At 44.8% G+C, this 72,089-nt stretch overlaps 1 protein-coding gene across 1 annotated transcript; it reads left to right on the plus strand.

Moving 5' to 3' along the window:
• The first annotated feature begins 10,171 nt into the window (after window positions 1-10,171).
• LOC144889608 (uncharacterized) lies at window positions 10,172-19,509 on the plus strand. Its single transcript, XM_078770512.1, has 2 exons — window positions 10,172-10,281; window positions 18,738-19,509. The coding sequence occupies exon 2, from the start codon at window positions 18,750-18,752 to the stop codon at window positions 19,176-19,178; it is 429 nt and encodes a 142-aa protein (XP_078626638.1). The 5' UTR covers window positions 10,172-10,281; window positions 18,738-18,749; the 3' UTR covers window positions 19,179-19,509.
• Window positions 19,510-72,089: the final 52,580 nt, after the last annotated feature.

Below are 72,089 nucleotides of genomic sequence, written 5' to 3' on the forward strand. Positions count from 1 at the left end.
CAAGTAAGGTTCAATCATCTAGGATAACCACCCTGGTCCAGTCATTTAGTCAGGACATGATATATGCTGTGACACGTGGAAAGCACCAACCACCAAAACATATGATGCTTTCGTACGCAGTTAAAACTCTCACTGGCAACATCGAGATCATACGCACACTGAACAAGTTCGGACATGGAGTGTCTTATGACCAGCTAGAAGAGAATGACATAGCCCTGTGTGTTGAAAAGTTAGCAACAGAACTCAACCAGCAAGTTGCTCTTCCAACATCCATCAAACCTCATATCCATACGCAGTTGGTGTGGGATAACATAGACAGACTTGAAGAAACACTAACAGGCAAGGGAACATCACATCGCGTGAATGGAATAGCAGTGCAATCCAAGATCTATGGACCGCTTCCTCCTCCCAAACCAAATCTTCCACCAGCTAAGAAACTCAAGAAGAGGACCCTTAATATGGAGTCCGAAGAGCTAGAAGTATATGTAGCTGGTGCACATGTGGGTCCCCAGCCTCTCCAGAATAATGACAACTTTGTCTTAGACGCCAGAAAAGCATCCCAAGAGGCCAGAAGCAAGAATCTACTATGGGTCGTAGCAAGACAAACAACTACTGACAAGCAGACACTCCCAAGTTGGACTGGGTTCAATATCAAAACCAGAGATGAGGTGCCAATATCAGAAGATGTGGTTGGATATCTACCAACTATCAATGCACCAGCAACAGAGTTGACTACAGTATTCGATATCCTGAAACGATCAGAGCACATCAGGCAGAATCTTTCGCTAGAGACAATTGTAGTTGTCATGGATCAAGCGCTGTATGCAAAAGCTGCTGAAATAGCCTGGAAACACAAAGATCGCTTCTGCAATATCCTCTTGAGAATGGGAACATTCCATACCATCATGAACTTTCTTGGAATAATTGGAAAGAGATTCAGTGATGCTGGATTGAAAGAGGTGTGCATCGAATCTGGGATAGTAGCTGAGGGTTCGCTCAACGGAGTCCTTGATGGAAAACAATACAATCGTGCTGTTAGAACCCACAAATGTATCTATGAAGCTCTGATGCGACTGGTATGGGCAGAGTTTACACAATGGATAGATGATCATCTACAGCAGCAGAGTCCTACAATCGAGGCAGTCTTAGAAGAGGTCAACAAGATGACTGATGATTTAAACCAACAGGTATTCGACAGCCTACTTCAGAGTCCACGGTTTACAGAGTTGATGCAGCTATGGGCAGAATTCCTTGATCATCTTCGTCACAACAATGGACAGCTGTCAGGGTACTGGATGTCCTACATTGACATGGTAGAAGAGGTCCTTTTTGGTCTACTTCGTGCATCTCGTGAAGGAAACTGGGATTTACACCTCGGTGCAATAAGAGCTATGATCCCATGGTGTTTCGCATACGACAAGGTCAACTATGCGAGGTATTTGTCTGCATACTTTGCTCAGATGACGAATCTTCCAGAGACAAATCCAGATGTATATGAGGCTTTCAAGGAGGGGCACTTTTCTGTACAGTTGTCCGGTGATAATCCCTTTGGAAAAATACCAGTTTTTTTTTTTTTTTTTTTTTTTTTTTTTTGTATACAAGATCGAGGCTCGTGAAAGAGCAAACATTAATCACACAAAAAGACAAACCGACACACAAAACACAAAAAACAAGGGGAGCGGCAGACAAGATGGGGAGAGAGGGGGGAGGACACAAAAGAGAGGGGGAAGAAGGGGAAGGACACAAACACAACATTTGAGAGCAGGGACATCGGGAGGACTTGGGGGGAGGTGGGAGAGGATTAAAACATATGAACACTGCAAGGACTCTGGGGTGAATTACCGGGGGTAGAAAAGATCAAGGTTTTCGATGGGGGAAGATAAGAGATGGTGGTGAACAGCTGTTTTAAAGACCTGGAGGGAGGAGTGGGATTGAAGGGAGTGGGGGAGTTTGTTCCAGAGGCGGGAGAAAAGGGGAATGAAAGAGTGAAGGTGAGCAGAGAGCCTAGACTTTGGCAGTTTAACCATAAGAGGGTTGCAGGCAGATCTTGTGCGACCTGAAGGAATATTGGGGGGACAGAGCACAGAGAGAGCTGGGGGAGCAAGGCCGGAGAGGAGTCGGTAGAAGACAGAAAGACCACCTACCTGCCTGCGGTGAGTGAGTGAAAGGCCCTCAGAGATAGCTTCATCGCGGGAGATTCCAATGATTCTGAAAGCTTTGGATTCAACAGCGTGAAGCCGAGCCAGGTGTGAGGCAGGAGCACCAGCCCAGAGGGGGGAACAGTATTCCATTGAGCTGCGGATGAAAGCCTTGTATGTGGTGAGGAGCTCAGGTGTGCCAAGGAAGGACTTCGCATGACGGAGGATGCCCAGTCGGCGACTGGCTTTGGAGGCCAGCTTGGAAATGTGGTTTTCCCAAGAAAGATCATGGCAGATAGTGAGACCCAAAAGCTTGAGCGACAGAACTTCTTGGAGAGGATTGTTGAGAAAGTAGATGGGAGGGTTGTCCAGTCGGTCCTTTCGGAGAGACATTGTAAGAGTGTGAGATTTGTCAGGATTGAAAGACATGTTCCACTTGTTTGACCAGTCTGTGATTTTGTCCAGGTCTGCAGAGAGTGAGGAGGCTGCAGACTGCCGATCTGAGGGATGAGGAATGGAGCGACAGAGAGTAGAGTCGTCAGCAAAGAGATAGAGAGGATTTTCAAGAGAGTCAGAGAGATCATTGATGAAGACCAGAAAAAGCACAGGGCCCAGAACACTACCTTGGGGAACTCCAGCCTGAACAGGAAGAGGAGATGAGAGAAACCCATTCAGGGCCACACGTTGACTACGACCAGAGAGGAAGTCCGCCAGCCATGCGTGGAGATTTCCATGGATACCAAAGGAGGAGAGTTTGGAGAGCAGAGCAGGGTGCCAGACCGTATCGAAGGCACGTGAAATGTCAAGGGAGACAGCTCTAATTTCCTGTTTGGCGTTGAGGACCTCCATCCATTGTTGAGAAAGCAGAAGCAGCATGTCCAGAGTAGAGTGACCAGGTCTGAAACCAAATTGATGATCAGAGATCAAGCCATTGGAGAAGAGGAAAGATTTAATATCTGAAGCAATGATGGATTCCATGACTTTGCTGATAATTGGGAGAAGGCTGATTGGTCTGTAGTTGCTGGGATCTGTTTTTGCACCTTTTTTGTGCAAAGCGGTGATGTTGGCTGATTTCCAAGCAGATGGCAGATGACCTTGAGCAAAAGAGAGGGTGAAGAGAACAGAAAGAGGGAGTGAAAGAGCAGAAGAACATGATTTTAGGACCCGTGGGCTGATGCCGTCAGGACCAGTTGCAGAATCAGAGTCGAGGGTTGACAGAAACTTTTCCACCTTGTCAGGAGGAAAGGACACAGAGTCCAGGAGCAGCTGGGTATGACTGGGTACGGTGGGTACAGAGAGGGATGGGTTTGGGACACAAGATTTAGAGGCAAACACAGAGTTGAGGCATTCAGCTTTTTCACGTGCGGAGTCAGCCATTAAGCCGTTTGAGGTGAGGGAGGGGATGGAGGGGACACCAGAAACAGATTTGACCAGACGCCACCCGGATTTGGAAGAGGGAGACAGATAAGAGAGTTCGGTCTTGAGAATGGTGAGATATTGTTTCCTGGCTCTCCTGAGGGTGGACACACACTTGTTTCGGGCTTTGTGAAAGGAAATGAGATTTCCTTCCGTTGGATTTGCTTTCCAGGAGACGAAAGCAAGTTGTTTCAGGGCAACAGCCTCACCACAAGATTCCGTGTACCATGGACGGGAGGAAGGGTATGACAACTGAAGACGAGATGGTATAAATCTGTGCATGAGAGAGAGAGCAATTTACTTTGAAAGAATTCCCAGGATGAGTTGATGTCAGAGGCGGTAGAGATGGGAGACCAGTCCAGATGATTGATGGCTGCTTGAAGACCGTGCCAGTTGGCCTGAGTGAAATGCCAGACTCGTCGACGCTGAGGAGGCTCTCTGAGAATGGTCAGAGAGATGTCCACTTTGACAAGCACATGATCAGATGAGCCGATTGGAGCAGAAGAAGAGCAGCAGACATTTTCAGGGAAGTTTGTCATAACCAAATCCAGAAGAGAAGATGCTCCGTTGACTGAGATCCGGGTCGAGAAATTGACAGATTGTGTCAGTCCCAGTGAGTCGCAGAAGTCCTTTGCTGAAGAGCCATGGCTGGTGATAGAGGTACCCACACCCAGCCAACTGGCATGGTGACAATTGAAATCACCACATATGAGGAAGAGAGAGTTGGGATGGGTAGATAGAAGTTGGTCCATATTATCAGACAGTGAGATGTAGATGGAGTCATCGCTGATTGGTGGACGGTACAACACACATATGAACAAAAGGTGGGAGCGAAGGGGAAGCCGTAGCCAAAGGTATTCCTGGGGGTGAGGTGGAGAGAGGGCAGTGGAGGGCGAGTGAGGAAGAGAGTTTTTTATAAAGATAGCAACCCCACCTCCAGGACGAGGCTCAGGTCTATCATACTGGAGGAGGGAGTAAACTGGGAGAGATACCAAGGCATCAGAGACATCATGAAGGAGGAAAGTTTCTGTTAAGCAGATCACATCTGGTTTGTCAGAAGCAACCTGTATGGAGAGGTCAGTCAAGTTTGAGCGAAGGCCCCGGATGTTTGAGGTCCATACCGTTAATGAAGAGGAAGGGGGAGCATCGGGTCCAGAACAGGGGGGGGGAGGGGTAGGGTAAGATGTGGAAGAGGAGGAAGAGGTAGGGAGAGCTGTTGAAGGTGTGTCAGAGATTTCAGCATAGCTTGGAGAAAGGGAAGAATGGGGCAGACAAAAGGTTTGATGGAGATTGGGTGAGGCACAGTGAGGTGTTATTTGAGGAGGGGGAAGAGCAAGGCAGGAGGTTTGGGGAGATGAAGGTGAAAGTTGGAAGGAGGAAGAAGCAGGGAGGATGCTTTGAGGAGGAGGGGTGAGAGGGGAGTCTAGGAGGGGAGGAGCGAGGGAGAGTCTCGGAGGGGAGGGGTGTGGGGGGAGTTTAGGAGGGAGGGGAGGGAAGGGGCAAGGGGGGAGATTTGAAAGGGATGGGTGATGGGGAGGATTTGGAGGGGAGGGGTGAGATTGGATTTTGAAAAGTGTACGATTCATGGGAAACGAACATTTTTTGCAAAATGAGTTTGAGACCTTCGAGTCAAAAATACGTTTGAGGACACTGGAGGAGGGATGGAGTTCTGGATAGTTTATGGAATGTAGAAAGGTGTAAGAGATGGTATTATATATATTTTTTGGAATGAATAGATTTGGTGAGCAAGACGAAAGCATCCTTTTGTAGGAAAAGAAGAAAAGGGTGTTATAATATATGAGAGAAAATAGTTGTTCAGGGGAGAGATTATACATTTCTAACCGCGTGATCGCGAATGAAGAACGAACGAACAAAGAAGAACAACAAATAAACGAATAAGACCTGGGAAGGAAATTTTTTTTTTTTTTTTTTATTTTTTTTTTCTTGTGAGTACAGATATTAAACAAGGAGGACGGGGTGAACGACTGATACGAAACAGAGAACGAAAATAAATTCAGCGCATTCGACGAATCGCTGAGAGAAAAACAAACCACAAGGTCTGAGACGGTACGGTAGTCTAAGCCTACGAGTACTAGGCCGCAGAATACTCGATACCATTAACCGACGATTGTGTATACATGAACGAAAAATTAGCACCGAAAATTTTCCAAAAGATACGCTGTAGGTACATACACCGAAAGATAGATACAGTCTCGACAAAAACACAATTGAGAAATATCACTTAGCTTCGAAAGCGTGAGCGCATGGAGCAGCTTCGAAAAGACGTGACCTCGCCGTGATCTCGCGAGATCTCCGATCTGACCAGACCAGACCATTGAAGTTGCAGTGAACAAGGATACGCAAACTGCTGGAGGCACAGCGCGGTTCAGCCTGAAAGCCGGAGCCATCAAGAGGTATTACATTACCGCAGAATACAGAAGTGCATTCCTTAGAAACCTGCGTAAGATGACAAAGGGTACCAAATCCCACCTTCACCATGCTGATCTACAGGAACCAAGAATGCAGAAAGATGAAAAAGCTGTCAGAAATGTTGTAAATCTTATCCAAGGATGGACCAACCCATTTGCGGAGGAACAGGAGATTCAAAGTATCTCCACTGCAAAAGTTGCCACCAAAGAAGTCGCCAGTGATCTAAAGAGGGCAAAAGAAATCGGCGAGAAGGCATACAACTCATTCGTAAAGGAGCGGTTGGAACAAGACCCACCTGAGAAGAAGTTCCACGACCCCATCAAAACCCAGAGGCTTAAAACATTCAAAGACATGAACAAGAAACAGGTGGTTAAAGCAAGTGGAAAGGAGGTTATCCTCAAAGCTGACAGGTTGCTGTTTGGTCGCATCATAGTGGTGGCACAAGGACGCAACCTGCATATGGAAGATGTCCTCACCCATCCACTTGGTCCTGTACCATGGTCCCTTTGTACACCCGATGGCCTGTTGCGGAAGACTGACAAGGCGAAACTAGCACACAGCTTGCAGAAGAACGTATCAGATTCAGCCGTTGATGAAATTCCAGATAATTCTGCTACAATAATAGACGGAATGAGCCTAGTCCAGAGGATAAGAGGAGACCAAAGTACTTACGGAGAAGTAGCAACCACAATTCTGGCAATGGCACTAAACGATGGAAGAAAGAGCAACCGGATAGATGTCGTCTTTGACATGTACGTAGAGAACTCAATCAAGAATAGTGAACGATCACTACGGGGTGAAGAGACTGGATTCGAGGTGAAAGACATAACAAGTAGTCAGAAAATGAGGCAGTGGAGAAGCATCCTAACACGAATAAGCAACAAAACCCATCTTATCTCATTCATCGTACATGAATGGCAAACAGACAAGTGCAGAGACAAGCTCAAAGGGAAAATCCTTTATGCAACCGTCGGTGACAAGTGCCACAAGATAACCTCCGAAGGCCATGAGGTGGTTCCAGAGCTCCAATGCCAACAAGAAGAAGCAGATGGAAGGCTTCTCTTCCATGCTGCCCATGCTGCTAAGGAGGGCTTCCCAGCTGTAGTAATCTCTTCAGAGGACACAGATGTTTTCATCATGTGTGTTGCTTTCCATGACAAGTTTGGAGCACCGTTATTCCAGAAGTTCCATTCTAAGACCAGACGAAGAGTAGTTGATGTGAGGAAAGTTGCTGGGTCACTTGGAATAAGTACATGCAGAGCTCTGCTTGGAATGCATGCATACACAGGATGCGACACGACGAGTGCTTTTGCTGGTAAAGGGAAATCAAGTTCCCTGACACTTCTAACCACTGACAGAGATGTAACAGAGATGTTCCTCCAAGTAGGTCAAGATTGGAATCTCTCTCCAGAGCTCATGGACCAGTTAGAGGCCTTCACATGCCGCATCTATGCACCCAAGACTCTATCCACCGAGGTGAATACTCTCAGATATCATCTGTTCTGTGCAAAGAAAGGCGAGATGGAGAGTTATCAGCTTCCACCATGCAGGGACTGCCTTGTCAAACATGCACAGAGGGCAAACTATCAAGCTGCAATATGGAGAAGATGCTTGGAGAAGGATCCCAAAGTCCCAGGTCCTGTCGGAAAGGGATGGAAGACTGTAAAGGTTGAAGGGAAAGATGAACTTAGAGTTGACTGGATGGATGGTCAGCCCGCACCTGACGCTATGTTGGATCTTCTCGCTTGCAAGTGTACGCGAAAGTGTGAGCTACCACGCTGCGTATGCTTGGTAAATTGACTCATGTGCACCGATATGTGTAAGCTGAAGGACTGCAATAATCGACCTTCAGATGATGATGATAACCAACCAGATACAGATGAAGATGAGGATGAGGACGATGAGGATTACTAAGCAATTGTTGAATGCTTGCTCAAACCTCATGCACAATACACAAAGAAATGTGAACTGAGGTGAACTAGACCAAAACTCAGTATAGGCTAAGACTCCAATACTCGCATCTCTCTACAGCTCCACTGAGGGTCAGTCACTCTTAAACTAACATTGTGGCTATATATTCAACTGTTAGCTTCAGCATGCTCTAAACACAGGTATAGGGAGAAGTCATTCCACCGGTAAAATTGAAAGATAAAGTTGTGTTGAAACTTCATCTCAAACAGCACGTCAAAATGGGACCTCCGCAGCTAACAACAGCTGAAAGATGGCAGGCCATTGGTATGTGGACTGCTGGCAATTCCATGAGACAGATTGCTAACCAATTGGGACATCACCATACCAGTATTAGTCGTTTGATAAGAAAGTATCAACAAACAAATGATGTGAAGGACCTCCAGGAGACCGCCCGACGGTTTGCCCCCGTGCCAACGTCCCACCACAGTGACCCCCAGTCCTACGTCCCCCCAGCGCTTCGCACAGCGGAGTACATTTTTGTGCGTCATGACGCACACCGGGGGCCACTCCGGCCGCCGTACGACGGGCCCTTCCGGGTCCTGCGACGGGACGACAAGTCTTTCGTCATCGACATCGGCGGCAGGTCGGACCGGATTTCGGTGGACCGCCTGAAGCCGGCGCACGTGGACGTCGGCCAACCGCCATGGTTGGCACTTCCTCCGCAGCGAGGCCGCCCCCCATCCACGGTTCCCCCCACTCGACCACCCACCACCACACTGGACCCCCCCCCCCACGAGCCTCCAGAGGTCGCTTCGGACGGGTCATCAGGACCCCCCTTAAATTGACCCTGCCGGTGCAAGTCGATTCTGGGGGGGCGTGTGTAGCGGTTACCACTGGGTATACACAATCGCATTGCACCTGCCGAGGACGCGGCCAGGGAGCGATCACCATGCCGGGCTCGCCCAGGCCGCCCGGACAGGCCCAGACGCGCCTCTCCCGGACATGCCCGGACTCACCTTTCCCGGGTTCACCCGAGCCACCCGGGCACGCCCGGTCTCGTCTTTCCCGGGCATGCCCAAACTCGCCTTTCCAGGGCTCACCCAGGACGCCCGGGCACGCCCAGTCTCGCCTATCCAGGGCTCGCCCAGGACGCCCGGGCATGCCCGCTCTCGCCTTTCCAGGGCTCACCCAGGACGCCCGGGCACGTCCAGACTCGCCTTACCAGGGCTCGCCCTGGACGCTCGGGCACGCCCAGCCTCGTCTTTCCAGGGCTCGCCCAGGACGCGCGGGCATGCCCGCTCTCGCCTTTCCAGGGCTCGCCCAGGACGCCCGGGCACGTCCAGACTCGACTTTCCAGGGTTCGCCCAGGACGCCCGGGCACGCCCGGTCTCGCCTTTCCCGGGCGAACGCTCCGGCATAATGTGTATATATATTGCTGCCCGATAAACGGGCTTTTCAGAGTACCCGAGTTGATTTGACACAATAAAGAAACTCGGACGAATTCCAGCTTTTTGTCGCGTCCATTCTTTCGATTTGAGTTGGAGCACAGCTCCTTCAATATAACTGTATTATATAATACATGACATTGCAAGTCCGTTGAAGTTATGGGTTGTTATAGGAAGTTATAGGTAGTATCAGATTGAACTATAAGTCCTATACACAGGATCTACGAGGTCTATACCGTTCAGGACTATGCTTTTACAGATCTTCATCACTGTCCTGAGTGTCATTTTCGCAAAGGTGTCTACGCAAATGTAAACATTAATTTTTGGATTCCTCATGCTCTGAATATTCCAAAAATGTATAGTTTTGCTAATCTCCCAAAATTTTGAACGAAAAAACATAGTGAACCTGACTACAGGTGAGCTCGAAACATGTTTGTTACCTGTTAAAAAGTCAGACAAGTTTTCGGAATCCTTTTTAACATAACAGGAATGTAAATAAAATGTGGGGAGTGACACATTTATTTTATATCAATAAATTATTTTTTAAAACGGGGAATATCAATTAATTGTTTCATAATTTGTACCTCAAATTGAATGTTACGTCACATAATGATTTTACATTGGTCATTTCACAGGGATTCACTGGATTATTAGATTCAATGAAAACGGTGTTATAATGCAAATATACAATGCAAGGAAACTTGATGCATGTGTACACGTCACGGGGTGTTGTTACGGGTGTTCACTTGTTCCATAACACACACACCGTAACACATACACATTCACCGCCTAGTGGGTGATTATGGCATACAGTGGTGACGTACTTCCGGCGTCACTTCCGGTCAGGACATGGAACATGACTTGCTTGAACTGACATCGGCTCCGTGTTCTTTTCCACAAGCGGCTGAAACAGTGATCGGGTCGGATCTTCTGAGGAAAAGGTTTGTTCGGAGTTTCTCATTTTATTATTAATACTGAGCAAGATATTCTGTAAAACGATAATTTGAAGTGATTCTTCACAACATCAACAGAGAGATCGGGCGAACATTATGATTATACAGAGCAAGATATGGCAAAGAGTTGTGGATGGATTATTGGGAATCTTGGGGGATGAGACTTGTGAGAGAGAAGAAGAAGAAGAAGACGAAGTGGAAGACAGGACTGATTCGATTTCGGTTCAGGTCCGAATCCAGATCCGGTCTATCAGTGGATACAAACGGTCACCTGTTTATCCTGGTGGAGGTTTGTGTGATATCGAGTGACTGTCTACTTCGTTACCTGTGAAACTAATCCTGGTGTTGGCTTCATGTTTAATGTGGCTGATTTAAGATGTTAGGGTCACGTCGTTGAAATAACACCAGGTGTGTTGACCAAGCGTGTCGTCCTTTTGAAGTCAGCAAAATGAGTACGTGGCTCCCGGGAACAAGGGGCACTGCATCAGCGGCGCGCGAAACGAAGTGGGTTGTTTTTGAGGTGAACATGTCTTTGGTCTTGGTCACAGAAATCATCAATTTTCAACAGATTCACTTGATGTGTGTTTAGATATATTCTTGTAAAAAATGCCAGGAGCATAGAAAAGGCCCCTCTATTTGTTATGTGGCAAACAATAGAAAAGCCCCTCTATATGGTATGTGCCACGTGGCAAACTATAGAAAAGGCCCCTTTGTATGGTATGTGCCATGTGGCAAACGACAGAAAAGGCCCCTTTGTATGGTATGTGCCATGTGGCAAACTATAGAAAAGGCCCCTTTGTATGGCATGTGCCATATGGCAAACTATAGAAAAGGCCACTTTACATGGTATGTGTCAAACGACAGAAAAGGCCCCTTTATATGGTATGGTGCAAACTATAGAAAAGGCCCCTCTATATGGTATGGTGCAAACTATAGAAAAGGCCCCTCTATATGGTATGGTGCAAACTATAGAAAAGGCCCCTCTATATGGTATGTGCCATGTGGCAAACTATAGCAAAGGCCCCTTTGTATGGTATGTGACAAACGATAGAAAAGGCCCCTTTGTATGGTATGTGCCATGTGGCAAACTATAGAAAAGGCCCCTTTGTATGGTATGTGCCATGTGGCAAACTATAGAAAAGGCCCCTTTGTATGGTATGTGACAAACAATAGAAAAGGCCCCTTTGTATGGTATGTGACAAACTATAGAAAAGGCCCCTTTGTATGGCATGTGACAAACTATAGAAAAGGCCCCTTTGTATGGTATGTGCCATGTGGCAAACTATAGAAAAGGCCCCTTTACATGGGATGTGCCATGTCGCAAACCATAGAAAAGGCCCCTTTGTATGGTATGTGCCACGTAGCAAACTCTAGAAAAAGGCCCCTTTATATGGTATGTGGCAAACAACAGAAAAGGCCAATTTATATGGTATGTGCCATGTGGCAAACTCTAGAAAAAGGCCCCTTTATATGGTATGTGGCAAACAACAGAAAAGGCCAATTTATATGGTATGTGCCATGTGGCAAACTACAGATTAGGCCCCTTTATATGGTATGTGCCACGTGGCAAACTACAGAAAAGGTCCCTCTATATGGTATGTCCCATGTGGCAAACTATAGAAAAGGCCTCTTTGTATGGTACATGCCATGTGGCAAAGTATAGAAAGCCCCTTTATATGGTATGTGGCAAACTATAGAAAGCCCCTTTATAGTATATGGTATCTGGTGAACGATAGAAAAGGCCCCTTAATAGGGTATGTGGCAAATTATAGAAAAGGCCCCTTTGTATGGTATGTGGCAAACTACAGAAAGGCCCCTTTATATGGTATGTTCCATGTGGCAAACTATGGAAAAGGCCCCTGTATATGGTATGTGCCATGTTATATGGTATGCACAATGAGGCAAACTATAGAAAGGCCCCTTAATATGGTACGTGCCATGTAGCAAACTATAGAAAAGCCCCTTTATATGGTACGTGCTGTGTGGAAAACTATAGAAAAGGCCCCTTTATATGGTATGTGGCAAACTATAGAAAAGGCCCCTTTATATGGTACGTGCCGTGTGGCAAACTATAGAAAAGGCCCCTTTATATGGTATGTGGCAAACTAAAGAAAAGCCCCTTTATATGGTATGTGCTGTGTGGAAAACTATAGAAAAGGCCCCGTTATATGGTATGTGGCAAACTATAGAAAAGGCCTCTTTATATGGTACGTGCCGTGTGGCAAATTATAGAAAAGGCCCCTTTATATATATGTGCCATGTGGCGAACTATAGAAAAGGCCCTTTTTATGGTGTGTGCCACGTGGCAAACGATAGAAGAGGCCCCTTTATATGGTATGTGCAAACTATTGAAAAGGCCCCTTTATATGGTATGTGCCATGTGGCAAACTACAGAAAAGGCCCCTTTATATGGTATGTGTGACATGGCAAACTATAGAAAAGGCCCCTTTATATGGTATGCACCATGTGGCAAACTTGAGAAAAGGCCCCTTTATATGGTATGCTCAATGTGGCAAACTACAGAAAAGGCCCCTTTATATGGTATGTGCCATGTGGCAAACTAAATAAAATGCTCCTTTTTTGGTGTGTGCCATGTGGCACATGATAGAAAAGAAGGGATATTCTTGGGAAAAATGGCAATGATTCATACAGCTGCATGAAGAAGTAAATTTATTTTATTTGCTCGATGTAGGGCGCCCCTTCATATGAACATTCATAGAACGTTACTTGGTTCCTCCTAAGAACACAAGGGTAATCCAGCATGCACATGAGATTTTTGAATGTCCCTTAGTTTGGGACATTCAAATCCAACCAGCCGTTCCGAAGATATGAGTAGTTTTGTGTGCCGTGCCGTCATTAATCCAATCGGCTGGATATTGTCATTTATTGAAACGAAGACGTTCTTTGTCGGGTTCGTGTGAAGCAACCAGAAGGCCTAAAGAGCTGCGGGTGGACTCGTTTGTTAGGCCTGGATCCTATCTCATCTGTCATTAAGTTGTACGTGTCTGTGATAATCTGGTGGACTGGGAGAAGAGATCGTGGGAGACCATCGGCCTGTTCGACCACTTACGCTTGCGCAGTGTTGACGTGATCGATGCATTGGAATGTTTGACGGTACGGCGAGGCGATCATGAGAACGAAATGGCAGTCTATAATATGCTTGAAGAACTTAATGATTTTCAGAATAAATACATTTTAAAATAACTTATTAAGCTTGTGTTCATTATTTACAAAAAGGCCGACCTGTCCCATTGGCTATCTTTAATTTCTCTCTGGACAGCGCCACGGCAGATGAGGAGGACCGCATGGCATGAGGACACAAAAAACAACACCTTTATATGTGCAATCCATGCTTTTCAAAAAAAGAAAAAAAAAGAAAAAAACTCATCGCCACATCAATTCTGGAACTTTGGTCTGACCAGAGACCAGCAATATATTTTTTTCGGCCTTATTTGGCATTTTATACCTCGATAAGGAATGTCCCTTCTTTTCTATAGTTTGCCACATGGCACGTACCATATAAAGGAGCCTTTTCTTTGCCCCTGGCATTTTTCCCAAGAATGCCCTTTCTTGTAACATGTTAGAATGATAAGGTGGTGCAATAGCCACTGGATAAAATGGTGGTAAAACCTGGAACATTTTTTTACGTTGCACTTTCAAATGTTCATTTAAATTGAATTAAATACTTGAATATTATTTCACAAAAATCGCCTTCATAATACTCGTACTTTCAAGAACCATGGTATTGTCATGCAACGCTGATTAACATCAGAGTTGCGGATAGCCTAAACGGTCTTATTGGAGGCAACTACCCAAACACGGATTCGGCTATGGCCGCGCAGGAGGAAGAAGGGAAATGGATGCTGTGGTGAAAGCACTTAACTGCAGCACGCCGGCGTAGCTCCGGTCCTGTGAGAGGAAATTAACTCAGGCGGCACAGGTTTGAATGGGGGATGCAAAATAATACAAGGGTTTATCCAAATGAAAAAGGTAGGACAGGAAAATGCGTGCCGATAATAAAATAAGGTAGCTAAATTGGGATCCCACACACAACAGATTTCAAACACGAGACGAGGGAGATGAATACGAAAATAAAAACGTCCGTTATGTAATTGGGTACGCGGAGCTCGGTCTTAGCTGTCTTGTCGTCTTCAATTCCCGGCCTAGAAGAATCCTCCATCCGCCTCGCACGCCCCGCTAGGCCCGAGCCAACGCCCTCGCCGCTGCACCCGAGGTCCATGCACCAAGCTCCAAAGCACCACGAGGTCCCACAGCAGGACAGCGAGCTCCACTCAGGCTACACCTCAGCCCAACTCGGGTCGGGGTCTCTGAACTGCGCTGCCAGGATTCCAACTGCTTGGGATCAACTACTGAACTGCGAAGTGACAGGAATCCAACTGCTCTGGGTCAGATCTTCTCAACTGCACAATGGCCACTGTGCACACGAACTCTTGACTCAGATCTCACTCCTCACTCTGGTGCACACGAACTCTTGACTCAGATCTCACTCCTCACTCTGGTGCACACGAACTCTCGATCCAACTCTGAACTGAACTGCCAGCCAAGGCGTCCGGCGCTGATAATATATCTGGCCGGTGACATCAGCATTGGCGCAATGCTCTGCCAATCAGAGTCTCCATCGACTCGCCGGCTCGTGCAGGGGCATGCCCACTGCACCACTCTCACTCCCGTCCCCTCTTCCTTGGTCTCAGCACGTGCTGTGCGAGGCGGGTAGGCCTCTCGGAGGTGCAAATGGTGGCGGCCATTATCGGCGGCGTTCTAGCCCGATTTCTTCCTGAGTCGTGTCAGGGGGGGAGGGCGTCATTAATGTTGTACTAAAGGTCATAACTAGTGTCTATGTGGTCTGTAGTGCTATAAAGGACAAAGGCTTGGTTAACAGCTGAGACATACAAGGGCTCTACTCATTAACCCCGACACTACCTAACACACGAGTCTCCTGGTAGATTCACAGTTATACAACTTGACCGACAAAACGCCTAAACACACAGAACTTATTACAGGTAGATTCCCTATCGCGACAGTCGAAGCATGTTACCTACTCAGATCTACTCTGCTCTACATATATCACTACCCAAATTCGTAACATTATATTGAAGTGTGGTGTTGCGCACACAACTTGCTTGCCAAAGAGGTCGGCCACAACGCGTTTGATAAAACCAAGAGTCTTTATTATGAAAGCTCGAACTGCAGCACTGGGCGGGCTAGAGCTGAGAGCGTGCATATATGTGCCGAGGCCACGCCTCGTCCCCGGGCATGGCCGGTCGGTCGATAGGCGGGGCATGCATTCCAGTTCCCCGCCTGGACGTTCGCGCCACCTGCTGGTGCGCTGAATTTGTGTCCCTTGCTTGTGTCCGCCACACGTGCCCCCCCAGAATTCCCCCGCACCTGAAGGGTGAGTTTGCGGGGAAGCCGGATGACCCGGCTGAAACGCCCCCTGGTGATGGGTGCCGGTCTGGGGGGTGGCGGGACGGCGGGGCTGTCGGGTGCCGGGGGTCCGACCGCCGGGGGGCGGCCTCGACGCGGAGGCAGAGCTGCTGGCGGGGGTGCCGGGGGTCCGACCGCCGGGGGGCGGCCTCGACGCAGAGGCAGAGTCGCTGGCGTGGGGTGGGTCCGGATCAAGGTTGCGTGTTCATATCACGTCGGGGTCACCAGTGAGGTGTGGTGCTGCGCACACAACTTGCTTGCCAAAGAGGTAGGCCACAACGCGTTTGATAAAACCAAGAGTCTTTATTATGAAAGCTCGAACTGCAGCACTGGGCGGGCTCAAGCTTAGAGCCCGCATATATGTGCCGAGGCTACGCCTCGTCCTCGGGCGTGGCCGGTCGGTCGATAGGCGGGGCATGCATTCCAGTTCCCCGCCTGGACGTTCGCGCCACCTGCTGGTGCGCTGAATTCGTGTCCCTTGCTTGTGTCCGCCACAATATATTGATATTTAGCATGAGAAGGCCTGGCATGTAAGAGGGACAGGATTGTGGTGAAGAAGACTCGATGCAGTACAAGGCCGATTGTCGCTGTGTTCTGTGTTTATCAATAGAACGTCCATCTTCTAAACTGTGACTCAACGTCGGCATGTTAAAGTGCACAAGGCCATACTGGTGATGGATGAAACTGCTTCAGTGGCGCTAAATTTCTGGATTTTTTTCACGATCTTTTATATCATTATTTTATGAAAATTGAAGTATGCATTTGGACACTTAGTGAGGCCTCATATGGAATATTGTTTGCGGTTTTGGTCACCACAAGTCTGGAAAGAAATATCTGCAATAGAGAGGGTTCAGCACAGGCCTACTCTAGATTGATTCCAGGCCGAGCTCGACTCAACTACGAGGAGCGCCTGAAGGAGACAGCTTTATAAGGAGGCGGTTATGATGGGATATGATAGATGTTTAAGATAATGAAGGGTACAGACAAAATAAGTGCAGAATAATTCTACAGCAGAGACAGTGACAGGACCAGGGACCAACAACAACAACAATAGGCATTTTAAGGTTATTTCCCTGCTGAGAGGGGGTTAGCCTTGCGGTCCCCATGACAATCTTCTCCATTTTGCCCTATTTTCGGCATCTTCCCTTGTTAACCCCCTTGCCTGCATTTCTTCTTCCACCACCTTTTGCCAAGTCTTTCTCGTTCTTCCCCATCCTCGACTTCCTTCTACATTAATTTCCATCACTCTTCTCAACCAGTCACTTTCATCCTGCCTCAACATTTGACCAAACCATCTCAACCTGTTTCTCTTCACAGCATCCATCACAGGCTCTATTCCCATCATCTTTCGCAATTCGTTATTTGTCTTCCTCTCTCTCAACGATACTCCGCACATCCACCGAACCATTCGCATTTCCACCCTTTGTAGCGTTTTTTGCTGCTCTACGTTCATTACCCATGTTTTGCTCCCATAAATCATGACACTTCTCACACGTGCAGCATACACCTTTCCCTTCAGCTTCAACGACACTCCCCTCCTCGTCAGCACGCCACTCAGTGCTGACGATCAAGCTTCGATCTTGTATTCAAAAAAAAAAAAATGATGTCAATGACAACATAACCAATAGATAAGTTTAAATTTGGATTTGAATGTGGTGAAGAAGACTCTGCTAATATGGATATGTCGTACGAAGCCGAATGACACTTTGTTCTGTGTTGATCAATAAAGCGAACATCTTCTAAACTGCGACTCAACATCGGCTTGTTACATTGTGCAAGGCCATACTGGTGATGGATGAGACTGCTTCAGTAGCGCTACACTTCTGGATTTTTTAAAACGATCTTTAATATCATTATTTTAATAAAATTGAAGTATGTACTTGAGCACTTAGTGAGGCCTCATCCAGAATATTGTTTCCATTTTTGGTCACCACAAGTCGGAAAGACAAAGCTACGATCGAGAGGCTTCAGTACAGGCCTACTTGATTGATTCCGGGCCCAGCTAGACTCAACTAATTTAGGGTGCCTGAAGGAGACGGCTTTATACATTAGAAAGGAGGCAGTTATGATGGGATGTGATAGATGTTTAAGACAATGAAGGGTATAGACGAAATAAGTGCAGAATAATACTTCAGCAGAGACAGTGACTGGATCAGGGGCCATAGCCTAGTAAAGAAAAGAAGAGTTAATACGGTGGTAAGGTAAGGGTCTTTCACTGAGAGAGTAGTTAATGTATAAGATGGTTTCCGAGAAAGGCGGTGGCAAGAGAATCAATATATAAGTTTAAATTAGGATTAGATAGGTACCTGGAAGCATTAGAGATAGAAGAGTGTCGGGATATTGGCAAGACGTTTGTGACATGCGCATGGATTGGGAGATTGTGTGCATCTGAGTGAAGTGAAGTGAAGTGAAGTGGAGTGGAGTGTCGTGCCTGTGGGGGGGTCTCGACAAGCGGTCATTGTTGATGTTGTGTGTTCGTCATCTAAGAACCGCCATCACCCAAATCTATCCCCCCCCCCACTCCCCCACACCCACCTCTGAAAAAATAACACAAAAGATTGCTTTTTCTCTTTTTGTTATTTAAACAATTAAAATAATTGTGTTTCCCCATTTGTATTTGACTCGCTTGGGATATCCCTGGTCCTGCCACACGTCTCATCCACATTTCTCTCCTCATTCCCCAAATGAAATTGCATCGTTTTGGTGGATGAAATTTGGCTGGTGTTGATGTGGCGCAGCATAATGGGCCAAATCGTCTCCTCTAGTTTACTCTGGGTTTGTTTTTGTCTCTGTTTATAAAAACTCACATTCATTAGATGCTGATTGATAATAAATCTTTCAAAATGGGACACAGCGGGTGAACAAACTGGATGCAAACCCTGCATTTATTGGATAATAATTGATTGGATTGTCAATGGAAATAACTCAAAAACATTCCAGTAAAGAAAATAACATGTATAACTTTTCTGTGATTAACATAAGCATTGTATCCTTGGCAGGTCATCGGTGCAATGGAGAGCTTCTTGGAATGGCTCATGTCCCAAGGCCTGAGAGCAGAAACAGCCCAAGCAGTGATCGATAAGCTTGGAATTGAGAATCAGAAGGTTATTCGAGCTTGTACTGAGTCGGATCCATTGCGAATCGAGCTCCTTTCTCTCTCCAAAGAGAAATTACAATTTGCAATGTATGCTGACTTCTGTAGATTTATTAATTCTTTTTCGAAGCCGCAAGATGTCCAGATTGCGGGTTCTTCTCTGTTGGGAAGTATTTTCGTCAACTTGGAGAATGTTATTCGGGAACTTTCCAGTTTCTGTGAAAAGATTTTCAGATCCCATAATGTGCAGTTGGAAAATGTTCCTGGTTTCTCTGGAATCGGGTTCACTGATGTCTGCAGCCTCCGCTCTCAGGATGATGGGTCAAGAGCCATGTCTGGTATGTGACTTTTTTAATACAACATCACACGTCAACAAATATCTTGATCTTCTACCATTGTTTTTTTTGTATTATTTTAACCTGTGTAATCTCTTTTAGTGCAGTTTTGTATTGTCTAATATTAATGGATTTTTGATGGAGATTACAAGGTAAATTTTAGCTCACCTGGAACATATTTCCGGGGAGCTTATTGGATGGCGCGTCGTCAGTCTGTCTGTAAGCACTTGCAGCTTCTTCTCCGAAACTGCTGATGGGATTGTGACCAAACTTGGGTAAAATTATATTTTGTGTGTTGGAACTCAATTTTATACACGGCATTAAAAATTTGGAGTTCAAGGAGGTGGGAGGGATGGTGGGTGGGGCCTGGTGAGCGGGCCTGATATCCTAAAATGGTTATTTGCTCTCTTATCTGAAACTGCATTGACGATTTTGAAAAACTTGACCACAACCTTCATCACCCGTGATGTTCACAGTATTTTTTAAAATTGGGGTCTATTTGCCCCTATTTTGGGGGGGGGGGGTGGGGGTGGGGGGGAATTGCATTAAATACCTCTGTGTTCCATGTTTAACGGTACATTTAAGTTATTTGCATGTAGGAAGTTATCTTCATGGAAGGCTTTTCCTTGTTTTCCCACGCTTTCTGAAAAATATGAAGACGCTTCATCGTAGTCATATTGTAATTGGCTCTGTTCCTCCATATGTCTGTCTGTCATGCTGTCTCCTCCTGAACGATTGTGTAAAAATTCATCTACTTGGTTGTTATGATCACATGGCAATAAGGTGTATTAGCAGTATCATTTTGACCCCGCCCCCTTGGTGCATTTGCAAAAATGGAATACCAAATGGTAGAATAGCAAAAAATGTAATTTGCGGCATATTTTTAAACATTTTTTTCATGTTACCTTGCATATGCAATCAGCATTGGGGGACACATGAAATATGAAAGGTATACATGAAAGATATTCTGAGGATATTCTGTGAGAATGATCTGACTGTTGTGGTGGAGTCTGGGCAGGAGATGCAGGAGTACTTGGCGAGTGAGAAGAGGCATTTGAGAAACATCGGCTGAAAATAAGCATGGAGAAGACCCAGGTGATGTGGGTTGGGCAGAAGAGAAAAGAAATGAATATCAGTTTGTAGGGGAAGGAGATCAGTTAAGGAAATAGGTTTGAGTAAAACAGAGGCAGTGATACGGGGGAGGATTTTGGTGGGTTAAAAAGTGTGGAGGAGGGTGCAGTGTGTAATGGCGGACAGATTTTAATGACATGAAAGGGAAGGTTCTGATGTGATGTGGAACACCGGCCTAACTTTAGGGTCTGGAGACAGTGGCACTGACAGAGATACAATGACAGACTGCAGGTTTGCAAGAACAACTGAGTCAAGAGGATTGTGGGAGTAAAGAGGGTGGATAAAAGGAGAATGGAAGAACTGAGGGAGGAGATTGGTGTGCAGATGAGTTTGACCGGGACATTGGTGAAATGTCGGCTGAAATGGGCTTGACATTTGGTGCAGATGGGGGAAGAAAGAATGGCAAAGAAAGCAGATAGGTTGAGCAAATATGCTAGGTGGAAGAGAGGTAAACTGTGTTGAGGTGGGAGGATTGTGTGAAGAAAGATATCAGTAAAGTGGGGTGGTTGGAGGGTGGAGAGAGTTGGCTGAGGACGGAGGGGATTGGAGGAGTATCACGGTCAAGGCTGGGCAGAAGCTTGGTATCGTTTGACCCCCTTATAAAGGGAAGAGGAGGAGGAGAACAACAACAGCAACTCCCCACATTTTGTGAACATGAATAAAAGTTCCAGTACCTTGTTATGTTCTGATATGCAGGTATCATGTTCTTCGGTTGTCCGTCCGTGTGTCTGCTGCAATAACTTGTGAATTGTTAATGGGATTTTTTTTGAAACCAAACTTGGGGCAGGCATGTAATATCATAACAAAATAAGTAATATGTAGGAACAAAATAACATTGTAACAAAATAATATAGTAACAAAATAATACAGGTATGTGTTGCAACAAAATAATGTAGTGACAAGGTAATATAGTATCAAAATAATTATCGCTAATACAGTAAAAACAAAAAAGGTGTCGGTTGATGGTAAATAACAATTAAAGTATTTTTTTTGTTTCCCCTCAGACAAGATCGGAGACGATCAGAAAAAGGGCCAAAAAAAATGGGGCACAAAAAAAAAGTTTTAAATTGTTTTTACCATCAACCGACGCCTTTTTTGTTTTTACTTTTTGTGCTAAAATAATTTTGTTACTATATTACTGTCGCTCCGACCGACCGATCATCTGTCCATGTACTTTTGTGTTCACGATATTTCAAAAAACCATTGAGCATTTTGCTTTCCTATTGCAGATATCTATCCCTCATGTCATTATCTCAACCTGATTAGATAACGGCTGTGATTGGCTAAATTTTGGAGAATGCTATTCGGGAACTTTCCAGTTTCTGTGAAAAGATTTTCAGATCCCAAAATGTGCACTGGGACAACGTTTCTGGTTTCTCTGGAATTGGGCTCAGTGATTTCTGCAGTCTCCATTTTCAGGATGATGGATTAACACCCAAGTCTGGTACGTGACGTATTTTTTAAAACAACATAGCATGTCAAGCAGTAACCTTGATGTTCTGTGATTTATTTATTTATTTTTACCTCTGCCACCAAAGATGGATGGAGGTTATGTTTTCACCACTGTTTGTTTGTCTGTGAGCAGAATATCTCAAAACATTATGGATGGATTTTGACAAAACTTGGTGGGTGGACAGGTTGTGTGTGTGACGAGGACATGTTGGTTAGATTTTGGTGAAGATCCGGATGCGGGTCCTATAATTAGCCATTCTTCCACATTACAGGAGACAGGGTTTTTAGCCTTCTTTTTTTTAACCCACATATGATATCTGGTCACAATCCTTTGTTTTCTATGCTCAATGGGATAATTAGGTTGTACCTGAGCCAGGGATTACTTCATTGTTTTCCATGATTGCTTTTGGATAACGATAGCATGAGTTTTCTGGAACTGAAATATTGAGATTTTTGCAGATGGGTGAGTGGATTACTCCACATTCCTTGTGTATTTGGGTGTCGTCCAAACAGCATTTTTGTCCATCGGTTGTTTTCTCATATAGTTGTGGACTTTCCCCAAATGGTGCCAATCTCATCTCCACTATTTTGTTTGCCAGATCTTTTACCAGTCTTCGTTGTCCCTCATCATCCTTGTACTCCTCTCCTTCACCTCCTTGTTACCCTGCGCTCGCGAAGCGAAAGGCAGGGTTTAGCATTCGGGTACGTATGTGCATGTCTGCATTTAAAAAATTCATTTTCTCGGCAACTGTGGGTCCGATTGACATGAAATTTTCGCCACAGGAGGGCCTCCGGCTGTAGAATATTTTAGTGAATATTATGAGATCACAGGTCACGTGGTATGGGTGCCATTTGGAAAAACCAAAAACCTTTGCACCTCTATCTCAAAAAGCGCTGCACATAAATAATTGAGACACGTCTCATTGCAAAGAACTCTCCATGTGGAATAACATATGTGAATGACGACGTCATAATTCGAAAATAAAAAACTTTATCCGATCAGGATGAAATTTCTAATCATCTTCTCGGTATAAATTGATGCAGAAATAAAATTATAATGACGTTGTAGGTCACGTGGTTTGGACGCCATATTGTTTTGAGTGAAAAGCCTGAAAAACCACTGAAATCAAATTTTCTCCCAAACAACTGAAAGACCGAGGCCAAACTTTGCAGGCAGGATCGCATACCCAAGACGAACAAAAAAGTAAAAAGTCTGCGAGCATGACGCCATTCGTCACATGGTGACGTAAGCATAAACTTTAAAAACCTAGCTCCTCCCTCATTTTTTGATCCTATCGAGGGGAAGCTTCACAGATGTGTTCAGCATGTCAGTCTGCTAAAATGACCTGTTGGAATTTTCGATGAGTCATGTGGTTTGGCAGATATAAATAAGTAAATGAAAATATTAAAATTTTTATAACTCTTGAACCGCTTCATTGATCGACGTGAAACTTTAAATTTTAGTGGAGGTAATGCAGTGTAACAAGTGTGCAAAATTTCAAGATGATTGGGTCTATGGTCTGGAAGCTAGCAGTTGTTATTGCGTGAAGAAGAAGTCAGCTAGAGTGGGCATGGAATTCATTATCACACTGCACACGACGAGCAGGCAAAGTACGGAGCGACCTCACGGGGTCATTTTGACCTCATATAAAATTCTGATTTCAGATTTGTCGATTGCTGAGGTATATTAACACATGACCAAAACAGATTTGGCAAAATTCCCACGATTTTTGATGAAAATATAACATTTGTGTTTGCATTTCAGTAAAGTAAAGTGTGTGCCATGTCAGCATTTTAAAAATTGAAACGTGGCTCATTGCAAAGAATTCCATGTGGGGAATAGGTGTTGTTAACGATGACATCATTGGTGCCATAATTATGATGTCATAATTTGACAGGGCCAACGCTTAGTCTGATCAGTTTGAAATTTATTGAGCATGATCTATGCGACAATTATTTAGAGAATATAAATTTATGATGTCATCGTTCACGTGGTCGAACAGCCATATTGGATTAAAAAAAAAAAAAAAACGTTCAAAAATAGAAGAGTTGGCTTGCACCAAGTTGACTGCGCAGGGTAAGTATTCCATGAATACCGTCTAGTTCCCTTCTGTGTCTTATCATCCGCCATTCTCATTTTCATCCCATTCATTTATGTTGGTGTTTTCACTCGGTCTACAATTGCAAGTGTGTTTCCCCTCCCCATTAAGGTGGTTCTTTGTCTCCTCCACCTCTGTCTCACCACGACTTCACCTCTGGGTCACCAGAAACGCTCTGCATTCCAAACCATTGCTTCATTGTGCAGTCCATCCCAGCGCCATTGTGGCCACTTTTCCACCTCTCCTCTGCCCATCCATGGTGAGCGCGTGGCTCCCAACCTCCTAATTTCTTCAGCTTGTCTTCTGACCTTCACCGTTATCTCTGATTTTATTTTTATTTTCGGATTTATGTGCCGTTGACACAACTTTGTTGAATTTTTGGGATGGCACAGTCTCGCTGCTCTGGTGATCAATGTGGTCTTTTTCAGCTTGTCCATTAAAGTACCTCCTCCACTGACATTGGGGGACACTGTTGATGTTGACATTGTGAATCCCCCACTGTTGATGTCTTGAATAGACGTTACAGTAGTAAATGGACTCCTTCTCCTCCTTGCTATAAGGTTCCTTTTCTTGAGTTTTTTTTTGTTTTGAGATTGGTAGCACCTCCAGAGCCTTTTGGCTTGGTGCAAATCTCTGTCCCATTGGGAGTTGGTCTTTCTTCCCACTGGAGGAGGTGCAGGCTTTATTTTTTGAAGTGAGCTTGGTGCCGCAACACATGCTAACACCACACGGTGGTCTGTCCCATAATTTGTTTTTTCCTTTATTTCCAACACTCATTTGGTTTGTCGAAGGCTCTTACCTTCACCCACCCTCCTTTGGCCCATCGGAAGTAGTTTCTCACCGAAGCAATCACAGAGCTGGCGACTCAACATTACATTTGTCGATCATTCAACATTGGGTTTTTAAGAGTATTGGGGCCTTTTCATTCTTTTGGGTCCTTAGGGTCTTTGTGGCATCTTGGATCTTTAAGGGTATAATAACTCAAAATTAGATTATGTGCCAGCCAATTTGATGCCAATCTTGTGTGTGTACATCAGGGTGTATCCATGTCCTTGCTCATTGATGAGGTTTGTCTGTCTGTGTCTGTCCATTAACTTTTTTTGTCCCATTTGAGCTTTGTCATCAAGTTTTCAACATAACGTTATTTGGAGGATATGGAGAAGACGAATTAATAATTTGGTGAAAAGGTCAAAGGTCAGTGTCACATAAAATCGTCAATTTTCATGAAATTGACATGGAATTTAAAGAATTTGCATGCTGGGTCACTGCATTGGCTCACCAGTCAATAGCTAGAAGCTGATTTGTTTTTTGTTTTTTTTGTTTTTTTTAGAACAAACTGTGAAGGTGGAAAAAAAATCATTAATTCTCATACGATTGACTTGAAAATTGAGCAGGGTTTGCATATTGGTTTGCTGAAGCCCATTGCTTTTGTGGTCAAAAGTTAAAGGTCGCCTAAAATTGTCAATTTTTTGGTATTTTTTGTTAGATATCTACCATATAAAACACAATGTGTGTTTGTGTATTTGTGTGTCTGTCCCTCTTCATAAGGGTAGGTTTTAAAGGCTTTGAGTCGTGCTTTAGTAGTGGAGGGAGTGGGGTTTTATGTGGGGTTTTAACGGGCAATCTTTGCACACTACTGTCCATCTGTTAAAAGACCTAAAATACTCTGAGGACCCAGAATACCCCAAAGACTCAGAAAACACAAAATACCACAAGGATCCAAAAGACCCCAATGACCTAAAGGATCCAAAAGATCCCAATGACCCTGGACCAAGAGGACCCAATAGACTCCGAAGTCCCTGAAGACCCAATGGACCCTAAACACCCAAAATATCCCGAGGACTCAAAAGTCCCCGAAGACTCAAAAGACCCCAATACCCTTAAAGATCCAAGATGCCACAAAGACCCTAAATACCCAAAAGAATGAAAAGGCCCCAATACCCTTAAAACCCCAAAATACCCCAAAGACCCAAAAGACCCTTAGATCCATAAACAAAGACCCATAAAGACCCGAAGACCCATTAAACCTTCAAGACCAAAAAGATTGAAAATACCCAAAGACCACAAAAACCCAAAAGTGCCTGAAGACCCAAAATTCACCAAAGAACTCAATACCCTAAAATACGAAATCACCATGAAGACCCCAAAGACCGAAAATACCCCAAACACCCTTAAAGACCCCAAAAACACAAAAAAATCAAATTACCCCAAATACCCGAAAATACCTCAAAGACCCAGAGGACTGAAAAGACCAAAGGACCCCAAAGACTCAAATGACCCAAAAGACCCCAAGGAACCAGAAGACCTAGAGGACCCAAAGGACTGCTGAGGACTCCAAATATCCAAAAGAAGAGTAATTATGTCTCTTACATTGGAATTGTAGATGGTGGCTTACAAACCAAGCCTCAAGGTCGGTGTACAGAGGCATTTTTTAAAAAATCACAATGTATATAAAAGGTGCAGGGAGGTGAAATTTGCTGCATGCAATGTGCAACACGCGCAGAGTAAACCGAGTTTCAATTTACGTCTGTAGAATGTCTAATAAATAAAGATAAAAGCACATATGACACTAGGCCCAGGCTTCAGACTTTGGCATGCTCACGCGGCTGCACCATCAAACAAACTGTTACAACCGTCATTTTTGACAAGCTTTATACTGCTTTTCATCATGTTTCGCATATGGAAGATGAATAAGAAGAAGTCCGAATGCAAATTGCACGTGGATGGGCTTTACATTTTAAGATGCTTTCCAGTTTTTTAAAAGTGATTCTTCATTTTTGAGAGAAGCCCGGTGTTGGCTTAGCGGTTAAGTTGGCTGGCTTAAAATCTTAGTGTCTTGACGGGGTGCTGCATTAGCGGCACATCCATGCTCTCAGCCAAGATCTGAGAATTTCTTAAGTGATTCATTCGAATGCTGATCTGAGAATTTCTTAAGTGATTGGTCACCATCAAGAGGAAACAAATGGGGCCAAAATGATGGATAGAGATAATTGAATGATGAATGATGGATAGATAATAAGGATGACAAATAAAATAAATAAAAAGATAAAATAAAAGGATGATAGATAAAAAGGATGATGAATGATGGATAGATAATAATTCTTATCTTCCCCCATCCAAAACCTTGATCTTTTCTACCCCCGCTAATTTCACCCCAAATCCACTTTTTTGAAATACCAACTTCTTTCCTGGAAGTCCTTGGTGTCCTTGTGTTTTATACTTCTCCCACCTCCCTCCCCCTTCCCACGCCTCCTCTCCCCAAGCTCTCTCCCTCCCACACATCTCCCGATGTCCCTGCTCTCAAATGTTGTGTTTGTGTGCTTGCCCTTCTCTCCCCATCTTGTCTACCGCTCCCCTTTTTATATTGTTACGGATTCGGGGTCGGCGCTCCCCTTATCAAGGGGGGTTAATCCCCTTGTCTTTAAAGCTGGCCGTCCCCCGATCCTGGAAGCTATGACGTCACTTCCGGTCGGTATTAGCCAGGGTAATTGGTCAATGGAGTCCCAAATACGTGCTTACTAACCTGACCGTAAAGCGAGGAGATAACACCCGCTCGGACCGTGGACAAGATGGAAATTGCCGAGCGGTTTAGCAATCCGAAGCCCGAGCCATTAACAAAGGACTAAACCCGATCCTGAGCGGTTTCCCAAATCGTGCCACAGGTACTCAATGGAGGAAAGACGAAAGCGATCGAATAAGAGGAAACCAAAATATAGAAAGAACAAATATGATTTATTAATTATGTACAAAAACCCAAAGAGGAAACGAAAGAGAAAGAATATACAAGAAGAAGAAGAAGCAGACACAGGGCAACCTTAACTATACAGTCTTAACTTAACAACCCCGGACAAACAGACAGACTCACACGGGATGGTAGTGGTAGGAGAAGAAGGTCCAGGCAGATGGTAGGGGAGGAAGGTCCAAGCAGATGGTAGGGGAGGAAGGTCCAGGCAGATGGTTCAGGCGTTGAGGTCCGGCTCCAGGAGTCGACTCGTACCGGGGCGAAAACCCGGGCCGGCAGCATGCGCGTACCGTTGGCGCGCGATCGGACCTTATATATGGCAGTGGGGGGGGGGGGGGGGGTAGTCCTTCGCAAGTCCGTATGTGCCGTTCTCTGCTCGTGACCTCCTTACTCAGCTTCTCAGGTGCTCAGCGCCACAGAATGATTCCACGCGCATCTGGTACAAACGAGCTCTCTCCGCGCATCAGTCGCTTCCCCTCGCGCAACTGCTCCACTCCACTCAACTCAACTCAACTGTGTAAGGGCACCGCGCTTGCGCTTATATAGTGCGCTTTTAAATCAAGCCGCGTATTCTCGCACCCCACCCACCGGTGAGCTCACCTCAGCCCTGATTGGATGGCGAGGGCTCACCAACTCCGCCCTTGATGGAACACTGACAGGGCCACGCCTCGTTCTGGGTGCTCCGCCCCCTTCTTCTCCAAGCTTGACCGCGTGCGTCATGGCGTTTGGAGCAGGCGCTAAGGCAAAGGCGCGTAACAATTTGTCAGGAGTTAAGCCGCAAAATGAATGAAATTCAAAAAGGACCTATCTTATTTAATTAATGCAACGCAGAGTCAACTATTGGGAACACAGCCTTAACTAAACACAGACTAAGGAAATAACTGAGAAGTTCCTATGGTGTCCTACGTGTTGCTTGTGGACTAACTATGGGTGCGACCTTTAACCTTTTAAACGATGAGATATTATTTACAATAATTATTTACAAGTGAGGGTTTCTCAAAACCGCAACAATATATTGTTTGTCTGTTTGATTTTTTTTTTGTGATAAATGTTAGCTCTTTCACGAGCCTTGATTCTCTATACAAAAAAAAAAGAAAAAAGGTATTTTAAAAAAAGTTGTGGATGGACACAAAACTTTTTGGATTATTTGGGTAGGTGGATTATTATTTTGCAGATGATCCAGTCATCTTTGCGCAGACTCTGGACATCCTTATGGGGTCGGTCCCTCAAGGTGATGAATGAGGAGTCGGGGCCACTGCGATTATGGGACTCCAGGGTCAACACTAATAGTCCAATAGTCCATGGACCAGAGGGGCCTAACGTGCTCCCTCCTCCCCTCCTACCCCCCACCCCTTGATCCTCCCCAATGTACATAATTATGTTCAGTGATGTCTACTTACATGGGAAAAACATGTTAACATCCAAAAAAATTTTTTGGGTATACATGACAAAATGACCCTTTTCCAAAATATCGACCATTTATTGGGCTTTGCTAATTACGTGCACACTAATTATGATAGTTCCCATGGTTACATAGAAACACTGGTCATACATATAATTATGTACATGCATATAATTATGCATACATTATCAAGCAGTCACCATTTTAAAGCATTTTCTTACATCCAATTCTTGTTTGGTTCATTTTGAGAGCCTGTTCTTCATTTACTAAAAAAGATCCGCATGTAGATTCTGTAGCAGCATAGTTTACAACTTGATGAGTTATTTAGCTTGCATATATGCTCAAAAGCAAGATGAAAATTATTTAATGTTTTTTTTCTTTTTCTTTTTTCAAGCATAATTGGACACCGCACCTTTACTCTGCCATTTCCAGGCGCTGCATAACGTCATTGCCGGGCACTGAAGGGGGCTCGGCAATGACGCACGCTGAAAGGGAGTACTCAGTTTTCACTCTGGTTGTTTTCTTGTTTACTTTCTTCTTTGTTTGTTCGGGCGATATCTCAGCCATCCTTTGAGCGAGGAAGCTGAAATTTCGGCACAATAGCGAGCAAGTACTTTGTCAAAAACAGTATTTTTTGTTTTTTGATCAAGCAATTAATTGATTAGTTATTTAATTATTAGCAATTAATTAAGTACTTATACATTTCCTTTCTCTTCTGGCCATTATCTCAGGCACCTTTTGAGCTAGGAAGCTGCTATTTGGACATGACAATGACCAAGTGTTTTGGCTGCCAAGGCTATTTTTGATGTATTGATTCATCAATTAATCAATGAATTGTTTAATTATTTGATTAATGACTAATTTTTTATTTTTTTTTAGTTAGATTCGGATGAAATGGTGGTGGTTTATGTGTTCTATGAGGCAATTGATTAATTATTTCATTCTTTTATTATTATTATTTATTTATTTTAATTGTTAATCATTTATTTATTTTCTTTCTCATCTGGCCAATATCTCAGGCACCTTTTGATCGAGGAAGCTGATATTTGGACATGACATTGACCAACTGATTTGTCTGTAAAGGGTATTTTTGATTTATTGATTAATCAATTAATCGATTGATTATTGATTGATTAATAAATAAATTATTTAATTTTTGTATTAATGACTTATTTAATGAAATTCCTAAAAGTTACATCTTTGGATGAAGCACTAGTTGTTTAGTTATGCTATTAGCCAATTGATTAAGAAAATATTTTATGAAAATCTTTTAGTGATTTTAATTATGCAATTAATCAATCAAATATTGTGCACTTCTTCCTCCAAATACTGTCTCTATGAGCTACACGGCGGTATTGCCGTGCGCCAGAGGCACCCCGGCATTGCCGCGCTGGAGGATATTTAATTATTTGGCATGGGAGCGGTGTACTTTGAATGTATCTGCACTTGTTTTCTTTCTTTCTTGTTTGTTTGACCGGGTAATATCTCAGCCATCCTTTGAGCCAGGAAGCTGAAATTTCGGCACAATAGTGAGCAAGTACTTGTCAAAAATTGCATTTTTTGTTTTTTGATTAATCAATTAATTGATGAGTTATTTAATTATTAGCGATTAATTAAGTACTTATACATTTCCTTTCTCTTCTGGCCGTTATCTCAGGCACCTTTTGAGTTAGGAAGCTGATATTTGGACATGCCAATGACCAAGTGATTTGCCTGTAAAATATATTTTTGATTTAATGATTAATCAATGAATTAATTAGTTATTTAATTATTAGTCATTAATTAAGTACTTGTACATTTCCTTTATCTTCTGGGCTTTATCTCAGCCACCTCTTGAGCTAGGAAGCTGATATTTGGACATGACAATGACCAAGTGATTTGGCTGTCAAGGCCATTTTTGATTTATTGGTTAATCAATTAATCGATGAATTATCTAATTATTTGATTGATGACTTATTATTTTTAATTTTTTTATGTTACAGATTCGGAAGAAATGGTGGTGGTCTATGTGTTCTATCAGGCAATTGATTAATTATTTAATTTTTTACGATTATTATTTATTTATTTTCATGATTAATCATTTTTATTTATTTATTATTATTATTTTTTTTGTATACAAGATCGAGGCTCGTGAAAGAGCGAACATTAATCACACAGAAAGACAAACAGACACACAAAACAAATAACATCGGGAACGGTAGACAAGATGGGGAGAGAGGGGGAAGGACACAGACACAACATTTGAGAGCAGGGACCGAGAGACATGGAGACATCGAGAGAACTGTGGGAGGGAGAGGGCTTTGGGAGGGAGGCATGGGAAGGGGGGGGGGGTGGGAGAGGTATAAAACATATGGACACTGCCAAGACTTCCAGGAAAGAAGTTGGAATTTCAAACAAGGTGGATCTGGGGTGAATTAGTGGGGGTAGAAAAGATCAAGGTTTTGGATGGGGGAAGATAAGAGATGGTGGTGAACAGCTGTTTTGAAGACCTGGATGGAGGAGTGTGATTGAAGTGAGTGTGGGAGTTTGTTCCAGAGGTGGGAGAAAAGAGGAATGAAAGAGTGAAGGTGAGCAGAGAGCCGAGATTTCAGCAGTTTAACCATCAGAGGGTGGCTGGCAGATCTTGTGCGACCTGTAGGAATATTTGGGGGACAGAGCACAGAGAGAGCTGGGGGAGCAAGGCCGGAGAGGAGTCGGTAGAAGACAGAAAGACCACCTACCTGCCTGCGGTGAGTGAGTGAAAGGGCCTCAGAGATAGCTTCATCGCGGGAGATTCCAATGATTCTGAAAGCTTTGGATTCAACAGCGTGAAGCCGAGCCAGGTGTGAGGCAGGAGCACCAGCCCATAGGGGAGAACAGTATTCCATTGAGCTGCGGATGAAAGCCTTGTATGTGGTGAGGAGCTCAGGTGTGCCTAGGAAGGACTTCGCACGACGGAGGATGCCCAGTCGGCGACTGGCTTTGGAGGCCAGCTTGGAAATGTGGTTTTCCCAAGAAAAATCATGGCAGATGGTGAGACCCAAAAGCTTGAGCGACAGAACTTCTTGGAGAGGATTGTTGAGAAAGTAGATGGGAGGGTTGTCCAGTCGATCTTTTCGGAGAGACATAGTAAGAGTGTGAGATTTGTCAGGATTGAAAGACATGTTCCACATGTTTGACCAGTCTGTGATTTTGTCCAGGTCTTCAGAGAGTGAGGAGGCTGCAGACTGCCGATCTGAGGGAAGAGGAATGGAGCGGCAGAGAGTGGAGTCATCAGCAAAGAGAAAAGAGAGAGAGATTTTCTTTCTCATCTGGCCAATATCTCAGGCACCTTTTCAAAGAGGAACCTGATATTTGGACTTGACAATGACCAAGTGATTTGTCTGTAAAGGGTATTTTTGATTTATTGATTAATCAATTAATCGATTAATTATTTATTGATCAATAAATAAATTATTTAATTTTTTTATTAATGACTTATTTGTTAAAATTCCTAAAAGTGACATCTTCGGATGAAGCACTCGTGGTTTAGTTATGCTATAAGCCAATTGATTAATAAAATGTTTTATGACAATCTTTTATTGATTTTAATTATGCAGTTAATCAATCAAATATTGTGCACCTCTTCCTCCAAATACAGTCTATATGAGCTGCACGGCAGTATTTGATTAATGACCTTTTTTATTTTTTTTTAGTAACAGATTCTGATGAAATGGTGGTGGTTTATGTGTTATATTATCGAATTGATTAATTATTTCATTTTTTAATGATTATTATTTATTTATTTTCATTATTAATCATTCATTTATTTTCTTTCTCATCTGGGCAATATCTCAGGCACCTTTTGAGCTTGGAAGCTAATATTTGGACATGACAGTGACCAAGTGATGTGGCTATAAAGGATATTTTTGATTTTTTGATTTATCATTTAATCGATTAATTTTATTTATTGAATCATCAATTAATTATTTAATTTTTTTAATGACTTATTTCATTAAATTTCTAAAAGATACATCTTCGGATGAAGCACTGGTGGTTTACTTATGCTATCAGCCAATTGATTAAGAAAATATTTTTTGCAGTCTCTGGGAGCTGCACTGCGGTATTGCCCGGGGCCGGAGGCGCCCCGGCAATGCTGCACTTAGATATTTGTTTTCAGTCTGTTTCTCTTGTTTGTTTCTCAGTCTGAGAGTCCTTTCGGTGCTTTTTTGCAAACTCCAAGCGGCTTTCATGTGTCTTTCACTGACGAGAGTGTTCCGTCTGGCCACTCTGCCATAAAGCCCAGATCGGTGGAGTGTTGCATTGATGGTTGTCATTCTGGAAGGTTCTCCCATGTCCACGCAGGATCGCTGGAGCTCAGCCAGATTGACCATCGAGTTCTTGGTCACCTCTCTTGCCAAGGCCTTTCTCCCCCGATTGCTCAATTTGGCCGGGCGGCCAGCTCTTGGAAGAGTCCTCGTTGTTCCAAACTTCTTCCATTTAAGAATTATGGAGGCCACTGTGGGAACCTTCAATGCAGCAGAGATTTTTTTTTTAGGCTTCCCCAGATCCGTGCCTCAACACAACCTGTCTCCGAGCTCTGCAGGCAGTTCCTTTGACCTCATGGCTTGGTTTTTGCTCTGATATGCATTGTCAGCTGTGAGACCTTATATAGACAGGTGCGTGCCTTTCCAAATCATGTCCAATCAATCAATTGAATTTACCACAGGTGGACTACAATCAAGGTGTAGAAACATCTCAAAGATGATCAAGAGAAATGGGAGGCACCTGAGCTAAATTTCAAGTGTCATAGCAAAGGGTATGAATACTTATGTCAATGTGATATTTCAACGTTTTTTCTTTTTAATAAATGTGCAAAACTTTCTAAAATCCTGTTTTCTCATTGTCATTATGGGGTATTGAGTGTAGATTGATGAGGGAAAAAATGAATTTAAACGATTTCAGCATAAGGCTACAAAATAACAAAATGTGAAAAAAGTGAAGGGGTCTGAATACTTTCTTAATGCACTGTATGTGGGTAAGTTGTCATTCGGCAAATTTGATGACAAAATAAAGTTTAAACGTTTCCTGGTGTTTAGTTCCAACATTCCGGGTAGATAAAGCCATTAAAAGAGCAATGAACCCAATAAATTTGTTGCGACACATACACTACCGGTAAAAAGTTTTAGAACACCTCACTTTTTCCAGTTTTTATTGAAATTTAAGCAATTCAAGTCCAGTGAATAACCTGAAATGGTACAAAGGTAACCAGTAAACTTCTCGAGGTTAAAAAAAAGTTTAGGTCAGCAAAAACGGGAAAATAATGTAAATTGCACAGTTATATTGTAAAAAAAAGGCCTTCTTCAGGGAACAAGTAACGGGCTAACAACTTACAGCTGTTGTGCAGCAATGCAAGTAAATTAAGCCTGATTCTGAACAAGATTCCAATGATTCTGAACGCTTTGGTTTCAACAGCGTGAAGACGAGCTAGGTGTGAGGCAGGAGCACCAGCCCAGAGGGGAGAGCAGTACTTCATTGAGCTGCGGATGAAAGCCTTGTATGTGGTGAGGAGCTCAGGTGTGCCAAGGAAGGACTTCGCACGACGGAGGATGCCCAGTCGGCGACTGGCTTTGGAGGCCAGCTTGGAAATGTGGTTTTCCCAGGAAAGATCATGGCAGATAGTGAGACCCAAAAGCTTGAGTGACAGAACTTCTTGGAGAGGATTATTCAGAAAGTAGATGGGAGGGTTGTCCAGTCGGTCTTTTCAGAGAGACATCGTAAGAGTGTGAGATTTGTCAGGATTGAAAGACATGTTCCACTTGTTTGCCCAGTCTGTGATTTTGTCCAGGTCTGCAGAGAGTGAGGAGGCTGCAGACTGCCGATCTGAGGGATGAGGAATGGAGCTGCAGAGAGTGGAGTCATCAGCAAAGAGCTAGAGAGGATTTTCAAGAGAGTCAGAGAGATCATTTATGAAGACCAGAAAAAGCACAGGGCCCAGAACACTGCCTTGGGGAACTCCAGCATGAACAAGAAGAGGAGATGAGAGAAACCCATTCAGGGCCACACGTTGGCTCCGACTAGAGAGGAAGTCCGCCAGCCATGCGTGGAGATTTCCATGGATACCAAAGGAGGAGAGTTTGGTGAGCAGAGCGGGGTGCCAGACCGTATCGAAGGCACGTGATATGTCGAGGGAGACAGCTCTAATTTCCTGTTTGGCATTGAGGACCTCCATCCATTGTTGAGACAGCAGAAGCAGCATGTCCAGTGTAGAGTGACCTGGTCTGAAACCAAATTGATGATCAGAGATCAAGCCATTGGAGAAGAGGAAAGATTTCATATCCGAAGCAATGATGGATTCCATGACTTTTCTGATAATTGGGAGAAGGCTGATTGGTCTGTAGTTGCTCGGAGCTGTTTTTGCACTTTTTTGTGTAAAAAGGTGATGTTGGCTGATTTCCAAGCAGATGGCAGTTGACCTTGAGCAAAAGAGAGGGTGAAGAGAACAGAGAGAGGAATTGAAAGAGCGGAAGAACAAGATTTTAGGACCCGTGGGCTGATGCCGTCAGGTCCAGTTGCAGAATCAGAGTCGAGGGTTGACAGAAACTTTTCCACCTTGTCAGGAGGAAAGGACACGGAGTCCATGAGCAGCTGGGTACAACGGGGTATGGTGGGTACAGAGAGGGATGGGTTTGGGACACAAGATTTAGAGGCAAACACAGAGTTGAGGCATTCAGCTTTTTCATGTGTGGAGTCAGCTGTGTATCCGTTTGAGGTAAGGGAGGGGATGGAGGGGGAAGAAACACCAGAAACAGATTTGACCAGACACCACCAGGATTTGGAAGAGGGAGACAGATAAGAGAGTTCGGTCTTGAGAATGGAGAGATATTGTTTCCTGGCTCTCCTGAGGGTGGACACACACTTGTTTTGGGCTTTGTGAAAGGAAATGAGATTTCCTTCCGTTGGATTTGCTTTCCAGGAGACGAAGGCAAGTTGTTTCTGGGCAACAGCCTCACCACAAGATTCCGTGTACCATGGATGGGGGGAAGGGTATGACAACTGAAGACGAGATGGGATAAATCTGTGCATGAGAGAGAGCAATTTACTTTGGAAGAATTCCCAGGATGAGTTGATGTCAGAGGTGGTAGAGATGGGAGACTAGTCCAGATGATTGATCGCTGCTTGAAGACCGTGCCAGTTGGCCTGAGTGAAATGCCAGACTCGTCGACGCTGAGCATGCTCCCTGAGAATGGTCAGAGAGATGTCCACTTTAACAAGGACATGATCAGATCAGCCGATTGGAGCAGAAGAAGAGCAGCAGACATTTTCAGGGAAGTTAGTCATAACCAAGTCCAGAAGAGAAGATGCTCCGTTGACTGAGATCCGGGTTAGGAAATTGACAGATTGTGTCAGTCCCAGTGAGTCACAGAAGTCCTTTGCTGAAGAGCCATGGCTGGTGAGAGAGGTACCCACACCCAGCCAACTGGCATGGTGACAATTGAAATCACCACATATGAGGAAGAGAGAGTTGGGATGGGTAGATAGAAGTTGGTCCATATTATCAGAAAGCGAGATGTAGATGGAGTCATCACTGTTTGGTAGACAGTACAACACACATATGAACAAAAGGTGGGAGCGAAGGGGAAGCCGTAGCCAAAGGTATTCCTGGGGGTGAGGTGGAGAGAGGGCAGTGCAGGGCGAGTGAGGAAGAGTTTTTTTATAACGATAGCAACCCCACCTCCAGGACGAGGCTCAGGTCTATCATACCGGAGGAGGGAGTAACCTGGGAGAGATACCAAGGAATCAGAGACATCATGAAGGAGGAAAGTTTCTGTTAAGCAGATCATGTCTGGTTTGTCAGAAGCAACCTGTATGGAGAGATCAGTCAAGTTTGAGCGAAGGCCCCGGATGTTTGAGGTCCATACTGTTAAAGAAGAGGAAGGGGGAGCATCGGATACAGAACAGGGGAGGGGGTGGTAGGGTAAGATGTGGAAGAGGAGGAAGAGGTAGGGAGAGCTGTTGAAGGTGTGTCAGATTTCCGAATAGCTTGGAGAAAGGGAAGAATGGGGCGGACAAAAGGTTTGATGGTGATTGGGTGAGGTGCAGTGAGGTGTTATTTGAGGAGGGGGAAGAGTGAGGCAGAAGGTTGATGGAGATGAAGGTGAAAGTTGGAAGGGGGAAGAAGTGGGGAGGATGCTTTGAGGAGGAGGGGTGAGAGGGGAGTCTAGGAGGGGAGGAGCGAGTGAGAGTCTCGGAGGGGAGGGGTGTGGGGGGAGTTTAGGAGGGACGGGGCAAGGGGCAAGGGGGAGATTTGAAAGGGATGGGTGATGGGGAAGATGTGGAGGGGAGGGGCAAGGGGGAAGATTTGAAAGAGATGGGTAATGGGGATGATTTGGAGGGGAGGGGCAAGGGGGTAGATTTAGAGGGGAGGGGTGATGGGGAAGTTTTGGAGGGGAGGGGTGATGGGGAAGTTTTGGAGGGGAGGGGTGATGGGGAAGTTTTGGAGGGAAGGGGTGATGGGGAAGACTTGGAGGGGAGGGGGTAGATTTGAAAGGGATGGGTGATGGGGAAGATTTGGAGGGGAGGGGCAAGGGGGTAGATTTGGAGGGGAGGGGTGATGGGGAAGTTTTGGAGGGAAGGGGTGATGGGCAAGTTTTGGAGGGAAGGGGTGATGGGGAAGATTTGGAGGGGAGGGGTGAGATTGGATTTTGATAAGTGTACGATTAATGGGAAACGAACTTTTATTGCAAAATGAGTTTCTTGAGACCTTCGAGTCAAAAATACATTTGAGGATGCTGAAGGATGGGTGGAGTGCTGGAGAGTTTAGGGAATGTATGAAAGAGGCCCTGTAAGAGATGGAATTTTTTTTTGGAATGAATACATTTGGTGAGCAAGTCGAAAGCATCCTTTTATAGAAGAAGAAGAAAAAGGTGTTATAGTATATGACAGAATAGTTCTTCAGGGGACAGTTTAAACATTTTTTTAACAACATGGTCGAAGAATGAACGAACAAATAAGAACGAACAAACGGATAAGAACAGAGAAGGAATTGTTTTTTTTTTTGTTTTTTTTTTTGAGTTGAGATTTTAAAACAAGGAAGCATGGGGGTGAAAAGATCGGGAAAAACAGAGACCGAAAGTAATTGCAGCGCAATCGAAGAACCGCTGAGACAAAAACAAAGCCTCAAGCCAATGTCGGACACAGTAGCCTACTACACTAGGCCTCAGAATACGCGACACGAACTAACCGACGATTCTGTACACAGGTATGAAAAACCAACACCGAGAAGCCTATTAAAGACACGCCAATAGGTACACGCACCGAATGAAAGATACAGTTTTAACAAAAATACAATTGTGAAAAATTACTTAACTTCGAAACCGTGCGCGCATGGACAGCTTTGAAGAGACGTGACCTCCAATCTTGCGCATGCGCAGACTCTCCAATGCGCATGTCACGAATGTCACCCTTGTCACAATGTCACATGTCATGTCACCCTTGTCTGTCTGTCTATTTGTTACTTGGCAAAAAATCCTTTTTTGACAAGTATATTGATCACTCCAGTTTGTGTGTTTGTCTGTCTGCTCACTTATACTCGTCTACAGGATACAGTTTTAAACCGATCTTCATGAAACCACCAAACGGTAGAGTTGGTGATCTGACAGAATCTTCTTTATTTTTGATGTTAAAAGGTCAAAATAGGCCAAAGGTCAACCACTTTTATTTTCTAGAATCCTCAGTTTTCATCCGATTGACTTGAACCTTGAATATGATTCACATATCAGCTAACTGAATTCAACCATCAACAATGTTTGACATCAACATCGGCCAAAAGGTCAACAATTCAAATTTCTAAAATCCTCAATTTTCATCTGATTGACTTGAAATTTGAAGAGGATTTTCATATTTGCTGAATTAATTCAACCTCCAACTATTTTTATGTCAACATACGTCGTAAGATCAACAAATGCCAAAGGTCAACCAGATTCTTCAAATTTCTAAAATCCTCAATTTTCATATGATTGACTTGAAATTTGAATAGGATTTTCATATCGGTGAACTGAATTCAACCGCCAACTATTTTTCAGATCAGCATCGGTGATAAGGTCCACGACCTATTCGAATTTCTAAAATCCTCAATTGTCATCCAATTCACTTGAAATTTGAAGAAGATTTTCCTATCAACGAACTGAATTCAACCACCAACTACATTTGAAGTCAAAAGGATGCGCTGCTGAGTGCCATTCAATTTTATTTTTTTCATACAAAGTTGAGGCTCGTGTAATAGTTAACACACAAAATATATATAATAAAGGGAGCGGTAGATGAGAGGGGAAGAGAGAGGAAAGTACATATGCACAATAATAGTAGAGAACAGTGACATTGGTAGATTTGTGGAGGGGTGGGGGAGTGGGGATAAAATGCTATAAAACAAATGGACATGACTGACTTTCAGGAAAGAAGTCAGAATTTGAAAAAGGTGGATTTGGGGTGTATTAACCGAGGTAGACAAGATCAAGGATTTGGATGGGGGAAAACAAGGGATGGTGGTGAACAGCTGCTTTTAAAGACCTCGAGGTAGGAGGGGGATTGAAGAGAGTGTGTGTGTTTGTTCCAAATGCGTGAGAAAAGAGGAATTAAAAAGTGAAGGTGAGCAGAGATTCGAGTCTTGCATTTGAAAGTTTCACCAGAAGAGGGTTGTTGGCAGATCTTGTGCCTCCTCAAGGAATATTTGGGGGACAGAGTACAGACAGGGTAGGGGGAGATAGGCCAGAGAGGAACCATTAGAAGACAGAAAGACCACCAACCTGCATGCAGTGCGAAAGTGAAAATCCCTCAGAATCGGCTTCATCGTGGGAGATACCAATGATACTAAAAGCTTTGTTTTCCACAGCATGAAGTATGAGGCAGGAGCATCAACCCAGAGGAGCGAGCAGTACTCCATGAAGCTGAAGATGAACGCCTTGTATGTGGTGAGAAGCTCAGTAGTGCCAAGAAAGGGCATCGCACGACAGAAGATGCACAGTCGGCGGCTGCCTTTGGAGGCCAGCTTGGAAATGTGGTTTTCCCAGTAAAGATCATGGCAGATAGTCAGACCCAAAAGCTTGAGTGACAGCGGGTTTTCCAAACAGTCTTTACGAAGAGAAATAGTGAGGGTGTGAGATTTGTCAGGATTGAATGACATGTTCAACTTGTTTGACCAGTTTGTGATTTTATCCAGTCTGCAGAGAGTGAAAAGGCTGCTGCTTGCCAATCTCAGGGTTGTAATATGGAGTGTCAGAGGGTGGAGTCATCAGCAAAAAGATAGAGAGGATTTTCCAGCGAGTTGGAGAGATCATTAATGAAGACAAGAAAATGCACAGGGCCGAGCACACTTCCTCGAGGCATTCAAGCCTGGACAGGAAGGGGAGATGAAAGGATTCCATTCAGAGCGAGACGTTGACTTTGACTGGAGAGGAAGTCCACGCCATGTGTGAAGATTTTCATAGATACCATAAGAGGAGAGTTTCGTAAGCAGGGCGGGGTGCCTGACTGCATTGAAGGCACGACATATGTCAAGGGAAGACGGCTCTTAATTCCTGTTTAGCATTGAGGACCTCCATCCATTGTTGAGACAGCAGAAGCAGCATGTCCATGTCCATGGTAGAGTGGTCTGGTCTGAATCCAAAATGATGATCAGAGATCAAGCCATTGGAAAAGAGGAAGGATTTAATATCAGAAGCGAATGTGGATTGGGAGTAGGCTGATTGGTCTGTAGTTGCAGGAATCTGTTTTTGCACATTTATTGTGTAAAGCGGTAATGTTGTCTGATTTCCCAGTATATGGCAGATGACCTTGAGTAAAAGAGAGGGTGAATAGTACAGAGAGAGGGTGTGACAGCATGGCAGAGCAGTATTTTGGGACCTGTGAGGTGATGCTGCCTGGTCCAGTTGCGGAATCAGAGTCGAGGTTTGACAGAAACTTCTCTACCTTGTCGGTAAAGAAGGACACAGAGTCCAGGAGCAGCTGGGTACGACTGGTTAATGTGGGTACAGAGAGAGGTGGTTTTGGGACACAAGATTTTAAGGCAAACACAGAGTTGAGACATTCAGCTTTTTTACGTGCAGTGTCCAGTGTGTAGTAATTTCAGGAAATGGAGGGAATTGGAGGGGAACTAACACGAGAAACGTATTTGTCCAGATACCACCAGGACTTGGAGGAGGGAGACAAGTTTGAGAGTTCAGTCTTGCGAGTGGAGAGATATTATTTCCTGGCTCTGCTGAGGGTCGATACACGCTTGTTCCGAGCTGTGTGAAAGGATATTTTGAGAAATTTTTACCGCCAGTAAATTCCAGAAATTTATTTTGATTAATTTTACAATCTTTATTTTATTTAAATTGAATTAAACACGGAAACACTGTTGAACACAAATCGCCTTATTTTTACTTCCACTATCCTCCAGTTTAGCAGTACTTCGACATGTTAAATAGGGTGGTGTATCACTGATACACTGCATCAGGGTCATGTAGCGGACTGTTTCAATAGTGCTTCACATCCGGAATTTTTGTTTTTAACAATGTTTAACTTCATTGTTATATTTAAATTGAAGTGCACATTCCATGGCGTAACATGATCGATGAACTCTAAAGATAGTTCTCAATCTCATTTACCTGCAAAAGACTGATGCTGATTTGTACACAGGTGATGTCCATCCTGTAAATATGGAAGGCAGACAACACAACAACGATTCATCTGTCACAGAAGATTCAAAATGTGCTTCAGCAAAGGAAGGTTCAGATGATATTCACATGACAAACAGAAGTGCTTCCTCTTTTGCAACTGGTGAGTGGAAACGTAAAAAATTCACAAAAATTAACAAATCTTTTGTGTTGAGAAAATCTAAAATTTTCTGAAAAGTGTTAAATATTTTGCATTTTGATTTTGACAAAAAATAAAATGTGTTCTTTGTTTCTGTAGAACAATCCAGAAGTAAAATGGGACAAATGAGGTCCAGTCACAGCTTGACAGAAAAGAAGAAGCCTTTTTTGAAGAAACAATCACGAAATCAAGACTCACTTCCTATAAAATACAAGTCTGGGCCTCGCAACACCAATATTAATATTAAATTAAACAAACACAAAAAGGTGCAAAAACGGCGAATACGTTATAAGTGTAATGTATGCAGAATGGATTTTGCTTCAAAGAGTATCGTCAAAATACACATGAGGATCCATACAGGAGAGCACCCTCACAAATGCTCGATATGTGATAAAGGTTTCTCTCAAAAAGGCAATTTGAATAAACATATGAGGATCCACACAGGAGGGCGACTTCACAAATGCCCAATATGTGACAAAGGTTTCTCTCAAAAAGGCAATTTGAATAGACATATGAGGATCCACACAGGAGAGCGACTTCACAAATGCCCGATATGTGACAAAGGTTTCTCTCATAGCAACAGTTTGAAATTACATGTGAGGATCCACACAGGAGATCAACCTCACAAATGCTCGATATGTGATAAAGGTTTCTCTCAAAAAGGCAAATTGAAATCACATATGAGGATCCATACAGGAGAGCGACCCCACAAATGCTCGATATGCGACAAAGGTTTCACTCGCAAATGCAATTTGAAATTACATGTGAGGATCCACACAGGAGATCAACCTCACAAATGCTCGATATGTGATAAAGGTTTCTCTCAAAAAGTCTATTTGAAATCACATATGAGGATCCATACAGGAGAACGTCCATATAAATGCTCGATATGCGACAAAGGTTTCTCTCATAACGTCAGCTTGAAATCACATATGATGATCCATACAGGAGAGCATCCTCTCAAATGCTCGATATGTGATAAAGGTTTCTTTCAAAAAGGCAATTTGAAATCACATATGAGGATCCATACAGGAGAACGTCCATATAAATGCTCGATATGCGACAAAGGTTTCTCCTATAACGTCAGCTTGAAATCACATATGACGAGCCATACAGGAGAGCATCCTGTCAAATGCTTGATATGTGATAAAGGTTTCTTTCAAAAAGGCAATTTGAAATCACATATGAGGATCCATACAGGAGAACGTCCACATCAATGCTCGATATGCGACAAAGGTTTCTCTCAAAAAAGCGAATTGAAATCACATATGAGGATCCATGCAGGAGAGCATCCTCTCAAATGCTTGATATGTGATAAAGGTTTCCTTCAAAAAGGCTATTTGAAATCACATATGAGGATCCATACAGGAGAGCATCCTCTCAAATGCTCGATATGTGATAAAGGTTTCCTTCAAAAAGGCAATTTGAAATCACATATGAAGATCCACACAGGAGAACGTCCATATAAATGCTCGATATGCGACAAAGGTTTCTCCTATAACGTCACCTTGAAATCACATATGACGATCCATACAGGAGAGCATCCTGTCAAATGCTTGATATGTGATAAAGGTTTCTTTCAAAAAGGCAATTTGAAATCACATATGAAGATCCACACAGGAGAGCTGAAATCTGAAATAGCAGGATATGAAAAATTAGGTGAAGAAGATTTCGGAATTGAAGAAACCTGAATATGTACCAGTGATATTTGGAGCAACAGGGAATCTGGATGATCAAGAAAAGCCTAACAGTACTAATAAAGCATTCCAGGGAATATGACAACAAACAAACTACAGTGGAGGCTGTCAGAGGTTCAGTGGGGATTCTAAAACGAGCCCTTGGAACAAAGCTATAAGAATGAAGTTTCACAAATCAGTTCATGAATGAATGATCCTTTACTGAAAAAGGATCTGGGCGAACTTCCTTTTTTTCTTTTTTTTTTTTGGTTCTTTTTTGATTGTGACCAATGTTTAGGAATTTTGTTTTCTCATTGATTTAGTTGTTTTTTTTTTGTCCCTTTTTGGTTATGCTCTGATGGGATCTTGCCACGGCAGTTTGAACATCAATTTTTACTCAATCTTAGCTGAAGTACATGTTTCATTGCCACGTGTGTTAGCAGAACACCCTTGTTGTAAAATCGTTTATCAGAAGAAGACTCCTGCCTATGTTTTTCATGAAACTTGAATTTGTGAAGAGTTTCACAATAAAGAGAGGTCCTCAAAGCACAAATGCACCGTCTGTGTTATTGTGAATATGTAATGCCACATTATGGTGAATTATCAGTCAATGAAGAGTTTGGAGTGCGCATATCCCCAGAAGTAATCCTGATCTAACCAGTTGAAAACCTTGCACAACATTTACCATCATGGCATGACTGCACTTCATGACATCACTGATTGCTGCCAAGCACCTCGGTTATACAGGTCCTAACGTGGAAGAAAGGCCACACAGATTGTTGCCACCACATTTGTCTCAACATCAATGGTAATGCATTGTTAATGGAGGGAATACCTTTGAACACAGACTTCTAAAGAAAGGAAGAGGGGAACGAACCTCTCCCCCATCCCCCCCCCCCCCCCCCCTCTCCAACAAACCCCAAAGTTGAGATTCAAGTCGAAGTCGATGTGGCCACTGGCCAGACCAAGAGGTAAGAATTATTCAAAAAAAAAAATCCAAAACCAGATCCTTGCAACAATGACAGACCAATCAGCCTGCTCCCAATCATCAGCGAGGTCATGGAATCCATCATATCACTCCCTGACTTCCCCCAATCATCAGCAAGGTCATCGAATCCATCATCACATCACTCCCTGACTGACTCATTGACTGACTGACTTACTCAGTCACATACACACACACATTCACTGACACACAATCACTCAATCACTCACTGACTCACTGATTGACTGATTGACTCAATGACTCACTCAATGACTGACTCGCTGACTGACTCACACAACTCCCTAACTGACACACAACTCACTGACTGACACACATAACTCACTGAATGACACACAACTCACTGACTGACTCACACAACTCTGACTGACTTACACACACATACATACACACTCTCTGTCACTCCCTCACTTACCTATGGACACTGCTCGATCGATACTGTTACGGGTCGCGGACAGATGTTATAGACCGAGCGGTGGAGTAAGACCGCGACCTAACAAAACTCACCCGATTCACCCAGACTTTGGCCGTATCGCACCGCAGCTGCTCAATGAGGGAAAAGACAAAAACGACGAATGCAAAGAGGAACAGGAATAAAACGAGAAGACGGACAGAAGAGTAATTGGATTTATTGTACACACACAAGCAAAAAGGAGCAACCAAGTTTATTTACAACACATAAGACGCAGGTGACACAGTGCAAATACTAGCTTATACAGACTTAATTAACCCAGGGACAGAACAAACAAAACAAACTCACGTACACAAGAAGGGTGGAAGGCAGGAGGTGGGTGGCTGGAGAGAGAGGGAGGTCCAAAGGGGGTCCTGCAGCTCAACCGGGGCGTTTAGCAGCCGCCGTTCCCTTGCGGCCCTGCTCAAAACCGCCGTTCAGGCCCCAAGTGGCTGTTGGGTGTTGCTGCTGCTGCGGCCTCCGCTGCTTTCCTTGGTGTCTTGTCTGACTCGTCTGGTCCAAACCCTCCACTCTTTCTTGGTCCACTCCCTCTTTACTACCGACTCCTCACCGCAACCAACGCAACCACTGACCACCACCACCGACTCCTCACCGCAACCAACGCAACCAACTGACCACCGACTCCACTGACTGACTCTCTCCCTCTGACCACTTGCGCGCGCGCCTTTATAGCGCCTCTAGCGATCAAGCCGCCGGCCTTTAGGACACGCCCATCGGGGTGCTCACCTCGGCCCTGGTTGGTCGCGCGACCCTCTCGCTCCGCCCTCGATGACAGATTTGGAGGATTCTTGGATATTGGATTGGAGGTATTGGAGGGGAGGTGATTGGGAATCGAGGGCTCAGCAATGACGAGAGGGGATGTAATATTGGCAATCGAGGCTCGGCAATGACGAAAGGGGATGTGACGGAAATGGGGATTTTGGGGATGGGAATGAAAGGGGATCTATTCTCTTTCACTGGTGCAATGGAGTACTTCAATTAATGGGAGACACAGCCTTACTCTAAAACACAGAATAAGATATAACTATCAAACAGGGGTATTCTATTATTGGCTGACGTGTATGCTTGTGGACTATGGGACGCCCTTTCACCTTTACACAGCTCCGGAGGTAGGGGAGCGCAGAATAAACAATAATAATAATTTACACAGTCAAAAAAATATACAGTCCTCATATCCGCAACAATACATTTACCGACCGGACTAAAGTGTAGGTGAGCGAAAAACGAGCTTTGTGATGTATTGCTATGTTGCGCCTGCGCATGCGTGAACAAACAGTTTGGACAATGGCGATGTTCCTGTAGTTCGTGTTTCTCCTCGCCTTGTGACGACATCCGTTAGGTGCTAGGACAGTGGTTCTTCACCTTTTTAAAGGCGCCGAACCCTAACGAAACCCACCGAACACTCGTGGAAACCCTCAAATTTGACAAAAAAAAATAAAGAAAAATTACATCTTAATGCGTTTTCTGTTCTTCTTTTCGGGAGGCGATCTGGAAAATGCGTGGTTTTGTTTTGGCAAGGGCCACCCTCAAATCATTTTCGCATGCAAGCCTGCTCCTTATCTTTGTTTTAATGTCCACCAATTTCGAAAACGCATGCTCGCAGCGATACGTTGTAACGAACGGAGTGAGGATCTCAAGGGCAATTTTAGCGATGTGAGGATACTCTTCCATTTGGTGGCACCAAAACATTGAGAGCGTTGTTGTGCCGAAGAGTTGTTGTTGAGTCTGGCTCTGCTGTAGTTCGATGAGGTCGTCGAGGTATTGGTCATTGACAACTGCCATTGCCATGTCAAAAGGAAACGGCTGCTGCACCCATGCTGGGTATTGCTCATGGTCGGGGAAGTAGACGTCGAATGACTTTCCCAGCTCATCCAAGTGCGTGGCAATCGCTTGCTTCAGCTCCCCCGGTACAGCAGTGCCTCCAACTTCAGACTCTTCTTCGATCCCGCTCAAGCACTCGTCCAGTACCGAAATGTTCGCGAAGTTGTCGTTCTCTGTTTGCCGCCTCCACAATGGTAACTTCTTTCGGAAAGCGCTCAGCTTCTCTTCAGATTCGATGACATTCACTCCACCGCACTGCATCTGGCAATTGAGATGATTGAGTGCGTCGAAGATGTCAGCCAAGTACGCCAAGGTGAGGGTGAACTCTGACTCTTGGAAGTGCGTTGCATGGCAATGCTGGTGCTCTCGCAAAAACAGGGCTAATTCTACACGCAAGGCAAAAACACGGCTGACTACCTTCCATCGTGATAACCGTCGAACGTTAGAGTGGTAGAGAAGGACTACGAATTCAGAGCCGATTTCATTGCACAGCTCTTTGAAGATGCGATGATTCAGAGCATGGCTTCACACTTAATTCACAGTTTCAACGACGATTTTCAGAACATTGGCCAGTTTTCGAGGCAACGTTTTTGCTGCCAGTGCGTGTCTGTTCAGGACGCAGTGCGTGACGATGATGTGTGGTGCATCGGCCTTCACCAGTGCTCCAAAACCGAATTTGCATCCCAGCATGGCTGCAGCTCCGTCAGAGCAAACTGCAGACACCATCTCCCACGAGAGGCCGTTGCTTCTGAAGAAGTCGTCCATGAGCTTCTTCACGTCAGCTGCTTTCATCGTTGTTGTGAGAGGCTTGCAGAACAGAAAGTCTTCGTTGATCTTGTCTCCTTTAACATGACATAGTCTGAGGTGCTGAGTGCTCTGTTTCAGGTTTTCATTTAGGATATCTCTGTACTTTTCTCCGTTCATTGTTCATTCATTGAACATTGTTTATTGTACACCATGAGATATCTATATATTTGATCGACGTAATTACATAACAAACGTCCAACAGTTGCACCCCTCCATCCCTTGGGCCAATGGGTGATCTCCATGTTACTAAGTGCATGATTATTAAACCTCATTATACAAGATAAGAGACCTTCGCAGCAGGCAGCTCGATAATTACTCCCGCTAGGGAGTAATGCACTCGATCGTGTCCATCCGTGTGTGTTTCTGAACAAGATATCTGGAAAAGTTCTGAACGGATTTGGATGAAGGTTGGTGGGCATTGCCCTTGGGATAAGGAAGAATTGATTAGTTTTTGGTGAAGCTCAGGATATTATTCCGGATCCAGGAATTTTTTGAAGGAATTTTTTTACCATTGGAAGATGGGGCTCAGCAGCGGCCACCCACGGCGCGAGTATGCGCTCTACTGAGTGGCGTTCTAGTTACTAATAGACTAGACGGATTTCTGAGAAATGTGAATGTTCAGTGCACTTTTGGGTAAAAGTTGGAAACCTCACTTTTTAACATAATAAGGGTATGGTGAATTCGATTAACGTGCTTCCCAAGCCGAATTTAGAGTTTTTGACCTTCTCATTAGCATACACAAAATAGCCGCCAAATTGCCATTTTTGGACACATTCTTGGGTAAAGCATTTTTTCTCATGTATATACATGCAGCTCTATGTGGTAATCTAATCTAAACAATCTACCGAGAAGTTTGTCCACAGCACTGCTACCATTTCACACATTAACTGGGTGTCACACCACCTCCTTTTTTGCAAATCACACCAAACAAACATCATGGAAAGTCTTCAAAGTGCACCATAAATTTCTGAATAACTTGGGCATTGGTGAACTCACATATTAGCCTGGTGTTGGCTTTGCGGTTAGGGTACTGGCTTGGGATCCTAGGATCCTGGGTGCGAATCCCAGTCGATTGCTGAATTAACGCCAGGGGGGTTGACAGCCTGTCATCCTTCTGAGGTCGGCAAATTGAGTACCAGTTTGCTGGGATGAATGATCCTGGTGTGTACCCCGGTTTAGAATAGGTACACCGTATCCCTGCGCATCGTAAGAGGTGTCCAAGGGTTGGCGTCAGGAATGGCATCCGTCCATAAAAACATTGCCTCAAACAGGGAACATGATTGTCATGGGGCCCGCAAGGCTAACCCCCACTCTGGTGGGGGCAAATGGCCTTAAAACGATCATTCATTCATTCATTCATTGGTGAACTCACAGAGGAGACAATCAAATCTGCAGAAACGTTCGTCTGCAGAATATATAATGTGCACAGAACAACCTCTGTTGATTCAGCAAGACATATGTTGTTCTCCAAGACAGGTAAACCAGAAGCATTGTCACCGACAAGTGATGCTCTTAATTTCCATTTGATGTGAGTATACTATCAAGCCATGGTATGGAGAAATGCTCATTTTGCCATACAGCTTCACGCTGTTGAAACCAGAGCTTTCAGAATCATTGGAATCTCCTGCGATGAAGCTAACTCCGAGGACCTTTCACTCACTCACCACAGGCAGGTTGGTCGCTCTCCTGTCTTCTACCGACTCCTCTCCGGCCTTGGTCCCCCAGCTCTCTCTGTGCTCTGTCCCCCAAATATTCGTACAGGTCACACAAGATTTGCCAGCAACCCTCTTATAGTTAAACTGCCAAAATCTAGGCTCTCTGCTCACCTTCACTCTTTCATTCCCCTTTTCTCCCACCTCTGGAACAAACTCCACCACTCCCTTCAATCCCACTCCTCCCTCCAGGTCTTTAAAACAGCTGTTCACCACAATCTCTTCCCCCATCCAAAACCTTGATCTTTTCTACGCCCGCTAATTTCCACCCCCAGATACACTTTTTTGAAATTCCAACTTCCTTCCTGGAAGTCCTTGCAGTGTCGATATATTTTATCCCTCTCCCACCTCCACCACAAGCCCTCTCCCTCCCACAGTTCTCTCGATCTCCTTCCTCTCAAACGTTGTGTTTGTGTCCTTCCCCCTCTCTCCCCATCTTGTTTACCGCTCCCCTTAATTTGTGTGTTTTGTGTCGGTTTGACTTTTTGTGTGATTAATGTTCGCTCTTTCACGAGCCTCGATCTTGTATACAAAAAAAACCAAAAAAAAAAACCTGATCTTCCTGCACCTGTGGAAATGGGATGGAAACGTGGTGATTCAGGATGAGAGCCTATTCTGATGTCACCGAGTCCAATCCCAGAAAGTTGCCTCGAGATGATTTGTTGTGCATGCCAGAAGCAATGCAAGACTCGACACTGCAAATGTCGCTATTGAGAGTTGAGGTGCACATCAATGTGTGCCTGTCAGCAACAGAGTGATGATCAGATCCCTTGTATGAATTTGATGTAGTTTGGCAAAGTTTGGTGAATTGTTCAGAAAAAGGAATGCGATATAAAGTTATAAACATCAATTATATTCAGAAGAAGTAAATAAGAAAGCTCTTGGAGCTTTTGATGATTAGAGGTTTATTTTAGAAAATGGAATTGATAGTCCCTTATGGTTATAAGTGTTAAAATAAATATAAGTGATAAGTATAAGTGTTAAACTATATTAAGATAAACATAAGTGATAAGTACAAGTGATAAGATAAAAAAAGGGGGGTGAGGGGTAAGGAATTTTAACGGGTTAAGTGTTAATATAAATATAAGTGATAAGTATAAGTGTTAAACTATATTAAGATAAACATAAGTGATAAGTACAAGTGATAAGATAAAAAGGGGGGTGAGGGGTAAGGAATTTTAACGGGTTGCCGCCGCCTTTGTTACTAATATATATATGATAGAACCAAGCAATAACCATACCAAAGATTGGAGAAAACAACAACCTTAGCATTTAAATGGAAAACATCATGAATGTGAAAAATATCAAATAAGTCTCATTGAAAAAAATAACATGGGCAAGAGCAGATGAAACAAATAAACGAATAAATTTAAATACGGGTAAGTTAGAGGCTCTCGGAGGCAATATCCTTGAATGGACTGAGAACTTTGATGGTTGTCAAGAAATAAAGACAAGGTATGTGGACTGGAGTCCTAAATGGGAAAATAATTTTCTATAATCTCAAAATGATATGTGGTTTGGAAGGGGGTCAGTTGAGGTCATTAAGATAAGTTTATCATTTCATATTGGCTCAACAGCGATACCTAAACCGAGAGTTAAATTCTAATGTCATATTTATCAATATTTTAGATGGTGATTTCTCTGATAAAAGGACGGATCTTATCAGGGAGATAAAACATGATCAGATATTCGTTGGGTCTCTGTATGAGCATAATAAAAAATGGGGGAGTTAATTTAAAAAGAGGTAGAAATGGGTGTAATTTTTCAAGAGAGGGGGTAGGAGTCAATTCGTTTCCTTCATTTTTCCCATTGACTTCAATGTCAAATTTTATGTGAGCCAGAACCCCCATTCTCCTACTACTGGGCTGTTGAAGGTTTCATATCTGATATGTCAATGGGAACAAACGCAGACCCTGGTTATAATCAAAGAAAGACAATGTATAACGATGATACAAAAGCAGAGAAAAGTTTTACCGTAGCAGTTCCCCTTAAGGGTATATTTGGATTTTGTGATTGTGATAAAGTTTTGTATGGACTTAAAATTCGATTTCAACTACAAAGGAATGAAAATGTAAATAGATTACTATTTGGGGATGCTAATGCTTTTGGTGGTAATGATAATTTTTTTTATTAATAAAATGGGTTGGTATATTAGTGAATATACTCATAATCTTAAAACGAAAGAGATGAGAGAGAGAGAGAAAGAAAGATAGAAGACTTAACTCAAAGAAACCGCTGAATGTGTCATACCTTAAAAGTAGATGTCAACATGTTAAACTGGAACACACTACCTACACTTGGAATTTAGGTGTTCTGGAAGGAAAGCCACGATACCTATCGCTCATTTTAAAGAAACCAGATGGAGATGAAGGTACTGATAAGAATAATGCGCTGAGTGATAATGCTAAGGTGAAACAACTTCGGGTTTCTCTTGATGGCACATTTTACCCGTGAGATAGATTGGAAATTGATTGGGAAAAAAATGATTATGCAGAAGCCTACAAGTCTTAACCAAAAGGTGTGTGAAAGCACAAAGCAATAATGATCCTATTTTGGATATGGTTGCATTTCAAAAACTTTATACACTCTACGCAATTGACCTGAGTTCTCAAAAGGAAACTATAAAGTCTAAGAGAGTGGAAACATCTCTATACATTGAAAGAGGGGAGAGTGAAGAAGTTGATGCACATTGTTTGCTTTTGGAAGAAACTGAATTGCAGATTAATACAGATAATGGTGTTATGACTAATATCACATTGATTTTTTTTCTCATAATAAATAAATGAGTAAAGTATCAACTCATGTATATGTTCGTCAAATCAATCATGATAAATGAACATCTTGTATTCAAAATCAAAAGCCTTGTGTGATTAATGTTAAAACAATTCAGAGAAAAGGAGATATAAGACTTGATGTTTTGCTCACAAGCGAGCAGGTGAAAACCTTGAATGATGCTGGTTCACTGACATTTAAAATTTCAGAGGAGGATTTCTTCCATTTCTAATTCCTTTATTTTCTGGTTTAAGCGTGGCGGTGGCTTTGACCAGTGGTATTTCAGCAGTGGTAAAAACTGCTAACGATAGGAAGGCACAACTAAAAGCTCAAAAAGAATTGGAAAGACGTAATAAGGAGTTGGCGAAACAAATTAGTGGAAGTGATGTTATTGTAGATTTTGCTGAAAAGCTTGAAATCCTTCCTGATGAAGCGAGATAGTTAGTTGGAGATATGCTGTCTTCTATCGCCCAGGCAGGTGTAAAACTAACTAAAAGGGGTAATGGATTACATCTTTCTTCTTAATAAATGGATAAATGGTTCAAACAATTTCGAAAGAATACAACATCAAATATAGAATTTGCAAAATATTGCAAAAAACTAAAAATTGATCATGTAATTATTTGTATGAGAGATGAATTAACAAAGCTGTCTAAAAATACAAAGAATATTATTATGAATTTAGAAGATGGGAATGGGTCTCATTGGGTTTGTATTCTTAATAGTCGGAATTTTTTTTATTTCGGTAGTTATGGCCTTCCACCGCCTCTTGAAGTAATTAACTTCTTCCAGAATGGTCTTTATCAAACATTTCAAGTCCAAGACATTAATTCCAAATGTTGTGGTCAATTATGTTTATACATATTATTTCAACTCAACAATAATGTAAATTTTTATGATATTATTATAAAACTCATTTTAAAAATGACATGTTGGAAAAGATGGTTCGATCATTGGATTATCCTGAGAGTTGGATATTGATTTATCAAATTATTATACAAAGGCACAGGCTGAACGACAAAAATATCATTTAACAAAACATTAATATGAAGAATAATTATAAATTAATCAATTAATTATCCAAGCCCCACATATGACAATGACTGAGTTAGATTCAGTGATTTAACAAAAATATTCTACAGCACCCTTTAACAAACGAGTAGAATTTACAGCCACAACACCTGGATCTCCAGACCATACACCTTTTCTTATTAAATTTAACCATCTACTTACAATTAAACTTCATAAAGAAGGACATATAGTTGGGGAGGATATATGAAAAATAAACGTATGATATGTTTGATTTAGGGTATTATTGGTTCTTTTCAATGAACTTGGAAGACATAGATGATTTTAATTGGTCTCGTAAAGAAGACTATTACCCACAAATAGAGACCTGATGAAAATATTAAATAAAAATCAACTTCTCAAAGTTATGAAATATAAAACTCTTTTACAAATTGTCAACAAATCCTATTGGTATCCGATTATGAGAAAAATAATTATACATATAAGAATATCTCAAATTCCAGATGAATATATGTATAATATTATGTCGATGTGGTAGAGCAATATGTAGAGCAGTTAGATCTGAGTAGGTAACATGCTTTGAGGTGTCGTGGTAAGGAAAACTACCTTTTAATAAGTTCCTGTATCGGCGTTTTGTCGGTTAAGATGTATAATTGTGAATCTACCAGGAGATTCGAGTGATAAGTAGTGTAGGGATTAAGGAGTTGCGCCCCTGTGTATCCTCCCCTGGTTCGCCAAACCTTTGTCCCTTTTGGCACCGCACACCACATAGACATTCCGATGGATCCTTAGTTCAACACTAAATCACGCCCTCCCCCCTGACATGACTTAGGAAGAAATCAGGCCAGGACACCGCCGAATGGCCGCCGCCATTTACACCTCCGAGAGCCCTATCCACCTCAAATAGCACCCGCTTTGACATAAGGAGCAGGGAGTGGGAGTGGCGCAGTGGGCGTGCACCTGGGTGAGCTGGCGAGTCAGTGGAGGAGCCTGATTGGTTGGCAGTGCGCCAATGCTGACGTCAATGGCCAGCAGATACTATCGAGGCCGAACGCCATTTTTTGGGCAGTTGATGAACGAGCGCCAAACGCCCTTTAGTCGGTCGAGTTGGAGTTGAGTGCGCAGAGTTGTCGAGTTGAGTTGTGAGTTGGATCCCGAGTGAGTTACAGACGAGTTGAGCAGTTGCGCTCTAGTGAGATTCCTGGCCCTGGCAGTTTCGTGAGATCTCTGGTTGCGTTGGCTCACAGATTCCAGTGAGATTCCGAGCAGATTCCTGGCAGATTCCTGGAAGATTCACGGCCTGCGCTGGCCGTCCCGGTGAGATCCGAGTTGGCTTGTCGACCGTGTACAAGGTTCGGCCTCATGGTGATCGGTGCTTGGTGCGTGGTGCTCGGTGCTTTGGAACTTGGAGCGAGGCGTGCTGCGGGCGAAAGGAGCCGCATGTTGGATGGCGGCCAAAGTCAACGACAAAGACCGGATAAGACCGAGTTGCACGTTCACCAGTACATGACGTGTTCTTTTCCTTAATTCAGATTCCCTCGTTTTTATTTGATATCTGGTGTGCAGGATCCCGATTTAGGATATTTCATTACCGGCGTGTGCTTTTGCTGTCCCTGTTTTCATTTAATAAACCCTTATATTATTTGCTGTACATACTTGAACGTAGTTTTCCGGGTGATTGATTTAACAGATAAGGCTGCGGGGGGGGGGGGGTCTCGCGGCTCCCCTCCATCCTGCGCGCTTGGGGTAGCTTTTGGTTTTGGAAATCCGCCATTCAGTTTTCGCCTCAGGGGGGCTAAGGCCTTCGCGATCGGCATCCGTGACCGCCTGATATTAATTTCGGCAGCTGCGCGACAATATTCTATGGGGAGATGCTTTTCGCGTAGCAAGGGATGAGGATGGAGTTGAAGAAGAGAGTGGGAGGGAGGAGAGGGAGGAGATGGGGGAGAGGGGGGAAAGGGAGAAAAAGTAGAGGGAGGAAAGGGAGAAAAATATGAAAATCGGTGAGATTAATAAAAGACTTGTGATACCGGGATTTAAAGGCGACCCAGGAGTTAAAGGCGACCAAGGAGTACCGGAAGTTATAGGTGACCAAGAAGTACCGTGAGTTAAAGGTGAAAAGTGAGCAATAATTCAAAAGGTTTTGTTTGTAAGAGGTGATAAAGGTGCCCAGGGTAGGCCAGGATTTATTGGTAGACGAGGAGCTACTGGACCTAGAGGAACCCAAGTCATTGTGGGAGAAAAAGGTGAACAGGGAGAAAAAGGTGATCAACGACCTAAAGATGAACAGGGAGTAAAAGGAGATATTTATCAAGGTTTATGTTGGATAGACATAACCAAAAATGACAGCGACATAATACCCGTTATAATGATTAATATAGGAGAGCATATTATCCAAGATAAAAAATTCTTACGAAAACAAAAGGTATGTATCTAATACAGTCATCGATTGTTATTGGTCGTAATGAGAAAGCTGAGGATATGCAATAAAATCTACCAATAGAAATACGATAATGCTTAAAAGTGGTAAAATATCTCAAATATATTGTAACGAATTTGAGAAGTGTAACGGTTTTGAGAAGTGTAACAATTTTGAGAAGTGTAACAATTTTGAGAAGTGTAACAATTTTGAGAAGTGTAACAATTTTGGAGGAAGTGTAATGAAGGTGAAAAGTATGGTTTTGTTGTGTGTAACACCCTCGTAATGTAAATAATGGTCGCAGCCATCCTCCTAGTTAATTCCATGAAACTTACACACAGGCCACGATATATCTTTTTAAATAGTTTATTTCCTTATTCTATGTAGGCTAAATATGTGTTTCCCACTAGATTGACTCTGCATTGCATCAAACGAAATAAAGCGTAGGCCCCTCCGATGATCCATGGCAGCTCAAGTGCCAGGGATTCCCCCACTTGAGCTTTTACAGCAAACGTTTATTGCAGTACTGAACTGCTGTGCAACGTGACGGCGCAGTACCTGCAGCTGCTGACCGGTTTTCGCCATTTGCGGCCATTACGAACAAGGGGAGTGGCTAGAGAAGACGGGTCGCCCCCCTCGTCATAGGGGGGAGGAGTAAGTCGGCCCCGCTCATCCAACCCAGAACAAGGGGTTTGGCTAAGAGAGGGCGGAGCGGGAACCCCCGAGAAAGTGCGCGAAGGTTCGGGGAGGAAACCAATATAAGTCGCCGCGGGACGCACTCCACTCTCTTGCCCCTCCAGCTCTTGCCCCTCCAGCTCTTGCTCCTCTTGCTCCTCTTGCTCTTGCGTCCTCCAAGCTCTGGCTTTGACCCCGTCCTCTTGCTTGCTGTCCCTCGTTGTCGCTGAGGAGAAGGAAGCCGCCTGAACGAGCAGGTGTGTGCGAGCCATCGTGCGACCAGCTGCGCTGCAGCTAAGGGGGCAGCTAAGGGGCCGCAGGCCACAAAAAGGACGCGCCAGGCAGCAATTGACGCTGGACCCTCCATTGCCTCCCAAAAAACAACCATCCATCCTCAAGCCATACCTGCCTGCAATATCCCCCGTGTAAGTGTGAACGTCGTCTGTCCTAATCGTTGTCCTGGGGTTAAGTAAATTGAATAGTATAAGCTAACGATTCACTGTGTATCTGCTCCTTCCATTCGCTGAATATAACCGATTGCTCTCGTTGCTCTGGCTTGTGAAAATACTTAATAAATCCTGTTATTCCTCCGTACTCTGTCTTCTTCTCTCTTCCTTCTCGTTCGGTCGCTTTAGAGGTTTCCAAATTGAATATCTGTGGTGCGATCTGGTCAACGTTGGGGGAGTCGGGCCAATCGGGGATCCTGTAACGGTCGCGGTGGACCATCCGCTCGGCCCAAAGTAACATCTAAACCGCGATCCGTAACAATTGTTGTCAGGAGTTGGGATTCGAACCTGGGACTAAATTTATTTAGCCCAAATTTTGGACACCAATTGTGTTAGTACCGTAACAATTGGTGTCGAGGAGTGAGATTCGAGGCCCGAACCAAATTTTTAAAAGGTGTAGGAAAAAAATTTTTGGTCAAAATTATAAAGTACCGAAATTTTGTTTTATAAAACCCGAATTTTGAGATCGCGCCATGGACAATCAAGGCGATCGGATGTCGGTGGGGGAGATAGACGGGTTAGGGGTAACCCAGGATCAGAGGGGAGAAATGGAGGAGAGCAATGAGGAGGCGGTTGAGGGGGTATCAGGCGCACAAAATGGCGCTCTCGCGCACGTGGTTGAGGGGGCCACTGCCGCGGAACCAATGAGCGCGGTCCAAATGCAAGCCTTCATGGCCCAATTCATGGTGGAAATGCAGAAAAAAAACGACAGTATGGAACAAATGGAAAGCAGAATGATGGGGGCAATGAGGGACGAAGCGAGGGCTCAGAGTGAGCAATTGGGGGTAATGAGGGACGAAGCGAGGGGTACCGGTGAGGGGTTAGACAAGAAATTTGGGAAGTTAGACAATAATTTTGAGGAGTTAGACAAGAAATTTGGGAAGTTAGACAATAATTTTGAGGGGTTAGACAACGGGATAAAAGAGGTGAAAAATGGGTTAATGGGGTTAGAAAATAGGATGGAGGACAAATTGCGGGAAATAGGGGAACAATCTGCCAGGGAAATCAAACGAATGGGGAACCAGATAGAGGAGGTGCAAATCGGGTTAGAAAGTAAACTGGATGCTCAGAGGGATGAATTGGAACAGATGAGGGTGGCATCTACAAAAGAGATGGAGGAGATGAAAGAGGGGATACGACGAGGTGTAAGTGAGGAGGTTTCGGGGCTACGCGAGGAGGAGAAGCGTATGGAGAAAGAGGTGAGAAATGGGACGGCAAAGTTACAAGGGGGAATAGAAGATCTGACGGAGGAGGTGGAACAGCTGACAGAGGGACAGACGGAGTTAGTGGAGCAGGTTCAAAGGAACACTGCGGTACTAGGAGGGTTAAAGGCGACACAAAAAGAAATTAAAAATGACTTGATAGCGACACAGAGGCAATGTCAGATGGTACGTGAGGGACTGACAATGAGGTTGGACGAGGTGACAGAGGTAATGGAGACAAAGGACCGGCAGGTGAGGATGCACATAGAGACGGTCACGGTAGCCTTAGAGGACGAACTTGAGGAGACGCACCGGGAAATAAAAGAGGTGAAGCAAAAATTAGAGGAAGTGGAAGAAGAGGTGAGTGAAATTAAGAAGAGACGGACAGAAACGAAGAGAGAAATAAAGGAGGAGGTAATGGAATTGGTACAAGGTCGGTGCTCAACTCATGATGTGCTGCTTACGAACCAAATAAAGAGTTTGCAGGTGGCAAAAGAGGTGCGGAGACGAGGTGCCAAGGTGAGTGGCGATATAATCGGAAATGTACATGATGTGAGGAAAGCTTCAGACGGCTTGGGGATTGGTTTGGATCCGGGTGTTCGTGAAAGGCCGTTGGTGAAGTGTGCGACAGGTCTGGTGTGCGAAAAAAGAGGTGTGCGAGAATGTCCGACCATGGGGTGTGTGAGGAAAAAGTGCGCGCCGACCAGTGAGTGTGCTGTCGAGAGTGAGTCGGTCATAGCGCGTGTGCGAGGGAGCACATGGAAGCGCGGTGTGGTAAGTGTTACGGAGGAAGTAACGAAAGAGTGTGCGCAAGAGGATGCACGAGAAAGGTGTGTAACGGACAGGTGCATGGGGAAAGAGTGCGCTGTCAAGAGTGAAGGAGAATGCACGCCTGTGGTGAGTGTTACAGAGGATGTAACGGGGGAGAGTGCGAAGAGTGTGCGCGAGAAAGGTGTGTAACGGACAGGTGCATGAGGAAAGAGTGCGCTGTCGAGAGTAAGGGTGAGTGCGCGACCGAGAGTGGAGGTGAAAGTAGTGAGAGTGACACGGAGCGTGAGTTGGTTGTGACAGGTGAGCGAGGATGTACACCTGGAATGGAAGGATGCACACCTGGAATGGTAGAGCGTGTGTGGGAATGCACACTTGAGTTGGTCGTGAGGCACGTGGTTGGGTGTGCGAGTGAGAGCACACCTGTGATTGTCACAGAGGAGGTGACCGAGGAGGGGGCGCGAAGAGGTGTGTTGGTGAGGTGTGCGAACAACGAATGTGTGCCAAAGTGTTCGGTGGTCAGGTGTGTGACCAAGTCTGTGAGCGGAATGAGTGTACCGAGGTGTGGAAGGAAAGGTACGAGGAGCATGGGAACAGCTGGAGGTATGAGCAAGAAAGGGGTAGCGTATGCGTGTAAGCATGCAGGTGAGGCATCGACGGTAACCGGGTTAGCGGTTAGAGCGACTTTTAGCCGAATCGGGCCCTCGGTGCGTGCCGGGCTTCGCGTGCCGCGAGAACCAGTGGGGGATCCGAGCCACGGCGGGTTCGAAAGGACCGCCGTACGCGATCCACGCTGTGCCTCGCTTGGAACGGCCGCGTCCGGGCTCCACTAGGCGGAGCGGGCAGCCCGATAGGAAGGGTCATCATGGCGACCACTTTTTATTGAGACGTTCCGGCAGGTTGAGATCGGGCAATTGGATGGCTCCGCGCCGAGGTGGTGCGTGGGATCTCGGCACGGGTAAGCCCCCGTCCCTGCACCGAGTGCCGGACGCATCCAGCCGCCGGCACCAAAGAACCCGCGTTCATTGCTCGGCTGTACGAAGCCGGGCTGTGGAAGTGAATTGGCGCACCGAGAGGATCTAATAAGTAGACGGGTGATGAGGTTAGTGTTTTGGCCCCAAAATTAGAAAAAAGGCGAAATTTGATGATTGGTACGGTGATTGGCAGATGATTGGTAAAATTTTTGATTGGCTGAAATTTGGTGTGCCAAATTGATAGTAGGACCTCCCCGATGTGGTGGGATGGCAACTCTGTCATCCCTCACAGAAGGGGGGCAAAGGAGCACTAGCTTATGGGGTTGATGGCAGTGAAAACTAGCCCGGGTGGGTTAGGATATTGTGTGTAGGGATCTAGAAGAGATTGACATTAGGTAACGTTAAGGTTTAGTTAGTGACAATGACACCTGTAGTGGGGACGCAGGTAGAGTAGAGTGGATGATAATGACGTGGGAGCGCAATAGTTTAAAGGGGTGACTGGGAAGCGCAAGTTTCAGAGGGGAGTAGGTAGATGAGATGATGCCGTGTGTTTGAGGATTGAACAGGTGTGATTGAGCAGGTGTGATTGCACAGGTGTGCAACTGAACAGGTGTATGGAGCAGTGTATGAGGGAGTAGTGGTGATTGCGTGTTGTGTTGACCAAATGGTCCAGGAAGAAAGGAGGGTGCAGGTGGCACCAGGTGTGAGTGCACAGGTGTGCAACAACAGGTATGGAGAATGGTTGTGTGGAATAAATGGTATGGGATATATGGCGTATTGGAATGGATGGTCGTGGAGTGAGTATGATGGAAATTGTGGAGTGGATGGTGCGAAGGTGTGAATGGGGGAAGAGTGGACCCCCATCACGGATACCCAGGGCGGGTAGTGTAAGTGTTAGGTAGAGGGTGTAGGTAAATTGTGGTTGGATATTGGCATCTGTGGTGCGAGGTGAAAGAATGGTATTTGGATGGGTGCATTAGTGTTGTGGAAATGGCTGGGCGTGTAGCCTGTTAGTGTGTGTAGTTGGTTTGGGCACTCCACCACTGTGAGGATGTCGGCCAGGTGAGGCCGCAGGTGGGCTCTGGGAGCCGGTAGTTGTGGATGGGGCCCGAGGATCTGGGGGACGGACCCGGGTGGCCCAGTGCCAGAGGGCACCAAGGGGTGACAGAGCCAGGAGGGGCTTTCCCCAGTTAGATGGGTTGGAGTGAGGAGCAGGTAAGCTCGGGTGGCAACTACAGTGGTGGAGGTGTGCAGGTGGGTAGGCCTGCTGGGAGAGCTACACGTCACAGCCCAGAAATTGTGCGAGGGCACCGGGAGATGAATCGGGGGAGTGAGACCCCAAATTGAGAAGCACCACAGTTTGGTCAATGGGAATTGGTTGTTAGAACCCATAGAGTAAGTGGCCAATGGATTGGCAGGGAAAGACCCCGGGTAGTGTAAAGGGTGTTAAAGTCATTTAGAGGATAGTTAGGATTGAAGTCTCCTCGCACCATCTGCATCCACTCACCTGAGATGAGGTAACTCCACACCATGCCATGTTTTATTATTTTTCATTAATGCAAATGTTTTGGATTGTGAGACGCATCATGACGTGGGTGTGACATTGTGCGTAATTCCATCTCACCCTCCTTATGAGGATTGATGATGAATTGATGATGGCAAATTTTGGATAGTGGGATTGTGGAGACGAATTTGGTGTAGAAGGGAAAGATGGGGAAGACAAGACGTAGTGACGAATTTGTAAAGGTGTAAATTCTTGTAAATATGGGGTAAGGGCAAGGGTAGTGTAGGTGACAGGGGGGGTGATGTACGGTAGGGACGAGTTTTTCTCACTTCGCTCTCCGTACGCACTTCACCCTGCATTGCCTTTATTGACGTGTACCCTTGTGACCTTACCCCTCGCTCATTTGTCTTCCCCCCTTTTGTCTCCCACTTGAGGACCTGTGCGCCATTGGGTGCCGAGGGGAGCGTGCGTGAGATGGCCATTGTGCGCACGAGATTCTCAGAACCAGCATGCATTGCGTTGATGTACCACTTTATGGACCGCTGTTCTGCGGCCAAGTACCACTTTATGGACCGCTTTTCTGCGGCCAAGTACCACTTGATGGACCCCAGGTTCTGGGGCAGGGCACCTCTGTTGGAGACCGGCCATAGTAGCCGGGGAATCTTGCTTGCGGACCTCGGTAAGGCGGCACCTATGCCAAACAGGTGGACCACCCTTAGTTGGCCCCTGAGGCCCTAAATAAAAATGAACACAAGTTGTGCTTTTTATTATTTCCAAGTAGGCCGCATGAAGCCAGAAGACGTCGGGAAGAACATCGGCCCAGCAGAGAAAGAGAAGACCACCACCAGTTGTTTTGTTGTGTTTATTATGAACCATGGTGACTGTGCACCGAGTGGTGCTTTTGGTGCTTTGTGGTGCTTTTGGTGCTTTGTGGTGCTTTTGGGTGCTTTGGTGGTATTGGTACTGGTGCATCGATGCAATGCGTGCTGTCTCCTCCCTCCCAACAGGAATTTCTTTTTCTTGTTCCCTAAAAAGAAAAAAAAAACACAGGTCCTGGGTTGCGTTGTAAATAAGAAATAACGTCACTGTAAATAATGCTCCCCACCGTAAATGTATAGTTTGAGAACAATTCCGTAATTCGGTTAGCTGTGGGCTTGAGTCTGTTAGACAGGGTGCAATGCAATAGGGGGACATACTTATTTGTGTTTTAAGATTGTCACACTCAGGGTCAGGTTAATTGTAGAGGGAATTACACCTACGTGTCACACTAAGTTAAAGTTTTGTAGGCCCGAACACGGGCCTGAAGAAAGGAGGGTGCAGTGTAACGAATTTGAGAAGTGTAACGGTTTTGAGAAGTGTAACAATTTTGAGAAGTGTAACAATTTTGAGAAGTGTAACAATTTTGGAGGAAGTGTAACGAAGGTGAAAAGTATGGTTTTGTTGTGTGTAACACCCTCGTAATGTAAATAATGGTCGCAGCCGTCCTAGTTAATTCCATGAAACTTACACACAGGCCACGATATATCTTTTTAAATAGTTTATTTCCTTATTCTATGTAGGCTAAATATGTGTTTCCCACTAGATTGACTCTGCATTGCATCAAACGAAATAAAGCGTAGGCCCCTCCGATGATCCATGGCAGCTCAAGTGCCAGGGATTCCCCCACTTGAGCTTTCACAGCAAACGTTTATTGCAGTACTGAACTGCTGTGCAATGTGACGGTGCAGTACCTGCAGCTGCTGACCGGTTTTCGCAATTTGCGGCCATTACGAACAAGGGGAGTGGCTAGAGAAGACGGGTCGCCCCCCTCGTCATAGGGGGGAGGAGTAAGTCGGCCCCGCTCATCCAACCCAGAACAAGGGGTTTGGCTAAGAGAGGGCGGAGCGGGAACCCCCGAGAAAGTGCGCGAAGGTTCGGGGAGGAAACCAATATAAGTCGCCGCGGGACGCACTCCACTCTCTTGCCCCTCCAGCTCTTGCCCCTCCAGCTCTTGCTCCTCTTGCTCCTCTTGCTCTTGCGTCCTCCAAGCTCTGGCTTTGACCCCGTCCTCTTGCTTGCTGTCCCTCGTTGTCGCTGAGGAGAAGGAAGCCGCCTGAACGAGCAGGTGTGTGCGAGCCATCGTGCGACCAGCTGCGCTGCAGCTAAGGGGGCAGCTAAGGGGCCGCAGGCCACAAAAAGGACGCGCCAGGCAGCAATTGACGCTGGACCCTCCATTGCCTCCCAAAAAACAACCATCCATCCTCAAGCTATACCTGCCTGCAATATCCCCCGTGTAAGTGTGAACGTCGTCTGTCCTAATCGTTGTCCTGGGGTTAAGTAAATTGAATAGTATAAGCTAACGATTCACTGTGTATCTGCTCCTTCCATTCGCTGAATATAACCGATTGCTCTCGTTGCTCTGGCTTGTGAAAATACTTAATAAATCCTGTTATTCCTCCGTACTCTGTCTTCTTCTCTCTTCCTTCTCATTCGGTCGCTTTAGAGGTTTCCAAATTGAATATCTGTGGTGCGATCTGGTCAACGTTGGGGGAGTCGGGCCAATCGGGGATCCTGTAACGGTCGCGGTGGACCATCCGCTCGGCCCAAAGTAACATCTAAACCGCGATCCGTAACAATATACTGCATTAAAAAAAAAAAAATTTCTGGCATGAGAATGATGAAATCCAAATTAATCAAGAACAATCAGACAATAGATAAAACATCATTGAAAGAATATGAATGAATGAACGTTTTGAGGCCATTTTCCCTGCTAGAGCGGGGGTTAGCCTTGCGGGCCCCATGACAATCATGGTTCCCTGTTTTGAGGCAATGTTTTTATGGCCGGATGCCCCTTATGGCCGGATGCCCTTCCTGACGCCAACCCTTGGTCACGCTCTTACGATGCGCAGGGATACGGTGCACCTATTCTAAACCAGGGTACACACCAGGATCATTCATCTCAGCAAGCTGGTACTCAATTTGCCGACCAAGGAAGGATGACAGGCTGAGTCAACCCCCCTGGTGTTAATTCAGCGATCGATCGGGATTCGAACCCAGGATCCGAGGATCCCAAGCCAGCACCCTAACCGCTAAGCCAACACCAGGCTACACAACAACATAAAACATCATTGAAAGGATCTCTTAATATTGGGATGTATAATGCAAACGGCTCAGAGTATTAAAGCAATAACTCACCACAAACAAGCAATATGGAAACATTGTAAGTAATAACGAAAATAATTTTACCAGACTTTTCATTGCAATTATTATAATTGAAATTGAGAAAAAATAAATAATTGAAAAAATTGAAAATGAATTAAATTTTTTGGAAATAAAATAAAATATATAATTCACAAATTATATATTTCTCAAAATAATTGAAAATTGAAAATGGAATAAGAATGTTTTGGAAAATTAAAAAAATATATATTATTTAAATACAAACAAAAATAAACAAGCATTCTGAGTATTGCGCTGCAATCCATGTCCCCTACCGGCAGTCTTTCGTCCAGAAAACTGTTGGGGAAATTACCAAGGGTTATTTAGCCACAGGTTCTGAATCGTTCCCAATCGCTAATTACCACAGGGCGGGCTGACCTGTGATTCGCACTCGGGACTTCGATTTATACACCTTGCAGACGGGTCAGCAGAAGCACGAGAAAATAAGTTGTTCATAAAGAACCTTTCGAGTCGCTAAATATCAGTAATTTATTATATTTTCCGGTTCACGATTAATGATCGGTGTATATATATATATGTTGCTTGGCTTGGCTCCGCCCCTCCCGAAAGCGCGCGCTGTGTCGTGCTTTTGACGTTCACGAGACGAGGCTGAGGGCGCATGGTGCAGCTTGAGGAGAACTCGAGAATAACCAACTTTGTCTTTGTCAAACTTTGTCCAAAATGATCGAAACGTCGTGAAGTTTGAATTTGATCTGTAACGTATCATGAGGAAACCATGTACCAAGTGTGAAATTATTAGCATTAAGAGTTCAGAAAAAAAGTCCGGAAAACTGTTCTTCGCGTGATGGACTGACAGACTGACGGACTGACGGACTGACGGACTGATAGACGGACAGACGGAGGGACGGCGTCCAAACCTATAGTCCCCTCCGGTGTACACCGGTAGGGGACTAATAAAATGTGCATTGATATTATTTGCATCAATCATAAAATAATTAAAAACTTTAAAACGGAATATGAGACGTTCAATACTAAATTAAAAACTATTAAAAATATGAGAAATTTAATGCATATCAACTTTTGATACATGATAAAGAAAATGATGTAAAATACTCAAAGATTACCAAAGCACATAAGTAGATAGAAAAGGAGAGATCCAGACCAGGCCAGGAGCAGAATGCCCGTATCCCCCTTGCCCCAAAAACAGGAAGTTGTGGGTTACAAACCGGAAGTGGTCGAATTAATTATTTATTTATTTTTCAATTTTCTCGAATTTCTCGATTTTCATGATTTTTCCGAAATTTCCCAAAATTTCCAAAATGTCTCAAATTTCTGATTTCCTCGATTTTCCTGATTTTCACTAAAATAATTATAAAAATAAAAAATTGAATTTTTTTTTTTGGGTACCGTATTTTCCGGTGCATCAACCGCACCCGTGTATCAACCGCACCGCCGATTTTCGACTTCCAAAAAAAAATAAAAATCTGATTTTCGATGGAAAAAAAAAAAAAGAGGAACAATTTAAAAAAGAGAAGAGAATAAATAAATAAAATGGAAAGCGAAATATGATGTAAGGAAAGAGAAACTGAAGACAGAGAAAGAGTGAAAATACATGAAATGAGTTGAAAGAGAATTTTAAAAAACATTATAATTATTCTTTCTTGCCAATGTGGGGCCCTGAAAAGGGCCGTTGGGTTTAGTCTCTGAAATCCGAAGAAGTCATCCGTTTCTTCAGTCCAATCCGAGTCGGGGTAGGCGAGATCCTCGTCGTCGTTATCCTCTTCTCCATCGTCAGAAAAGGGGCATTGGGTTTAGGCTCTAAAATCCGAAGAAGTCCTCGTCATCTGTTTCTTCAGGGAAGACATTACGAAGATCATCATCCGAGTCTGGGTAGGCGAGATCATCGTCGTCGTTATCCTCTTCTCCATCGTCGGTCACTGCCACTTCATCCTCCCAGATGATGTCATCTTGAGTGCCATCAAGGGCATTAGATATGCAGCACTTGAGGAAGGCCCGCTCGATGATGGCTGCCGGCAACTCCTCCCAGACCTTCAGTATCCAGCTACAGATCGTCGGGAGGTCCACCTTCCTCATCCTCCCAGTCTTGGTGAAGGTCTTGTCCCCCGACAGCATCCACTCCGACCAACAGCGCCGCAGACCGTCTTTGAACGGCTTGTTGACTGAAACGTCTAGCGGCTGCAGCAGCGACGTCATGCCACCCGGGATCATCACCAGATCAGTGTTGAGCCCCCTCAGCTTTGACTTGGTCTCCTATGTCTTGTGACAACGGAAGGCATCGAGGACGAGCATGCTCCGTCGCCGCGAAAGCCCACCAAATCGTCTCCCCCACATGACGCGGAGCCAGTCATCTACCAGCGCTTGGTCCATCCACCCCTTGGCTTGGGCATGAACGATTACACCCGGAGGAAATTTATCCTTTGGTAGCGTCTTCCTCTTGAAATGATATACGGCGGCAGCTTTCCCCCATCAGCGGTGCATGCTAGCATAACCGTAAAACAATCTTTCTCATGACCCGTTGTAGTGATGGACACCAACTTGTCACCTTTGGCCGAGATGGTGGTCCCTCGAGGCACATCGAAGGTCAGCGGCGTCTGATCTGCGTTGCCGATGTGGCTTAGGGGATAGTCGTGCTGCTTGCGGAACTTGATCACGAACTTCTGAAAATTAGCAGTCTTCTCTGCTATGTCATCAGGGAGACTCTGTGCAATGTGGGTTCGCCGGCGAATGGGAAGGCCAGGATGACCCATGAACCTGTATGCCCAAGACGTACTGGCCGTGAAGTCATCGACCCCTGTTTCCCTGGCGATGAGTCGGGCCTGGAGTCGCAACGCTTGTGTCGCGATGGCGTGTCCCTCGGCTCGCTTCTCTCTCACCCACATTAGCAGTCTCTCCTCCAAGGCCGGCCACTGGGCTGCTTTGCCCCTCATCGCCTTCTTCTTCTTCGGCTTCGTCTCCAGCGTCTGCTTGTTCGTCCGCCAGCGTCTAATGACGGACTCGTCGATTCCGAAGTGTCGGCCGGCCGCCCGATTACTAAACTCTTCTGCAAACCTGCAGGCACGGAGCTTGAAAGCTGCTGTGAATGATCGCGGTGCCATCTTGTGGTCTTGGTCAGGATAGAAGCGAATGGTGAAGCTTGGTCTTGATAGCTCGAACAGGATAGAACGAATGGTGAAACTCCCCGTTGATCTCTCCGTTTTATACATTCGCCCAGCCCATGCGGCGGCATCAAAGCCGACTTCAATAGGTATACTACTGCGTTGGTTAGACAAAAGGTACGTCATAATGTCCCGTGCAAGACATCCTGTTTACCATGTTGACGCTTTTGTTTTGTGACTTAATCCTGTCTTTATTTAGCACACTCTATTCACTATGTGACCTGTCATTCAAAGAGGACTAGTGAAAGTACACATTTTCACAAACACGCATAGAAAAATCAAATATTACAAACTTCAAACTTTCTTGTATTTTGACTGGCAGCAGTAATCGGCGTTGAACCTACCTTCGTAACGTAATTGACGATCATTGTATCCCCGCAACCCCAAAGTAATATAAAGATTACGTCCCGTTGATATGACAGTTTTTCAATGCACAAATTTTTCTGTTACTGTGTAGCAACCGCACCCCCTTTGTTAGGGTTTTCCCGTCGTTAAAAAACCGCGGTTGATACACCGGAAAATTGAATTTTTTTATTTGGGTATATAAAATGGACGAAACCATTTTCAAAATATTTCAAGATATATTCAACTCAATTAGACGGTTGGGTGAGTCACTTCTAATATGTATACACAATTATAATAGGGATAACAACACACAGGATGAATGATTAACCGCTATATATTTTCAGCCCTATATAAAATGGATGATTTTTTACCCATGTGGGAAAGCAAGATAAAATGTAATAATCATAAGAACCTCCCAAATTCATTATGGTGTCTAATAGTTGGTTCAAGCGGATGTGGGAAAACCTGTTTACTTTTAAAGATGCTCATTACTCCAAACTTTTTTTCTCAGAGTATATAAAATGGATGAGCCCATTTTCAAAATATTTCAAGATGAACAACAACAACAACATGCATTTTAAGGCCATTTTCCCTGCTAGAGCGGGGGTTAGCCTTGCGGTCGCCATGACAATCTTCTCCATCTTGCCCTATTTTCTGCATCTCTCCTTGTTAACCCCCTTGCCCGCATTTCTTCTTCCACCATCTTTAGCCAAGTCTTTCTCGGTCTTCCCCGTCCTCTACTTCCTTCTACATTCATTTCCATCACTCTTCTCAACCAGTCACTTTCATCCTTCCTCAACACATGACCAAACCATCTCAACCTGTTCCTCTTCACAGCATCAATCACAGGCTCTATTCCCATCATCTTTCGCAATTCATAATTTGTCTTCCTCTCTCTCAACGATACTCCGCACATCCATCGAACCATTCGCATTTCCACCCTTTCCAACCTTCGTTGCTGCTCTACGTTCATTACCCGTGTCTCGCTCCCATAAATCATAACACTTCTCACACATGCAGCATTGGCCCATGAGTGTCCATGAGGGTGTGACCCAACATCCATCCTTCGCCCCCCCCCCCCTCCCTGCGAGGAACAGGGCTGCACCAGCCCCAGCTGGCCAATGTGGTGAGCACCTGCTGCCACAACACACACTAGCGCACACACAACCTCGGCCCTGGGGGAGACGGCCGCAGTGCGTGTCATTCCCCTCACGTCACCTACGCCGCCCTCGCGTCCCCCAGTCCACAGAACCGCAGCCCCCCAGTGCTCACCCACACTTGACCACACCAAGGTCCAGTCAACAGCCATGCTCCACCAGGTGACCCTCCCAGAAGACATGGTCCACGCCCCTCGGACACCCATAGCACCACGTTGACCCTCAGACCACACAACTACATCCCCATGATCCCGCATCCCAAATATCAGCACAGTCGCCCCTGCAACCAGTTGAAAGCTGTGTCCTGCTACCTTATTAATTTTATCACAGCCTCCAACACTTTGGTCAAACACACCTGGATCAATAATGGCGTCACGATACAGTGTCCACCATTTATCTTCACAAAACTTCACCCCTTAATTTACATCTAACCCACAGATTACCTGTGCCAAACATTTTTCACATTTTACTAATCTCAACCAAAGAAAGATGCTTTGCCATACACATGCCAGCCGAGCATGGCCCATGTGCTCGGCTCGTTACACATTCCAAATTCAACAACTCCATGGCTCTCTTCCCAACCCGAGAGTCCATAAATCATAACGGAGCATCTGTGGAAGGTCACTCTCACACCCTCACGTTCCACAGATGCCCCAATGGTTGTCCGGCAGGCTGTCTCATTCCTGTCCATTCGGTACGACCCGCGTCCATAGACCAACCACCATGCCAGGTCACCACATGCTGGTTGTCCCAGATTCTCAGGGAGAGGGTGTCAGGTCGCATGCCCGGGTGGTCACCACATCAGGACCAAGTTGGCCGTCCGCAGTGCCACCACCAAAGCATGACCCACAACACCTCCCCCTAGTGGTCCTCAATAAAGGCCATCCCAGGCTTGTGAAATCACCTCAGACCCCCCTGGAGGTCTTAACCCCCACCAGGGTCCGGTGACCCTGTCGGCCCGAGCCACAAGCCCTGACGGTGCCCCGACGGACAAGGGACGCCACACTCCACCAGACCCCTCGTGGGGCCCAGGTCGTACCATGCCCCCCCATGGCTGGACCCCACGTCCAAATCTCGCCAGCACAGCCCCCCAGCTGGATGGCATCACTAAATTTCGAAAGGGGCAACTTTTCCCCGAGGCCATCTTCATTGACCTCCCCATGTCCAAATCCCGCAACCCGGGGACCAACTATCCCCATGGCTGTGCCAAATCAAACTCCCATTTAAATTTAATTTTAAATTTTCTTTTAGAACTTTTGGCTCCAGGTGACCAATCACCGCAGCTGCAGGTAACAACCTCTACCACCGGTTGTTCTGCCCCTCCCTGCCGCTGGTCCAAATTCCCTGCGGGGACCAAATCTTCGGAGGCTCTATCCCCCGATCCTCCAAGGTCCAAATCCAACCCGGAGTCAACACACTCCCCCAACTGGTTCTGTAATTTTGGAGCCTCCGTGACCAAATCGGTGAGCACGGTGAGGGTCCCCTTGGTCATTCCAACCACCTCCTCGGACCAACTCACCTCATTCCCCAAACTCCTTTGGGCCTGAACAAACTCTACCTCCATGGGACTATCCCAGGTCCACAGCCGCTGTGTCAAATCATCCTCATCCTCATCATCATCATCATCACAAATCATTTCTGGCCCCGCCAGGTCTTCATCAATATCCCCAATAAATACCCGGTCCGGCTCCATTACACGGACCCCCAAAAACTCTCCCACCTCTTGCTCCGCACCACCGCCCTGGTGCTGCACCAATTCCAATTCATCCCCCTGTTGAGGTGTTGTGACATCCACCCGGTCCCGACAAACAACCAGGCCAGGTGGGAAACATTTCCAATTGCAATTTTCACATTCCACGCTCACCTGTGCACACTCCACGTTTACCTGCAGGTATTCCCCATCTACCTGTGGACATTCACCATCCACCTCTGCACCTGCAGTGTCTCCATCTACCTGTGGGCACTCCACGCTCACCTGTACACATGCCACAATTGCCATTCCCGTTGCAATTCCCAACTTTGCCATTCCCGGCGCAATTCCCTGCTCGTGAGCAACATGCATATCTGCATGGGCCGTACTCTCTCCCATTCCCAATTTAGCTTCCCCCCGTTCAGATTCAATTTTTGCCACCTTTGGCTTCTCCTGTGCCCCGTCGGCACCAAATCTCTTTATTTCTCCGTTTAGTTCATTCCCCTGGGACTCCATTTTGTTTTTAATTTTTCCCATCTCGTTACTCATTCCCTCCATTTTATTTTCCAACCCACTTTTCATTTCTCGCATTTCGCCCTTCAATTCCTTACTGGTTCGCTCACTGCTCTCGTTTATTAAATCCCTCATAAATTTCATTTAGGCCTGGTCGTCTCTGGAGGCCGTCCCTCCGGCGGGGGAAGTTCCAACGCTATCCTCCATTTCCCCCATTTCCGGCTCACTCCCTACACTGACGGAGGCCTCGCTACGTACCTCCATTTCGTCGATCTCCGACATCCGCTTTTCGGAAGGTCGTTCCCCGCGCACATATTATTTTACTTAAAAAAACAAATTTAAATTTGTCGAAGACGCGATATCGCGCTCCGTACGCCCAATTGATTATTCAAATTTCTCCGCCTCGACTATAAAAATTTCGGTTCCAAATGCTGGGCAGGGTTTTTCACCCAGCCGGCGTCGACTCCCTTGCTCCGGACAAAAATATTGTCCGCTAGGTTCGAATCCCTAACTCCTGACACCAAATGTCGCGCAACCGCCGAAATTTATATCAGGCGGTCGCAGATGCCAATCACGAAGGCTTTAACTCCGAGGCGGAAACTCAATGGCGGATTCCAAAATCTAAAACACCTAAGCGCGCGGATTGGAGGGAAGCGGCATAAGTCCCCGCAGCCTTAACTATTGAAATCAACCACCAGGTAAACTGCGTCCAGATATATGTACAAAAATAATGCAAGGGTTTATTCAGGAAAAGCAGAGACAGTAAAAACACGCGCCGGTAATAAAATAAGGGACTAAATTGGGATCCCACGCACAACAGATTTCAAACACGAACAGGGGATGTGAATTAATAAAAAGAACACGTTATGTTAAATGTATACGTGGAGCAAATGAGTTTTAATT

The sequence above is a fragment of the Myxine glutinosa genome, chromosome 1 (assembly GCF_964187855.1).
Source record: "Myxine glutinosa chromosome 1, kmMyxGlut1.1, whole genome shotgun sequence".
NCBI classification, from domain to species: domain Eukaryota; kingdom Metazoa; phylum Chordata; class Myxini; order Myxiniformes; family Myxinidae; genus Myxine; species Myxine glutinosa.

What these genes read in the sequence shown, in the direction of transcription:
- LOC144889608 (XM_078770512.1), top strand. Translation starts at nt 18,750, where the DNA reads ATGGAGAGCTTCTTGGAATGGCTCATGTCCCAAGGCCTGAGAGCAGAA.